At 40.2% G+C, this 72089-nt stretch overlaps 2 protein-coding genes and 3 long non-coding RNA genes across 7 annotated transcripts; all 5 read right to left on the minus strand.

Annotated features, from left to right (window-relative positions):
• Positions 1 to 11154: 11154 nt before the first annotated feature.
• Positions 11155 to 12706, minus strand: LOC113704795 (uncharacterized). The gene is made up of 2 exons (XM_027226668.2): positions 12071 to 12706; positions 11155 to 11928 (listed from the first exon to the last, which is right to left on the minus strand). Exons 1-2 carry the CDS (start codon positions 12704 to 12706, stop codon positions 11155 to 11157), a joined length of 1410 nt encoding a protein of 469 aa, XP_027082469.2.
• Positions 12707 to 14232: 1526 nt separating this feature from the next.
• LOC140012787 (uncharacterized) lies at positions 14233 to 14805 on the minus strand. Its single transcript, XM_072061093.1, has one exon. The coding sequence runs from the start codon at positions 14803 to 14805 to the stop codon at positions 14233 to 14235; it is 573 nt and encodes a 190-aa protein (XP_071917194.1).
• Positions 14806 to 26993: 12188 nt separating this feature from the next.
• LOC113704071 (uncharacterized) lies at positions 26994 to 27717 on the minus strand. The gene is made up of 2 exons (XR_003451571.2): positions 27628 to 27717; positions 26994 to 27426 (listed from the first exon to the last, which is right to left on the minus strand). It is a non-coding gene; the product is annotated as an uncharacterized lncRNA (long non-coding RNA).
• A 27833-nt stretch (positions 27718 to 55550) lies between these two features.
• LOC113704069 (uncharacterized) lies at positions 55551 to 59656 on the minus strand. 3 transcript variants are annotated; one of them, XR_003451570.2, is made up of 5 exons: positions 59341 to 59656; positions 57836 to 57959; positions 57699 to 57757; positions 57171 to 57223; positions 55551 to 55827 (listed from the first exon to the last, which is right to left on the minus strand). It is a non-coding gene; the product is annotated as an uncharacterized lncRNA (long non-coding RNA). The 3 variants fall into 3 exon arrangements; XR_011820031.1 differs by having other exon boundaries at positions 57836 to 57904; positions 59341 to 59648; XR_003451569.2 differs by having other exon boundaries at positions 57836 to 59639.
• Positions 59657 to 60122: 466 nt separating this feature from the next.
• Positions 60123 to 60679, minus strand: LOC140012486 (uncharacterized). The gene is made up of 2 exons (XR_011819645.1): positions 60632 to 60679; positions 60123 to 60421 (listed from the first exon to the last, which is right to left on the minus strand). It is a non-coding gene; the product is annotated as an uncharacterized lncRNA (long non-coding RNA).
• Between the last annotated feature and the right edge of the window lie 11410 nt (positions 60680 to 72089).

Genomic DNA, 72089 nt, shown 5'->3' on the forward strand with positions numbered 1-72089 from the left:
GCAACCGCTGTTATACCATCAACACAGAAGATGTTGATCCAAAAACATGGCTCTTTTTTACATCCTCCACAAGAATATCCTCAATAACAAGATGACGCAGCACACGGGATGCTTCACCCTTGAGAAGATGTTTTCCAGCTCCATGCAGGCTCAAGGTCTCAATGCATGAGATTTAGATGTATCTTTTATATTTATTTGTTTCCTATTTTCACATGAAGTATCTGGTCACATGAGATTTATCTGTAATCCCTTTTCTAAGATTCACCAGTTTCTCGGTTGTCTACTTGACATTTTATCGGGCAGGTTATGGGCAACAAATTCATAATAAAATAGTTACATGAATCAAGTAGACAACCGAGAGGAATAAAGCTGAACAACAAGTGCACTCAAATCATAAACTATTACTACATCCATTTCAATCTCAAATAGATGGGACTAATTTCAAATGTAATCAATTTAGCGCAAACTTTAAAACTTAACCCTCACAATTCAACACAATACAGTACATAGCTTCAAGAATAGCTAATAATGTCCAATAAAATCTCAGGAAAAAAAGGGAACAACTTGAAGAATGGACAGCTTCTTTACGGTGACATTTAGCAACAACATTATCTAATTGCTCACAAAATAAAAAAAATTTACCATGCAATTACATACCTTCAACGGGAAAGCAAGGAAAGTTTGTTTGCAGGGAGATTCAGCAGAAAAAAACTCCAAGTGTTTTGGCTGAGAGATAATTTGCCGAGGATAGTTTTTTGCAGAGAGAGTGTTTCTTGTGAGAGAGATAAGAAGAAGCAAAATTTGACTAAGTGCTTTGGGCGGCAAAATGAAAGTTTTGAGCAAATGAATCTTCCACCAATTCACTACGATGTCGTTTTGCGCCTTTCCTTCTTTTTTTGGTATATCTTACATTTTCTCAAGTGTCATGATAGGTAGTTTAAAGGCACATTATTATTTTTATATCAGATAAAATAAAAAAATAAAGTATATATTATTGAGTTAATAATAAATGTCATAATAGAAGTACTATAATGACACAAACCAGCAAGTGTCATTATAGACATGCCGGGAAAATCCATTTTTGTTGTAATATGACAACCGTTCAGAACAATGTAATACTTTTTAAATAAGTTGTAATTGTTTCTTAACAACTTATACACATTTACAATAGGAGTATAATATTTTATTACTGTTTATGTAGATCCCATATATAATAATTGTGTGTTTTATTATAATATTTTATAAGTAATTCACATAAAATTATAAAGTGTTTAAAAAATGTTACATCATTCCGTTCCGTGCCTGGAGTCCATCAATTGACACTAACATCATCGTACCCCACAAATGTGATTATTCTTACATTGTTTCATAGAATTTTGGGACCAGTCCCTCGTAAATTACCTTAAAAAAAAAAGCCCCTTGTAATTATTGGACTGGCATGAGTCCCTCAAATTGACGCCAACGTCACCGTACCCCACGAATGTAATTATTCTTACCTAGTTTCATAGAATTTTGGGACCAGACCATCCTAAATATTGTACTTCCAAAGAATTGTAAATCACTCATCTTGATTTTAAACTTTTTAAGTTTACACCATAAAAAATGGACTATTTTTATTCACAAAAACATTTCAATGGTAGCTTTGGTCAATGCGGTCTGCAAACATTTTTTTTCAAGGGAAATATTTTTTTATAGTTCAGATATTTATAAGGGAAAATTTGCTATATAATTGGCGAAAGATTTGATATGCAAGGATGGAGTAAAATTTTGTCCAAAGTCACAAGTAGGGAGTTTGGTTTCTTTTAATGGGAATCAAGCTAAAATGATAGATTTGCCCATAGATAGTTTTGCATGAATTTAGGACCTCAATTGGCCACGTTATGTCCGTAGACAGTTTTGTAAAGTTTTGACCAATGCAACTGTGTCGGATAGGAGATTATTTGAAATAATTTTTTCAAAAAAAAAAAATAGTGTAGCACTTTTCAATGAAAATATATTCCATTTTGGCCGATGTGACTCTGTTTGGATAGGAGATTATTTGGGATAAATTTTTTAAAAAATAGTGCAGCACTTTTCTAATGTGATGTCTGTGTGATAAAAAAGTGATTAAAAATATATATATTATACAAACAGATAAATTTGTGTAAATAATTTACTATCCAAACTAATTCATTGTGAGGGCCCGAGTTAGATATGTATCCATATCAACATTAATCCAGCAATCAATATATAAAAACTGAACCGTCATGTTGTACTGCATTAAACACGTAGGAAGACAACATTAATTTCTTGCTTGCATGCTTTGCTAGATTTCAAATTTTTCTTTCATATTGTTGATTATGTACCACATATATATAGTATCGATAGGGGTAGCTCTTGAGAGGACCACAGCGAAAGAACCTTTTTCTTTGTTAAATATATCAACTTTTGCGAATTTCCGTTGATGGTTTTAATCTTCCACGTAAATTTCTATACAAAAAGCAGTACATGTCGCTCGTGAATTAGTACTTTAGGTTTGAGTATTCAGCATATGGGTGCACCAAACTCAATAAAAAATAGTTGTCAAGTATGTTAAAATTCCATTAAATTTTTGGAGGAGTTTGTTTGTAGAGTTTGATGTCAGTAGTTTGTCTTTTGGATTTTAATTTAGATTGATATTGATATTCTACGCTTTCTAATGGGATTGAAAATCATTTAAAGTTTGTATTTTTTATATGTTTTGTTGAAGGAGAATATTATTTTAATACGACACTTTAAATACTTAATATCTCTATTATTTGTAGTAGTCACGAGAAAAAACTTTGCGACTAAATATCACAAAAAACAACATGCAACGTACGCTCTCTTATACTAGTTAAAATATAGGACAAAAGAACATGGTTTTTATTTAGTACTCTAAGTTTGGGTTCAAAATATTTTTGGACGTGTTCTGAAATCACCATTGCCTGGAATACAGCATGTACGTGATCCCCTTGATAATCAAATTCAGTGAAGAAGTAATTGATTTTCTTTAAATGAACTATTAGAGGCCTATGTGGTAAACAAGCTTTTGATCAAATTTGCCTGTTACAAATTTTTTAACAACTTTAACTATAATAACTTAAAAAAAAAATTCAAAGTTTTTAACTATATACTTTAAAATATTCAAAAAATTTTCCTACAACTTTTACAGTAATTTACAATAAAATTTTAGACAAATGTCCAAAAAACTCATTTGTCAATCAAGCCTAGATTCTTTTGTTAAAGAATAAGAGACTCAACAAACATCTTAGTTAAGAGACTTGGTAAACATCTTAGTTATGCACAGTTTCTTTTCTTCTCGCTAGATTCCTTCTTTTTCTCCTTCGAATAGTGACTTAAATTGACATTAACATCACCGTACACCCCGAAACTGACTATACATACCTTGCTTCCATCGAATTTTGCGACCGGGCCATCCTTAATTATTGTGCTTCCACAGAATTTTGGGACCAGACCATCCTTTGTGCTTCCTGGTCCATCCTAAACTAATGTGCATCAACAGAATATTGGGACTAGTCCTTTGTAAATTATTGGAAGCCAGTCCTTCCTATGCGTTCCACGTTTTATTACAATGTCCATGCAAAATTAGTTACGTTTTGATTTCCTCAATTTGTTCTCCGCTAGCAAGCCTTTCATTCATGATGCGCATCCATTATTCGGCCTCTGTGGATATGAGGCTGTCAGCCATCAGTCATCATCGTTCATTGCATGGAATGGTGCTTTTCAATGAACATATTTTCTTAGGTGTGATAGAGTTTATTGTACAATTAATCAGTTTTGGTAGCTCTTTAGTAATTTGACAATGGTGCTACCAGCTAGCTTGACTTCTCTTGCTTTTGTCAATAATAACTATGTTGACAAGTGATCAAGTCTTAGATAATTTGGGTACTATAATTCCACTGCTATGTTTGATATACAGAAGTAGAAGACATACAGCTTGGTAAAATGAAGTTGAATAGTGGTGCTAACTCAAATTCTTTTGCCCATAAAATTAATAGGCTCATAAAATTGGGAGCTTGCATCGGAATCTGGATTTGATCAGCGCTGCTTGGTTAATTGTTTGGTAGTGAATGTTTCAAAAAAGATGTTAATGAACAAGATCTACCTCTATTTATCGACAACATTTTACATTTTGTCCAAGCAGGACCCGACCTTATTGAAGTGTCAAAACGTGAATGTTTCAATACCCATTCCGATTGTGTAGTGCTAGAAATTGTGAAATTGCCTTCATCAGTTGCAAGTTTGGGTGTTTGTTTAGGCTGAGAAATGTTGTTCTAGGCCTGCTCACGAGCTTGCTCAAATGTACTAGCCTTATTGCTCATACTGAATTCTGGTAGAATAACCCAGATTGGTCACAAAACAATTCAGCTCAAGGATTTCTATGCAAAAGCAATTGTTGCCAGACAATTAGCGGCCCCAGTAGGTTTTCACAGTACAGTTGTCCCTATCCTCTGTTTGTTTTTGGCCTAAACTTAAAAAATCGTTAGCTCTTCTTCACTTAGTGGCCCTAATAGGTATTCATAGTAAAATCACGTACGTTCGTTCCCATCATCTGTTTATTTTATGTCAAAATTTAAGGAAAAAAAAATCGTTGTCTCTTGTTCAATTTAAGGGTGCCCACATTTTATTAAAATTGACATTCCCCAGCAAAATAATTTTTGTTCTTAAATCTGCCTTTACAGTTTGGTGGATTGTAGAATCTGCTATCTAAAATAGGATTTTGCCCCCTAAATTTTGTAGCCACTTGAGAAAGAATCCTTGCAGTCATCTGTTAGAATATGATACAAACATCTCATAATGGTCATTATTTAGTCTCTTTAGTAAGAAGAAATATTTGCATTGTTTCCTTGTGTGGTCAGTGCTCTTGGATGTATGTTTATACCGATTCTTTATTCCTTGTCTACGGTTGTTGAGTTAATTTGTTCGAAATACAACATCATTAAGGAAGAATATTCTAAAATAATTCCAGTTTTTTTACCCTATTATTGTTGTTTTTATGTCACCAATTGCTTTGTTTTCAACCTTTTTCGCGCAGCAACAATTTCCCAATTGGGAGTGTTTGGATACCAAAATTATTCCAAATAATATTTCGCTTACATCACAAACAAATTTCCCAACCTACATTTTTATATTCTCAATCACCTTTTTATCTCACATACATCATATCACAAAAAGTGCTACAGTAATTATTCCAAATAATATTTTAAATAATACACTATCCAAACAAAATTGTGCATGAACAAAATAATATTTTTTTTAGCCATGAACAAAATTGTAAAGAAAGCTTGGCGGAGGCACAACTTAAGCTATATAGGTGCATGATTCGGTTTTGCTAATTTAAATATAACGCCTAAAGTCAGGAGGTGAATTTCAATAAATATATTTTTTCATTCAATGTAGGTTAGCCATTAACGTCTTGGCTTGTTGGTGGAAACGAATAAAGCTTGAGGCACTAGTATTCAAAACCTTTTGTTGATTAATGTTATTCCTCTTCCATTTTTGTAGTGATGGACGCCAAAGTAATACACTTGTACGTTTGTCTTTTTTAGGATGGAAACAATCAAGATATATCTATATGAGCCTCTTGTATTCAGACATTTGATACAATGAAAACTTGTATCTAGTATTCTGAAGAAGCACGGAACTTCCCCGGGCCGAACTGACCTGATGAGCTCGGGGTGCTGATGGAAGAGCTGATTCCAAGCCTACAAGATAAATAGGAGGGTAAACTGGAAGGGGCCCCGAGGTGGTCCCCGAGGGCACTCCGACGGTCAAGTTAGTTTTCCGGTGAGAGGGGAGTGTACTAACAGAAAAGCAGTCGGGAGTGAATTGCCAATAGTGAGCGTACCTTGTACAGTTGGTATGTGTTACCATTTATACCCGCTTAGGAGTCCGACCTCCGTACGTTCCGGGACTTGCCCTGGATAGCTCCCAATCCTCCGCTGAGGGGGATTCTCCTCGCCCTCTGCGGGGTAGCTCTCGGGAGCCTCCCGGAGCCCTAGTCGCCGTGCGCCCTGGGCTGGTTCCCCATGGGCCCGGGGTGCAAGCCCAACTCGGATCAACCCTGGGCTGCCACGTGTACAGCCCCAGGACGGGGCCTCTGCACTAGCCCCCTAGATTAGGTCAGGCTCCCAGGCAGACCTGATCTATCCCCTTGCCACGTGGAAGCCCCTCATCCCACTGCTCTGCCGCGGTCACCTCCGGTGCAGTGCTGACATTGGGAAGTGGCGTCCGCGTCCTTTCAGCTGTCGCGTCCCTTCGGTCTCTGTACCTCTATTAAATGTGTTCACATGGGACGGTTCAAATTCAAGCAACCGTTTTCCCCCCATTTCGTTCCCTATAAATAGGGGTTGCCAAATTTCAGTTGACTGTATTTGCCATTTTCTCCTTTCCTCGTGCATTTCCCAATTCCCAGTAGCGCATTTCCGGCCAACAGCACCCAGATTCCGGCGACTTCTCCATCCCTTTCTTCACTCCGATCACCAGTAAGTCCTTTCCCTTCTTCTTTCGCATTTCCTTTCCTCCATTTGCCACCCTTTGCATTTTATGTCGGGTCACTCCGACGTCACTTCCTCCGCATCCCAGACTCCGGTCCGTCGTAGAGCCACCAGAATCTTCATTTCCTCTTCGTCCTCGTCTTCATCTTCATCTTCGTCTTCATCATCTCCCCCTCCTCCTCCTCCTTCATCCTCTGCTTCCAATCCCAATTTTTTCATTCCTGACTTGCTTGAGCCTATTGACATCATGAGCTATTCGTCTGCTCATTCTCCTTCCGCCCGACTCCTGGAGGAGGCGGCCGAGCTTGATGCCTACATCCGGCAGCAAGCCGCTTCTGTTCCATCCCCCGAGTCCCCACATGACTCCCCTGGCGGAGCCCAGGGGGGAGTTGGGGAGGACAGGGACTCCTCAGAGGGGACCCCTGCTGCCGAGCAGGGGGATGACCCTGAGTTCAACTACAGTAACCCCGACCGGGAGGAGACCACCCTCTCGCCCGGGGCGGTGGCCGAGCTGGCCGCGTCGTTCTCCATTCCTCCGGCCTTCGAGCCGCGAGCTGCCGGGCCCACCGACCGGGCCTGCCGACCTCCCTCAGGCTTTGTAGCCATCTACAAAGAGTAACTGGTCGCGGGGTTTCGACTCCCCATTCCTCCGGCCATGGCCGAGATCCTGAGTTTCTGGGGGCTCAGGATCACCCAGGTCCACCCTAACTCGATCAGGATCATCATCGGGTTCCTGATTTACTGCCAGATCTGCTCCATCCCCTATTCTCTCTCTCTCTTCCGTGCTACCTACGCCCTCAAGGCTTCTCTCCCTGGGTGGTACTACTTCTGCCGCCGCTCCCCAGCAATCGCGGCGGGAAGGGCGCCCAGGATCTCCTCTACGGGGTCCCCTCTTCCGTGAAGAATTGGAAGGGGGACTTCTTTTTTGTTAAAAACATGCAATTTCCTCCTACTGCGTGGAAGGTTGGGGGGTCGGGGACGACCCCTGCCCGGAGGACCTGGACCCTGAGGCCTTCGGCCAGCTGCTGGGCTCTGCGGCGAAATTGTACGCAGCCAAGTTCTCCACTGAGCAGATTTCCGCAGTCGGGCTATTGGGGAAGCTGTCCGGGTCCCTCGGAGGGGTAGAGTTCTCTCCCGCCAACCGAGATACCTGTAATACTGCTCCTGTTCCCTTGTTATATGCTGCCTTTTCCCTTGTATTTCTCTGACTTGTAGCACTAATCCGGTGATGTTCTCTGCAGTGAAAAGGCTATCCAGACTACTGGGCGCGCCGACTGAGGAGGTCGCCTCCACCACACAGCCTGAGGCAGCAAAGAAGGCCCCTGAGGCCTCTGCGACTCCTGGGGGTAGCTCGATCCCCCAGAAGGAGGCCTCCCAGACTCAGTCCCCCTCCAAGCAGGTCCCCGCCAAAAAGAAGGCCACGGAGCAGAAGAGGGGGCGAGATGACGACCCTTCCCAACCTGCGAAGAAGCCTGCGCAGGGCCCAACACAGCGCCCTCTCCAGCTGACGTCTGGGGGCCCTGTCCACCTGGGGATAGGCTCCGCGGAGGAGCACGCCCAGGAGAGCGCCCCTCCGAGCTTGTGGCACTTCCGCCACGTGGCCCCCACGAAGCCGGGGCAGGCCCCCACGATGCACGATCTCCGGCACTTCTGCCCGTCCTGGGAGCTCTCCATCAATGACCGAGCCCAATTCCCCGAGGTGGCTCGCGAGCTGGTCACGGGCTCAGTCCTTCCACGCGACAAGAAATGGATGGAGCTGGCCAGCCCGTCCGAGCTTCAGGACATGTACTATACCGCCCAGGCCCAAGTAAGCCCTCTCCTTCTTAGGCCCCTTGGGTCCCTGTTTCTTTTTTCCGAATGGGGCTAGCAATATGCTAACTCTTACTCTCCTCTCTCCAGGCCAACGCCGCCGGTACTGCCCTGGTGACCCGCTTCTCCGAGCTGTCTCCCGACTTGGAGAAGATGCAAAAGAAGAATCGGGAGGCCGAGCAGAAGCTGGCCAAGGCCCATAAGGAGGTAGACTCCCTTAAGGCCAAGTTGGGCAAGGCTGAGAAGGAGCTAGAGGACTCCCAGGTCCAGCTCGCCTCCACACGGTCCGAGCTGGACCAAGAGAAGAAGGGCGTGGCGAAACTGAAGGAGGAGCACGCCGTTGAGCTCTCTGGCACCGTCAGCCGGGAGCGCAAGAAGGCTGTCCGGGACTTCATCTCCTCCGACCAGTTCGTCGAGGACATGGCCTGCCTCAACCAGCCCATCTTCCAGGTCGGCACAAGGTGAAGGGCCTCAACCCACCCGGCTTCAACTTGGCGGATTTCAAGGAGTACAATCCTGCGGCCGAAGAGAAGCTGGACTGGCTCTTCGATGGGTACCGCAAGGGGCATGCCCTGAAGGACCTGATGGGAAGGAGCGACGTGGGGGCCGAGCTGGCGGAGCTTCCCCTGGAGGAGGAAGAGACTCCTGGCAGGGCTTCCGGGAAGAAGCCTGTGGGCTAGGGCAGCGGCCACTCCAGAAACCCTTTCCGTCTCCTTATAAGGATGTGACCATGCTCCAGTTGAAAATGCTCTTGAAGGTCCATCTGAGACGGAAAGGCTCCCCAGATCCTTTTTAACAGCCTTCTCCACCCAACCCCCAACATGCTTAAGGTGCACCTTCAGCTCATACCTCTCAACATGCTTAAAGTGCACCTTCAGCTCATACCTCTCAACATGCTTAAGGTGTACCTTCAGCTCCTATCTCTCAACATGATTAAGGTGTACCTTCAACTCCTACTATCTCCAGCAGGAAGAAGGCGTAGCTAGGCCCTTTCCTTGTATAGCTCGGTAGGCTTTGTAATAGATAGGTTGGGAGTTTTGTAATAGATATGCTTTGAATGCATATATGAGATGAAGTTTTTAAATGAAACTGTCTGATTTATCTTTCCATTCCCTGCTAACGGCAAACTCTAGTCGCCGGAAAATAACGGTCGAGCATCGAGCCGTAAGGTTTCTGAGTTGTGCCGATCTCCTGGGAAGTTCCAGAGGAGGTCCTGCCGACCTCTTGGGTCGAGCATCACATCTCAGATCTCGAAGGCTTTCCGCCGCCGACCTCCTGGGTCGAGCGCCCAAACATTTGCAAAGGTAATCATGCTAACCTCCCGGATCGAGCACCACGCCGTCCTACCCGGGCAACGTGCCAGCCTCTTGGGGCTGAACACCAAATCCTTAAGGATTTTTCCCGCTGACCTCCTGGGTCGAACGTCCGACTTTGAAGGTGTTCGTGCCGACCTCCCGGATCGAGCATTGAACCTCGAATCCCATCAGACCAAAAATAGTAGACCAAAAATAGTCCGCTCCATGCCGACCTCTCGTGGCCGAGCGTCGTGGTCTCAGACTCCCCAGCTTTGACCCTTGCCGACCTCTTGGGGTCGAGCATTCACCTGGGAGTTTTAATCAGTGCCGACCTCTCGGGGTCGAGCATCGCACCTTGCCATGGCGCCCGCCGAACCCCTGGGTCGAGCGTGAAATTTTCAGAATCCTTCAAAGTTTTCCCGTCGTGCCGACCTCCTGGGTCGAGCGTGGAATTTCCAGGATCTTCAGAGCTCCCCAGTCGTGCCGACCTCTTGGGGTCAAACACTCCCGCATCCATTACTAACCCCTAGCCCCCCACTAGGACATTTAGTGAGGGAACGCTAAGTGTGCTAGTGTAAGATTAAAACTCAAAAGACTAACGAGTACAAATGAAATTAAAACTTGAAAGTCGAGCCTTTATTGAATGATGAAACTGAAATTTAAATTCCAAAGAATAGGCAACCGAACACCCTGGTCTAACCTACGCTACAAACATTGCAGATTGGAGAAGTGCCAAGTGCGGGGTACCTCTGATCCATCTATTTTCGCGAGCTTGCAGTAGCCAGCTCGGCTTGCTTCTAGGACCAGATACGGGCCTTCCCAGTTGGGGTCGAGCTTGTTGTAGCCATGTGCCCGGCTGACCGAGTTCTTCCTTAGAACAAGGTCCCCTGGCTGGTACTGTATGGTCCTCACTTTGGCGTTATGATAGCGGGCGAGCTGGCTCTTGTACTTAGCCATCCGGACCGCCGCTTCCTCACGCTTAGCCTCCAGCATGTCCAAGTTGTACCTCAGCTCTTCCTCGTTGGTTGTCGCAACGAAATTCTGTGTCCGAGACGAGGGGAAACCAATCTCCGCGGGTACCACCGCCTCTACTCCGTAAGTCAGAGAGAACGGGGTCTCGTGGGTGGCCGTCCTGGGCGTAGTGCGGTAAGCCCAGAGGACGCTAGATAGTTCGTCCAACCAGTTAGACTGGGCTAGCTCCAACCTAGTCTTTAACCCCTGCAGAATTGTTCGGTTAACGTTCTCCACCTGACTGTTGGCCTGGGGGTGTCCGACCGAGGTGAAGTGCTGGTTAATCCCTAACTCGGCGCACCAGTTTTTGAAGGGATTTTCAGCAAACTGTCCCCCGTTGTCGGATATTAGGACATGCGGGATTCCAAAGCGGCAGACTATGCTTTTCCAGAAGAACTTCTGAATTGCTCTGTCGGAGATAGTGGCCAGGGGTTCGGCTTCCATCCACTTTGTGAAATAGTCGATGGCCACCACGAGGTGTTCGTACCTGCCCGCAGCTCGGGGGAAGGGACCCAAGAGGTCTATCCCCCACTGGGCGAAAGGCCAAGGACTGTGGATGGGGACCATCTCCTGGTTGGGTTGGTGGCGCAGCGGGGCATGCACCTGGCATGCTCGGTATTTTTGAACCAGAGCAGCCGCATACTTTTCTGCTTTACCACCTCTACCAGAACTTCCTTGTTCAGGTGCGCAAACGAGGAGGATGCCAGCTTTGACAGGACGTCTGCACGCTTGTTCTGCGATCTAGGCACCCGCTCGATCTCAAATGTATTAAACAAGGCTGTCGCCTCCTGTACCTTGGCCAGATATTTCTTCATGATCTCCTCCTTGGCCTCGTATTTCCCGCGAACTTGGAGGACGACGAGTTGAGGGTCGCTCCGAACTTTGATGGCGGTCACACCCATCTGGTGGGCTATCCGCAATCCTGTGAGCAGGGCCTCGTACTCGGCTTCATTGTTGGACGCGGGGAAGTCGAATCGGAGGGCATATGTCAGCTCCTCCCCGGTTGGCGAGATAAGCAGCAGGCCAGCTCCGCTTCCTTCCTTGCTCGAGGCTCCGTCCACGAATAGCACCCACGGCTGCCCAGGTACAGGCGGAGAGCTCAGTCCGCCCGTGGACGAACTAGCCCCTTCAGCGAGGAAGTCGGCCAAAGCCTGTGCCTTAATAGCAGTGCGGGGTCTATAGCCGATGTCGTGCTCGGCCAACTCGACGGCCCACTTGGTCATCCTGCCCGAGACCTCGGGCTTGGTGAGTATCTGCCGCAGAGGCTGATCGGTCATGACGACAATGCTGTGGGCCTGGAAATAAGGTCGAAGCTTACGAGCAGCGTGCACCAAGGCCAGGACCAGCTTTTCAGCTGGCGTGTACCGCGTTTCCGGACCTTGTAAGGCGCGGCTAACATAATATATTGGCCTCTGAGCCCCCCCTGTCTTCTCGCACCAGAACCGCGCTGACGGCCTCGTTGCAGGTGGACAAGTACAGGAACAAGGTTTCTCCCTGTTGCGGGGCGGTCAGGGTGGGCAACTCGACCAAATACGCCTTTAGGTCGGTAAAGGCCTTTTCGCACTCCTCGGTCCACTGAAAGTCCTTGGGCGCTTTCAGGATTCGGAAGAAGGGGAGCCCACTCACCGCGGAACGCGATAAGAATCTGTTCAGGGCTGCCATCCTCCCCGTGAGTCGCTGGACCTCCTTCACATTCCGTGGAGGGGCCATGTCCATGATGGCCTGGAGTTTTTCGGGGTTTGCCCGGATTCCTTCTCGGGAGACCAAGAAACCGAGGAACCGGCCCGACCTAACTCCGAAGGTGCACTTCTTTGGGTTCAGCCGCATCCGGCTCTCCCGCAGGATGTCCAAGATCTCCCTTAGGTCCGGAACGAGCCGATGGTCGGTTCGGCTTTTGACGATCATGTCGTCCACGTAGACCTCCATGCTTTTGCCGATCTGATTTTGGAACAACTTGTTGACCAGGCGCTGGTAGGTGGCTCCAGCGTTTTTCAGCCCAAAGGGCATGGTCCGGTAGCAGTAGGTTCCCTCCTCAGTGATGAAGGAAGTCTTCTCCCGGTCCTCCTCAGCCATCTCTATCTGGTGTATCCCGTAAAAGCATCCAGGAAATACAAAACGTCAAAACCAACAGTAGCATCTACTAACCTGTCGATTCTCGGCAAGGGGAAGCAGTCCTTCGGGCAGGCTTTATTGAGATCTGTAAAGTCGACGCACATCCTCCAGGACTGGTCCTCCTTCTTTACCAGAACAGGGATGGCCAGCCAGGTCGGGTAGTAGACCTCCATGATGATTGTGGATTCCAGCAGCTTTCCGACCTCCTTCCTGATCACCTCATTTCTCTCTGGAGCGAAGTTCCTCTTCTTCTGCTTCACTGGCTTGAAGCGAGGGTCTATGTTGAGGTGGTGGACGGCCAGGTCGGTCGGAATCCCGGGCATGTTTTCTACCGTCCAAGCGAAAACCTGTGCGTACTCCCTCAGGAGGGCCTTCAAGTCATCCTTCTCTTTGGGCCGTAGCGACGCTCCGATGCGGATTACCTGGTCAGGCCTGTCCTCCTTCAGTGGGAACTCCTCGATCTTATCCTGAGTGCCCAGCTGCCGAGCCTCTTCCCCTGGAATATAGGGTTCCAAGCTGGTCGTCTGAGCGACCACCTTCTCGTGTCCCCGGAGCAAGATTAGGTAACAAGTTCGGGCCACCTCCAGATCTCCATGCACCTCGGCTATTCCTCCCGAGGTGGGGAATTTGACGCTAAGGTGGAGTTTGGAGGGAATAGCTCGGAGGGCGTTCAAAGCAGGCCGACCCAGGAACACATTGTAAGAGGACTGTTGCTTGACCACCACGAAATTGACGGGTATGGTCCGGTACTTGGGGGCTTGCCCTACCGTGACCATCAGGGTTATCATTCCCTCCGGGTTGATAGGTGGTCCGGTGAAACCCACCAGGGGTGTTTGAATCGGGGTCAGCTGTCCGTCCTTCAAACCGAGCTCCTTGAACACCCGATAAAACATAATGTCGACCGCACTCCCTTGGTCGACGTACACCTTCTTCACCCGATAGTTGTTGGTCACAACATCGATGACGATGGCCTCATGGTTCCCTGATGTTAGGGGAACCGCGTCCCTCAGCCCGAAGGTGATCTCCTCGTTTATGCGCAGGCGCTTTAGGGAGTTGTCCCCCTCCGGGGGACGTCGCTTGTTCTTCCGAGCTGCATGGCTGTCCCCCCCGTGGGACCGCCGGCAATGGTGATTATCACCCCTGCCCTGCCAAGTTCTGGGCGTCCTGGTCGGGGGAGTAACCCCGGGGTGCGTCGCGCCGATCAGGTCGGTCACGACGCTGGCCCTCGCCTCTTTCTCCACGGTAGGTGCGTCCCGACTCCTGGCCTGGGCGACCTTGCTTTACAAATCGCCCCAGGAAACCGCGTTGGACAAGATCTTCGATTTCCTTCTTTAGGGCCTAGCACCCCTCAGTGTCGTGCCCAACGTCCCTGTGGAAGGCACAGTACCGGTCTTGGTTCCTTTTATTCCGAGATGTCCCCATTTTAGGCGGCCGGTCTCCCAGGCCCTCCGCCTCCATGACAGCCAGGATCTGGGCCCTGGGCCGAGTCAGGGGGGTATAGCCTTTTCCGGGATCGGCGGCGGAGCAGGGGCTTTTTCCTTCGAGAGCCGGTCAAACACATTTTTCTTGGCCGGGGCATCCTTACATTCGGCGGGGTTTCCCCGCCCCCTCCGATCTCCGAGCTCCCGGTCTGACTCTCGTTTCAGGCGGCCGGCCTCCTCTGCGTTGGCGGCGGCGTGAGCCCGGGTCAAGAGTTCTCGCAGATTCTTGGGGGGCTGTTCGACAAGCTTGTAGTAGAGCTCCTCTACCCTCAACCCGTTCATGAAGGCAGCCATGACCACCTTTTCATTCTTGTCCCTGATCTGCAGGCTTTCTGTATTGAAGCGCGTCATGAAATTCTTCAGAGACTCGTCCGGCTTCTGCTTGATGGCTATCAGATGAGCTGCGTTCTTCGAGTAAGTCTTCGAGGAGACGAACTGGGCGGCGAACTGTCTGGCCAGCTCGGTGAAACTCCGGATAGACCCCGGTGCTAGGCCTTGGAACCAGAGCCGGGCCTTACCCTTCAGAAACATGGGGAAAGTCTTGCAACGGAGTGCATCCGCGGCGGTTTGAAGACGCATGTGCGTCAGGAAGACCGAGAGGTGGTCTTCCAGGTCAGTCGAACCATCGTACAGCTCGATGTTCGAGATTTTAAACCTCCGAGGTAACGGGTAGTCTTTTACCTCTCAGGTGAAGGGCGAGGCTGCGTAGTTGTCCTCGTACAGTTGTGGTCGCAGGATCTGTTCGAGCTCATCCCGGACGAGCTGCCATTGGGGAGGGTCCCGCGGCCGGCTCTTGATAGACCGGGTAGGGGAGCGCTCCGGCTCGTTCCGCGCAAGCTTCCACTAGGAGGGATTCTTCAGTCGGCCCCCAGCGGACCGGTTGCGAGAATATCTCTTACTGTCCCCGACCACCGAGGCCCGCGGCCTGGGAGGAGTCCACGGCCGTTTCCTCCTAGGGGGCTGGTCCCGGGACTCATCCTCCGAGGGAATGGGGAGCGACTCCCTCTCCTTCCCCTTCGCTTTAGAGGTCTGCGCACCCCCGGCCTCACTCCCCTCCTTCGCCTGCCGGATTATGTCCTCCAGCATGGAGAGATTCTCGGTTACAAACTGATAGATCTGCTGTTTTCGTTCCCCTGAAAGGGTCGAGCCCCCGCCGCCACGGGCTGCCTCGGTCTCCAACCGCCGGGATCCCTCACCGGTTCCGGGATCAGTGTTATCCATGGTTCGCTTGGAACGCATTCTCGCCATCAACACAAATACTCGTATCTTCGTTCCCACAGACGGCGCCAACTGAAGAAGTACGGAACTTCCCCGGACCGAGCTGACCTGATGAGCTCGGGGTGCTGATGGAAGAGCTGATTCCAAGCCTGCAAGATAAATAGGAGGGTAAACTGGCAGGGGCCCCGAGGTGGTCCCCGAGGGCACTCCGACGGTCAAGTTAGTTTTCCGGTGAGAGGGGAGTGTACTAACAGAAAAGCATTCGCGAGTGAATTGCCAATAGTGAGCGTACCTTGTACAGTTGGTATGTGTTACCATTTATACCCGCTTAGGAGTCCGACCTCCGTACGTTCCGGGACTTGCCCTGGATAGCTCCCAATCCCCCGCTGAGGGGGATTCTCCCCGCCCTCTGCGGGGTAGCTCTCGGGAGCCTCCCGGAGCCCTAGTCGCCGTGCGCCCTGGGCTGGTTCCCCATGGGCCCGGGGTGCAAGCCCAACTCGGATCAACCCTGGGCTGCCACGTGTACAGGCCCAGGACGGGGCCTCTGCATATTCAAAATTATTTTTTTTTCCTCCCTCTCTTTTGGTAACAATGGATGTGAAGTTTTACATGCACAGGAGATCGATTTTCAGAAGATTATATAATGGGTCTTGTGGACGGACAAAAGAAGCATCCCCAGCTAGCAGTGCCTGCAAATTTGAAAATTCACAAGAGCATCCCCAGTTCGGCTGTGAAATGAGGACGGAACCAATCATACTCATTCACAAGATCTCTAGACGGTCATTAAGAATCAAAGAAGCTGATAGCTTTTACTTTTCTTGTGATTGCTTCTTGTTGGTGCCTCTGCATCTCTCTCCCAAGCAAGCCCACACAAATACACTAAGATATGATCAAACAATAACTCTTGAGACCCTATAACCATTATTAAGTTTAATCTTATTTAATATTCGATTGCTAATTTATTCTTGGATAAAGTTTGTACATACTGACAGTGCATACACAAGTGGAACAGGATGCATGATAGCTTATCACAATTTAAATTTAAATATTTTATTTTACAAATATGATATATATATATATCTAACCCCACTTGTGTGTATACTGTTAATGTATATAAAATTTATTTTTTTTTCTTATAATTGGTATTATTTTCTAGTACTATTAAGCTGAACTGGCTCAATGATTTGCGGTGGTCATAGAAAGAGGAGGAATCGCAAAGGTGCAAGCCTCAAGAAAACCTACCAGCAGAAGCTGATGCATTAATAATAGAGGCAAAGCCAAATGGAGCTGAGGATGACCAATTGCCCTCCCGACTTTGAGAAATTTTTATTTTAGGCATGGAGCTTTTGAAAATTTTTAAGTTGTCCTTTTTTGCACCCTTGAAATATTTAAAATTCTCATTCTTATCAAAGTTGCCCCTAATATTTTTGAAATTCTCTTTCTTGTCTATATTGTCCCCTCTAAAATTTTTTAAAGTCTCTTTCTTATTTTGACTTGGGACTTGGACTTTTATTTATGGGGTGCTCGTTTTTTTGAACTTTTGTGTTCTATCAAAGTCCAACAACTACAGCTAATTCTTTGCTACTATAATTAAGTTGGTTGATGGGCTTTTTCTTTTTTGTCAAATTAAAAGGAACCTTAGTTGGTTCAACTTAAAAACAAAATGACTAATCCAACTAGAAACTAAAGTAACACTCTTCCTCTTCTAAGAATCGTCACCTCCAGCAGTCGCTCTACAAGTTCTACCCATTTCCTCTTTTTTTCTCCTCTTCTCTTCTATCCTCTTTTTTTACACTATTGGTGGTGAAAACGATAATGAAGTTATGCTCAATAGATAAAGAAACACACTTGTTTTTCCCTTCCACTTCTACCTTTAGTTTTCATATCCATGATTTTTTCTACCATTTCATTGCACTTAATTTTACAAATCCTATCAGATTTCTTTTGGAGTTGGGAAAGTTAAACTCTTCTTTGTTCAATTTTAGATATTGGATAGATTTGTTCATAATTTTGTTGATTCTTTATTTTTTTAGGAAATACTTTTTCTTTTATTTGGTAGATGAATTGGAGGGTACTAGACCAGTAAATCTTCCCTAGATGACATTACAAAATTTAGGATTTTTGTGTTGATTTTACACACACTACAAGAATTTTGGTCATCAGTGATAACTACTTTTCGTCACAAATAATCAAAAAGTCGTCACTGATGACCATTATTGACAACATTTCAGTTGTCGCAAGGTCGTCACTGAATCTCCGTCGGTAAAAGTATACAGTGACGACTTTAAAGTCGTCAGTAAATAGAACCTTTTTTATGACAATCTATGTCGTCAGTAAAAGATGAAATTATACAGTGACAACCTTAGAGTCGTCACTGAATGAAACTTTTAATGACAACATATGTCATCAGTAAAAGCTATAAATCTAGTGACAACACCTTCTCTTGTCAGTGATGCAAGTGATGCATGAAGGGATGATAGTGAGGGCATAGGGGAATTAGTGACGACTTTGTTGTCAATAAACCCCTGATCAACTGTGACAACATTCCCTTATCAATAGACAGTTTTGATTGAGTGACAATAACAATTGTCAATAAAGACATCCTGCCTAGAAAAAATACTACTCATTTACAACACCTTACACATGACTTTCCTACTACAATAATATCTAAAAAATGAAAATATCAGCAATGTTTAATAAATAACAAATGTAGGCACCGTTACAATAGAATATGCCAAAATAATATATTAAATATTCAAATGTCATAAATAAGTGCAACATCATAGTACAAATAGTTTCATAAGTTTGAGTAGAACAAATACTACTCATATAAGTCAAGGTTGCACTAAAAAACATATTCCAAGTCCCAAAACATTTCCTACGCTTCTGAAACATTTTCTAAACTTAAGACAGCACTATAACCACAGTTTTTGAGCCGACATGTAAGCCGTACTGCTAATCTTCTTCGAAACCTCCAAAATGAGCAATATATCTGCAATAAAGTAGTAAAGTTATTAGTAAAGTTATCAGGTGACAAAAGCAAAACAGTCTCTAATTGCTAAATAAACAATAAAAGTAACAAGCATTCACTAATCTGATACCACCGTAATGAATGCAGCAATTGCAGCAGAAATAGAGTGATAAGGGGGAGAGAAACTAGACTTGAGGAAGAAGAAAGAGAGATATTATTCAAAATGATATTTCCATGTTGCCCAATCCAGATTTCTGCATTCTTATACAGCTCAAGAATAACAAAATAACTACTTGATTGTTGGCTCAGCACAACAGTCTAACTAACAAGGAAGATTCCCTTTAACTACATGAAGGAAATACATTTCGCATGTACTAAACTGGTATTCTTCAAGTGAAATACTATACTAGAAATACATTAATTCTTCAAGTTGAAACTGACAATCCACTGCAGAGAGACCAAATAGTACTATACTGGTATTAAAGGCTAGACGGACACAAATTAATGGAAGGGGAGAAGATGGAGAAGGGGAGAGTATGTGTAACAGGTGAGCAAGGAGGACTAGGTAGGTATGTGGCAGTTCTTCTCATGGCTGGTAAGACATAACAAAACTGTTTACCCCAATGAAGAAAAAGCAATCTTTAGAACTGAAGTCTGTAGAGCTGAATCGGATTCCACCCTGCATGCCATCCGGAGGATTGTAAATGGATTGATGGTCTGTGGAAAAAAAAATTAGTGCACAGGAGTGTGTGTAGGAGGAAAGAGTTGGTGGATTGGATTGATGATCCGAATTTGATTGCTGAAGACATCGATGGGGTAGAAAAATCTTGTTTCTGCAAATTTTGCCTGGATGTCAAGAAATGATATGTTTTTGCTGCAATGGATGGAAACAGGGAAAAACTGGGAACTGTGATAATTGCAGGCCTTATCTACTACACAAGATGCCTTGGTTGACTACCAAAGAACGAGGAGTGTTAACGGTTGTAAAGAGGAGGTTTGTCACAAATGAAGACCAATTTTGGCATCAGCAATGTTTCTTTAATCTGTCAAAATACTGTCAAAGATGAATAAATCTTCTGTTTTGTTCGTCCATCACTACTATACTACCACTCTGCTATACAAGAGGAATATTCTTTTTAGAATAGTCACGTAATCAAATCAGTAATCTTACAATACAAGTCAGCGATTGATAAAATGTTCACGTAATCAAATGCAGTATTCTCCCAACCCAACACAAGTCGGAGATTGATTAAATTGTTCACTTAACTCTTGGGACTGTATATCTTGTTCCGTCAAAAGTTTTTAGCTAACTCATTGGCCATGAAAAGTTTTTAGCTAACTCATTGGCCAAATGACAATAATAATCTTTTCTATTCTTTAGCCCTTCTGTGCTCCTCAAATTAATATCATGAAATAGAAACACTATTGAAGCTTTTTTTTTGTGTAATGTTATTGTTTCATGATAACAAAGCTATGATAAAGCCACAAATGTACTCCCAGGATCAAAACACCATCTGATTAGAACCTTGTGTTGACAGAAGTAATTCTTAAATGTCCCTCCTCAGTCTTGATATTACAAGTTAATATTGTCACCTACCAATAACTAATTTGCAATAACTTATGTTAACTTTAAACCATAGCAGCCATTATATCTATTTAGACAAGTATATATAGTTGAAAAATTGCTTACCAATCAGTTCGTTCAGATGTGCCTTCATCGAAATGGATAGGAACAAAAGGTTCCGAAATGGGACTCAAATCAATATTCAACATTAATTGGTTCACATTTTCCACAAGTCAACATCCCATTTTTTTTAATCTGGATTTGCTTTGAAAGCAAATTGATACACAAATCCAAGATAAAAATAAGAAGAAAACGAGTGAAATATTTCCTCAATAAGGACAGTCTTCATCCAGCATTTGCTGTGATTGAGTTATTTTGGGCCATAGTAGCACCATCAAAACTATAAGTTCTTTAGAAAACCATTAAACTTTCCTATTTCATCCTAAAGTTCATGAAAAATCTATCCACAAATCAAATGAAAACATACCAAGGAAAAATAATATGTCAAAAGGATAAAAATGATTAATCTTTTCAATCTTATGGGCCATAGTAGCACTAAACCCAAATTAAGGGGTTAAAGTACAATTTTTTGAACATTCCCATGCAAAATGCATGCAAAATGCTACGACCCAGCTTCTGCAGCAACAAACAAAAAAAAAACAACTTCCAGCATGCTAAAAAGTGAATTCCCTATGATTTCATCCGCAAGCTTCATTCATAAACCTTCAGCAAGCGAAACTTTGAACTAACTTTAATTAAAACAAGACTAAACAACACCTGACAAGGCAATTATGCAAATTAACTGAGAAACAAACCTCTGCAACTACTTTCTATACTTCAGAAATTTTTTTCTTTTCTTCCCCAACCATTCTCATGCAATTTCTTTATTCAACTTAGATGCATTCATGCGAACAAACCAAGAAAAACTTGATTGATTTGTTAACTAAACAGAAAACACCGGAGCTTGGAATCAAAAAGAAAGAAGAAAGGAAAAAAAAGGACTGTCGAACACAGCCTACATCCAAGCAATCACAGCTTTGAATCACAGGCCCTTAAAACAAACTTAAATCATGGACAAGAGCGAAAACCACCCAAAGTTAGCAGCTCACATTACTTCAGTTTCACGGGAGAAACTGATACACCATATACATAAGCTCCCCATCAAAAGATACAAAGCACAGCTTTAAGAAAGAACAAAGGAGCATCCAAAACTTCAGGTTCCTAAAATTTCCTAAAGGTTTCTGGGCTCCGGCAGACCGAAGCTTTCTTTGCTCCCACAAAGCAAGCTCTTTCTGCTGCAACAATTGCAGCTCAAACCCAAACAGATTCAGCAGCCAAACCGACATTAACTTTCGTAAACTCATAATCAAAATGCCATGTTGTACATACAAGAGGATAAGAGCTAACAAAGTGAAAGTTTGCAAATTCTAATTCATTCAAAAGGTCTCCACCAGTTCTGAATTTACCTATGGGAGTTCACTTAACAAGTTAACACTCACACTTGGTCGGCATTATGAAAAGGAAAACAGCAGTGAAAGTCTTGTTTCATGGTAAAGCAAGTCAAAATCTCTCAAACGGGCTCTTAAGCAAAACTCCACAGAAACGTAAGAAAACAGTTACTTAAACAAGTGAATGAACAGGAGCACAACAGAAGGTAGCAGGCTTACTGATTGCTGTTTTAAATCTTAGCATACTCATATATGAGATTATTATCAAACAACAAACCAACCAAAAAGGAAATTCAAACCATTCCAGAAACTTCAACAATTCAAAATATCAAAATTTTTATTGCTGCAATAGAGAATAGGGCTCTAATCTGTCTACATTGTTGCAGCAGGACAAGGAGCACCGTCCTTGTTGCAGCAACTCTCAGCTACTGGAATTGCTCGCATAACAGCGAGGGAATGGGAAAAGAGGACAGTGTGCCTTTAGTTCAAGGCTAATGACTTTCTAAACACAGCCCTGATAGCTGATATGTTCATAGTATCCCACTCCAGTTGCAAACGAAAACAAGATTATCAAATGAAACCACAACTTTAGCAATCCCAGAAAGAAAAGACTGCTGCAACAAGCCGATAACTTCGAGCTTGTCGCAGCGCATCCTTCGATTGGACTCCAAAGGCCCTAACAGACCCAGGTTATGCAAATAAGGACCAAAGATGTAGTCTTTGGCTTACCAGATTGGAGAAAGTTAAAACCTTTGGATCAAACAACAAACACAGCATCACATCAAACGCTATCTTAGCGACCGAAAGGCCAAAAAAGATTAAAAAAAAAAAAAGTACCGGAAACAGTTGCAACAAGCAAAAGGTTTCATCTTGTTGCAGGGGTTCTAACAAAACCATTAATCACTACCACAAGTAAAGGAATGGAACGTTGAAACAGGAAATTTATGTGATTTTTCTGATTTTGCCCTGTCAAAACATAAGAGGGCAACCATAAACATCCAACGAAAGACCTCATGGGTTCATCATAGACTGTACCAAGAACCTTAAAATCATAAGTATGGCAAGGCTACCTCGTCATCGTCAAACAGATAGATAAGAAGTAACATACCTGGACAGCAAAAAGGAAACGGATTGGAAAGATCTTTAGCGGACAGAGTTGCCCTTCAACGATGATGGAAACCGATGATGGAAAGCGATGGTTTTCTCCTTCACTCGCTGCTTTCCCTTTCCTTTTGCTTAGAATTTCTCAGCCTTACTCTCGGCTCTCTCGGTTTCTCTTCTCAGTTTTTCCTTCTTGTTTCAGTCTTTTTCCTCTCAGCTCCAACACCTTGCTCCCCTGTGCTTCCTCGACATAAATAGAGGGGGCAAAAGATTGGAAAAAAAAAGGAGAAAAGCAAATGTAGTAGGGATTTGGAAAAATTGGGGAAAATGTAGTAGAATATTAGGGATTTGGAAAAATTGGGGAAAATGTATAGGAAGCTCTGTTTCAGCTCAGTGCAGAAGCTTGTTTGTGTTTCAGACCAAGTGTTCCGTTGCTTTTGTTTTCAGATTGTGTTCCGCTGCTTTGGTCTTTGCTTTGCTTTGGATATTGTTTTTGTTGCGCGGCACTTTCCTATGATTTGATCAAAATTTTGACTTCACTCATTTTCCCCCCATTTGATACCAAAAATCATGTTTTTTTCTGGATTTGTAATATGGTTTGAACCATAGATTTTAATGCTATAGTATTATTCTTTATTTTTTAGCAAAAAATAAAAATTTTCATCAACATAGGTGGCAAAATTTGTTAATTTCATATAATTGAAAATGTACTTTTATAATTTGCTAATATTTTATACTAATTTCTTATAATTGCAGCACTAAAGAACATCATGTAATTCAAAATAATTAAACTCAAATTATATCGTTATAACATAGTTTCAATAAAAATAATCATTTTCCCAACATTTGAGACCAATCATCATGCTTTTTTTTTTATTTTTAATTTGGTTTGAAGCATAGATTTTATTGCTATAGTATTATTCTTTATTTTTTAGTACAAAAACACAAATTTTCATCAATATAGGTGGCAAAATTTGTTAATTACATATAAGTGAAAATATACTTTTGTTCTTTTTCAAACATTTATTTTAATGTTTAATTTTGTTTAAAACTATTGTACTAGTATAGATTTGCAAGACAAAACTTAAGTTCTCAATAGTTAAAAAATTCATTACAGAGAAAACACAAAGTAGTAGTTGCAAAGTGTGTATAAATTACAGATATTTTAATGTGTATAAATTACAGTTTATTTTAATGTTTAATTTTGTTTGAAACTATTTTACTAGTATAGATTTGCAAGACATAGATTTATGGGTAATTTCTTTTTTTTTTTTGCTTTCACATATTTAATTTATGTTAAATACAAAACCTACCAATTTCCCTCTCATAAAAATATTAGTGCAACACTTTTTGAATTTTATTTACAAACATTTATGTATTTAACATAAATTAAATGATTCAGAGTGAAATGCCCATAAAGAGCAGAATATTTGTTCATGTAATGGAGGAAACCCACAAAGAGTTGGTACTTTATGGGCCATTTCTTTTTTTAAAAAAATTTAATTTATATTGAAAAGATAACCTACCAGTTTTCGTTTTGTAAGAAATCAGTGTAACACTTTTTGAATTTTACTTACAAACATTTATAAATTTATCATAAATTATATGTTTGAGAGTAAAATGCCCATAAAAAGTTGGTACTTTGAATAGATAATGCTCATTTGCCCATAAACTACACTCCCTGAAGGCTATTTTGTTAATTACTTTGTAGTACTTTGTTATTCCTTTGCTAATACTACTTGGCATGTAGTACAAAGGATAAATCTGGCATAAATTTCTTATTCCATTGATAAAAAGACCTGCCTGCTTTATAACTATTGTAATGAAAGATATATCTTTAGAGTTTATAACAAATTATTACTTAAGTTTGAGAAAATTATAAAATATTTATGCATAGTTTATCAAGATACCATTCGCAATTTTCTAATAAAAAAATAGGGACTAAATTGTAAAAGCTAGGGTGCCATAATAGAAATAATAAAATTGGTGTATTACATATGGGTGTTAAATTGCAAAAGTTAGAGTGCCATAGTAGAATTAATGAAATTAGTGAATTACATATGGGGCTAAATTACAAAAGTTAGGGAGTAATAATAGAATTAAAAAAATCGGTGTACTACATATGGGGCTAAATTGTAAAAGTTAAGGTATCATAATGGAATTTTTTACAACATTTGGGGCTAAATCGCAAAAGTTAGGGTGGCACAGTAGAATTAATGAAAGTGACTTAGAAATAAGTACTTTAAACAGTGACGATTAATTCTTGTCACTAAATCTGAATCGGTAGAGTGACAGTGACGATATTAGAAGTTGTCACTATATAGTTCATTTTAGTGACAACTTTTTCAAGGTCATCACTGAAGACTTAGTTGCTTTGAGCAATTATGACAACTTTCCTTGTCGTCACTAAACAACTACTTTTTGTGACGACTTTTGTCGTCACTAAAAATGTTGTCACTAATGAACATATTTCTTGCGGTGTAGTTTGTGACGAAAATAACGGGTCGTCACTAAACAGTTAGTTGCTTTGATGCAATTGTGACAACTTTAGGTGTCGCGACTAAAGATGTACCTTTTGTGACGACTTATTGTCATCACTAAAAATTGTTGTCACTAATAAATTTTTTTTATAGTGATCAGTGACGACAATTAAAAGTCGTCAGTAAATAGTCCAAGCAATAGTGATGATGTTCTTAATGTCGTCACTATTGTGTGTTCTAAACACTCCCGCACTCTTGCTAAATCTTGCCGGGAATTTACTAGTGACGACTTTTCTAAGTCGTCACAAATGAGTTGGCTCCCATTAGAGGTTTGTGACGAGTTAGAAAGTCGTCAATAAAGGATCCACTTTTGTGACAACTTTTTTTCGTCACAGAGAAAAGTTGTCACTGATGACCAATTTTCTTGTAGTGACATTTTTTCTTATTTGGTATTTTTTATTTTAAAAATAAAAAATCAATGACTCGGGATTGAACTGATTGAACCTGATCCGACTACTTTACTTGTTTAATCTTTTTTTTTTTTCCGGAAACGGTGGAAGTTAACTACTTTACTAGTTTAATCACTAGTCTGAGTTTCAAAACAATGGTTTTGTATGAGTGCAAGCACATTATCATTTGTGTCCCCACTCTTAACACGGAAGCCAAAAAAAATGAAATTATTATTGCTGGTTCACCGCCACGTCACATTATTATTTGGGGATCCCACCCCTATCAAGGAAAGGAAAAATGAAATTCATTGATGCTTTAGAAACCAAACCGCAGTGCCCAGATTTTCTCAATGCTCCGTTAAAGTTTAGGCTTGGTCATCGACAAATGTAGGGCAAATTTCACTTTATCACCTGCGATTTAGTGTTTTTTTACATAATCCCTTTATAGATTTAGAAACTATATATAACTCTCTTATGATTTAAATTAAAGTGTCAAAATTATGAAAATGATCATTTGTAATGGAGTCACCTAAAATATTAAAAATATCCTTACATAAAGTTAAAAATTATTTATTAACCAAGGAGGTTTATGTGTATATTTTGAAAACCTTAAGGGAGTTATATGATAAAGTTTTAAACCATAAAGGAGTTATATGATAAAACATAAAAACCATACGAGATTAGTGTATCATATATTTATAAGGGTAATTTAGATATTTGTAGAAGTTCTGCTACGAATGCCTATTTCCGTCACATTGACACTTTAATCCAAATCATAAGGGACTATATATAACTTTTGAAACCCTAGGGGGTTATATAAAAAATATTTAACCATAGGGGAATAAAATGTAATTTGCCCATAAATGTAAGAAGAATCTACAGTTCTAGAATAAAAATTTTTCATAAACCTAGTGAATGCCTGTGTTTTTGGCGGCGCCAATCTCGTCATGCATAGACTGCCCGGAATTAAAATAATATTCCCTTATGTCACTAAGAAAGCAGTTTATCCTTTTTTTCCACCACAAGTTCGTAATTTTTTTTAATCTTATTTTTAAGGAAAACTCTAAATCTTATAGAGAAAAAGGGAAATAAAAAGTTTAATAAGCCTGTGTTATGTAATTTGCCCGGAATTAATTTAGTAAGAAGTTATGCATGAATTCGTCACATTGAATAACGCTAATTTTCTTCCTCATATTCTTCTAATGTTAATTTAGAGTCAAAATCAAGTAAATCTTCCGTAGAGCTGAAAATGTTTTTTGATTTTTGATTTTAAAAAAAAATATCCAGTATAAAAGGATACTTCTTTTTGTCTTGGAGAATTGGTCAAATTGGTAAGGTGGAAGTGAGAAAATGTGAACTGCATCAGTTGGGGTTGATCTCGTGATGGTATATATGAACATTATCCATTACGGCTAGTACAGGTAGTACTCTTTCTCTGTCCCTCGTATATTTTGGGAGAATTACATACAGTTTTTCGAGATGTAATTAATCATTCAAGGTGATGTATGACGAATTTCATTATGTACGACACGTGGCTTCTGTTAAGAAAAGTACTCATTTATGTACTTCCATTTTATTGAACATCATGATTCACTATCTCATGAATCACGTACTGATATATTACTTGGCATGGTTATATCCCACCCTCGAGGAAACCGAAATACATACTAAAAAGGGCATATATTAATATTATACCCATCATTTAGTACTCGTTTAGAGTACTATATCTTGTAAACTCCTTTACCAAACCCCAATTCGTGCTTAGCCGGCCAAGTACAAAAGTATGAAGTTCCATCTTTAAAGTGAAGAGTGCAGCCGTTAGCGAAGCAGCAATTGGTGCAGTCTGTGTAGGTCTTCTCTCCATCGCAGTCCACGTACTCGATCCCAATTATGCAATAGAGTGGGCAAATTTGGTCAGGCCCCGGCCTGACGGCCGTGACCTCCACATTTGCTCCCAGAAGGATCATCCCTGTTTTCAGTACCAAAATCATTTTAAATCAATTGAGAGATGGGATGAATTAGTTTTCATTTTTTGATATATATATATATATATATATATATATATATATATAGATGGGATGAATAGTTCTCTTTTTTTTTTTTTTTTTGAAACTGCCCCAACAGGTTTAACCATTGCAACAGGTATACCAAAGAATAAAATTGTACATACCACAAAAAAGAATAACCATTGCACCAATCTTGTTGACTGCCATGATTTCCTTGTCTTCCAAAGTTTGCCTTTGATTTGAGATGGCTTTGGGCTTATATAGACCGAGAAGGGGAAAGAGTGAGAGTCTCTGATCGTGCCACCAGCAGGAGCAATTATTGTGGGACCAGTCCATCCTAAATTATTGTGCTTCAACAGAATTTTGGGACTCGTCCTTTGTAAATTATTGGAAGCCACAACATTACTTTCTTGCTTGCATGCTTTGCTAGATTTTAAATGATTCTTTCATATTGTTGATTATATACCACACACATATATATATATATATATGGTATGGATAAGGGTACCTCCCGAAAGGACCACAGTGAAAGAACCTTTTTCTTTGTTAAATATATCGACTTTTGCGAATTTCCGTTGATGGCTTTAATCTTGCATGTGAATTTCTATACAAAAAGTAGTATATGTCGTTCGTGAAGTAGCACTTTCAGTTTGAGCATTCAGCACATGGGTGCACCAAACTCAATAAAATAGTTGCCAAGTATTTTAAAATTCCGTTAAATTTTTGGAGGAGTTTGATATTTTATAATTTGGAGGAGTTTGACAATTAAATAGTTGTCAAGCTTACAACACAAGTGTGATATTTTATTATCGTTCATATGGGTCTTATGCATAATAATTGTGTGTTTTGATATAAAATTTTATAAAAAATTCACAAAAAATTACAAGATATTCAAGAAGTATTACATCATTCTGGTCCAGGCTCGAAGTCCCTCAAATTGATGCTAACGTCACCGTACCCCATGAATGCGACTATTCTTACCTTATCTCACAGAATTTTGGGACCAGTCCGTCCTACATATTATACTTCCAAATAATTTTGGGACCAGTCCATCTTAATTAAATTATTGTCCTTCCTGGTCCATCCCAGTGTTTTAAAGAATTGGATCGGATTAACGGGTTTGATCGGTCGGGCCGTGAACTGGCAATGATAACAGTCTACTTCTGTGAGAAAAATGAAAAGTTAAAAAAAAAAAAAAAACCAATCAAAGTTGGTTAAAATCAGTGAATCGGAATAAACTGATTAAACTAGTCAAGTCTGATTTTTTGAATTTTGACTTCGAAGTTGGACTTTTTTCTATGGGCTGCTCACTTTTTTGAGCTTTTAAATGCTATCATCTGCTACTGTAATTAAGTTGGTTGATGGCCATTTTTCCTCAAATTATAAAAAAAAAAACTTAGTTAGCCCAATTGAAAAATAAAATGACTAATCTAACAAAAAACTAAAGAAACTCTCAATCCTCTTCCTCCTTTTAGAATCTTCACCTATCGGAGCCACTCTACAAGTTCTACTCATCTCCTCATTTTTTTAATATCTTTTTTCCCTCTTCTCTTCTGTCTTTTCTTTTACATTATTGACAGTGAAGACAATAATGAAGTTGAAATCGGCAGATAAAAAAGCACACTTGTTTACCCTTTCCTCTTCTATCTTTTGTTTTGATATTCATGATTTTTTCTACATTTTTTGGATTTAATTTTACAAATCCTATTAGATTTTCTTTTGAGTTGGGAAAGTTAAACTCTTCTTTGTTTAATTTAAGATGTTGAATAGATTTGCTCATATTTTTGTTGATTCTTTATTTTTTTATGAAGTATATTTCTTTTATTTGGTAGATGAATTAGAAGGTACTAGATCAATAAATCTACTCCAGAAGATATTACAAAATTTAGGATTTTTATGTTGATTTTACATATTTCTGATTATTTTTTATTTTTTAATTTTAAAAATAAAAAATAAACAAATAAATCAATGAACCGGGGATGAATTTGTTAAGCCGCTTGGATCATGATCCAGCCACTTTACCAGTTCGATCACCGATCCGAGTTTCAAAACAATGGTTTTTGTATCAAAACAATGAATTTGGTAACGGGAGCTTCTCCTCTTTTTGCTTGAATACAATCTTATCCTTCATGTTCCTCTATATAATCTTAGTTTGAGTATTCAACATAAGCATGTACCAAACTCAATAAAAATAGTTGTGAAGTCTGTTGAATTTCAATAAATTTTTGGACAAGTGTTTTTGGAGAGTTTGATGTGAGCAGTTTATCTTCTTGATTTTAATTTAGTTTGATATTGATATTCTGTGCTTTCCAATGAGATTGAAAGTCAATTAAAGTTTATAAAAATAATATAAAAGTTTTTACATGTTTTTATTGAAGGAGAAGATTAGTCGTAATACAACGATTTACATACTTAGCATCTCTTTTATTTTTAATAATCATGAGAACAAAACTTTTTGGCTGAGTATCACAAAAAAGTAATATGTACAGCATGCAATGCTCATTCTCTCATACTAGTTACCCTAAGTACAAGACAAAAGGAGCAAAAAACTTGTGACGCACGTTATCTTGATTATTTTATGTAAGCTAATGTTCTTCCTCATATTCTTCTTATGTTGATTTAGAGTCAAAATCAAGTAAAATATCTGCAAAGCTAGAAATGTTTTTTATTTTTATTTAAAAAAATATCCAATAGGAAAGGACTTTTCTTTATGTCTTGGAGAATTGGTCAAAGTGTTAAGATGGAGGTGAGAAAATGTGACGTGCATCAGTTGGGGTTGATTTTCGAGTGATTAGTGCACAAGTCAAGAGATTAGAATATTGATCTCATGGAGATATATTTGAACATTATCAATGAAGGTTGTACTCTAAAGGCTCCATAATATTACTCTGGATAATACTGAACAAATGACGCACAAGAAGTTGGTGGATCAAGTAGATTGAAAGAATCCTTAAGTTCTTGAAACTTTTTTAGCCACAATGGGTTTCTTGAGTTGAGTTTTACCCAATTCAGTGTGGCCGCTATAATATTTATAACATTTGATATAAACTCGTGTAGTTTTAGTGTAATTGTGAATTTTGCTCTAATTTAATTGTATGAGTTGGCAAATTTCATAATTATACCGAAATTTTAGTAGTTTACAACACATATTGTATGAATTATATCAATTAGAAAATATCTCTCTCTCTCTCTCTTTCTCCCTCGTATTTTTGGAAGAATTATAATTTTTCAAGATGTAATTAATCATCCCAGGTGATGTATCACGAATTTGGTTATGCACGACACATAATTTCTTATAAGAAAATTACTCATTTATATACTTTCATTCTATTGAACATGATTCACAGTCTAATGAATCACCAATAGACTACATAGCTATATGCCACCCTCGCGGAAACCGAAATACAAACTGAAAGAGACATACATTGCCCATTATTTAGTACTTGTTTAGTATGATAATAGGAGTCCCGAGTCCAGACTCCAGAGTACGGAACCCCAATCATGAGATTAATATGTTGCATAAGGCCATTTACAATCTATTGAAAATCCACCAATGAAGTAAACAGTGCAGCCGTCGGAGATGCAACAATTGGTGCAAGATGTGTAGGTCTTCGTTCCATTACAGATCTGGTACACGGTCGGCCCCATGCAATTGAATGGGCAAGGCTTGACTGCCCCGGGCCTGACAAGCACAGGCCTGACAGCCTTGACTTCCACATTTGCTCCCAGAAGAATCATTCCTGTTTTCAGTATCAAAATCATTTTAAATCATATGCAGACCAAATTCCGTATAAATTTTGAAAACTGCTCGAAACTGTTTTTCTTTTTTTTTTTAATAGATCGGATAAATAGTCAGGTTTTAACTCGCATACAAAATAATAAAATTGTACATACCACAGAAAAGAATAGCCATTGCACCAATCTTGTTTATTGCTGCAGAGGCCCCGTCCTGGGCCTGTACACGTGGCAGCCCAGGGTTGATCCGAGCTGGGCTTGCACCCCGGGCCCATGGGGAACCAGCCCAGGGCGCACGGCGACTAGGGCTCCGGGAGGCTCCCGAGAGCTACCCTGCAGAGGGCGGGGAGAATCCCCCTCAGCGGGGGATTGGGAGCTATCCAGGGCAAGTCCCGGAACGTACGGAGGTCGGACTCCTAAGCGGGTATAAATGGTAACACATACCAACTGTACAAGGTACGCTCACTATTGGCAATTCACTCCCGACTGCTTTTCTGTGAGTACACTCCCCTCTCACCGGAAAACTAACTTGACCGTCGGAGTGCCCTTGGGGACCACCTCGGGGCCCCTGCCAGTTTACCCTCCTATTTATCTTGCAGGCTTGGAATCAACTCTTCCATCAGCACCCCGAGCTCATCAGGTCAGCTCGATCCGGGGAAGTTCCGTGCTTCTTCAGTTAGCGCCGTCTGTGGGAACGAAGATACGAGTATTTGTGTTGATGGCGAGAACGCGTTCCAAGCGAACCATGGATAACACTGATCCCGGAGTCGGTGAGGGATCCCGGCGGTTGGAGACCGAGGCAGCCCGTGGCGGCGGGGGCTCGACCCTTTCAGGGGAACGAAAACAGCAGATCTATCAGTTTGTAACCGAGAATCTCCCCATGCTGGAGGACATAATCCGACAGGCGAAGGAGGGGGGTGAGGCCAGGGGTGCACAGACCTCTAAGGCGAAGGGGAAGGAGAGGGAGTCGCTCCCCATTCCCTCGGAGCACGAGTCCCGGGACCAGCCCCCTAGGAGGAAACGACCGCGGACTCCTCCCAGGACGCAGGCCTCGGTGGTCGGGGACAGTGAGAGATATTCTCGCGACCGGTCCGCTGGGGGCCGACTGAGGAATCCCTCATCGTGGAAGCTTGCGCGGAACGAGCCGGAGCGCTCCCCTGCCCGGTCTATCAAGAGCCTGCAGCGGGACCCTCCCCAATGGCAGCCCGTCCGGGACGAGATCGAGCTGATCCTGCGACCACAACTGTACGAGGACAACTACGCAGCCTCGCCCTTCACCCGAGAGGTAGAAGACTACCCGTTACCTCGGAGGTTTAAACTCCCGAACATCGAGCTGTACGATGGTTCGACTGACCTGGAAGACCACCTCTCGGTCTTCCTGACGCACATGCGTCTACAAACCGCCGCGGATGCACTCCGTTGCAAGACTTTCCCCATGTTTCTGAAGGGTAAGGCCAGCCTCTGGTTCTAGGGCCTAGCACCGGGGTCTATCCGGAGTTTCACCGAGCTGGCCAGACAGTTCGCCGCCCAGTTCGTCTCCTCGAAGACTTACTCGAAGAACGCAGCTCACCTGATGGCCATCAAGCAGAAGCCGGACGAGTCCCTGAAGAATTTCATGACGCGCTTCAACACAGAAAGCCTGCAGATCAGGGACAAGGATGAAAAGGTGGTCATGGCTGCCTTCATGAACGGGCTAAGGGTAGAGGAGCTCTACTACAAGCTTGTCGAACAGCCCCCCAAGAATCTGGGAGAGCTCTTGACCCGGGCTCACGCCGCCGCCAACGCAGAGGAGGCCGGCCGCCTGAAACGAGAGTCAGACCGGGAGCTCGGAGATCGGAGGGGGCGGGGAAACCCCGCCGAAAGTAAGGATGCCCCGGCCAAGAAAAATGTGTTTGACCGGCTCTCGAAAGAAAAAGCCCCTGCTCCGCCGCCGATCCCGGAGAAAGGCTATACCCCCCTGACTCGGCCCAGGGCCCAAATCCTGGCTGTCATGGAGGCGGAGGACCTGGGAGACCAGCCGCCTAAAATGGGGACATCTCGGAATAAAAGGAACCAAGACCGGTACTGTGTCTTCCACAGGGACGTTGGGCACGACACTGAGTGGTGCTGGGCCCTAAAGAGGGAAATCGAAGATCTTGTCCAACGCGGTTTCCTGGGGCGATTTGTGCGGCAAGGTCGCCCAGGCCAGGAGCCGGGACGCACCTACCGTGGAGAAAGAGGCGAGGGCCAGCGTCGTGACCGACCTGATCGGCGCGACGCACCCCGGGGTTACTCCCCCGACCACCACGCCCAGAACTTGACTGGGGTGATAAACACATTGCCGGCGGTCCCACGGGGGGGACAGCCATGCAGCTCGGAAGAACAAGCGACCTCCCCCGGAGGGGGACGACTCCCTAAAGCGCCTGCGCATAGACGAGGAGATCACCTTCGGGGCGAGGGACGCGGTTCCCCTAACATCAGGGAACCATGAGGCCATTGTCATCGATCTTGTGACCAACAACTATCGGGTGAAGAAGGTGTACGTCGACCAAGGGAGTGCGATCGACATTATGTTTTATCGGGTGTTCAAGGAGTTCGGCTTGGAGGACGGACAGCTAACCCCGGTTCGGACACCCCTGGTGGGTTTCACCGTACCGCCTATCAACCCGGAGGGAATGATAACCCTGATGGTCACGGTAGGGCAAGCCCCCAAGTGCCGGACCATACCCGTCAACTTCGTAGTGGTCAAGCAACAGTCCCCTTACAATGTGTTCCTGGGCCGGCCTGCTTTGAACGCCCTCCGAGCTATTCCCTCCACGCTCCACCGTAGCGTCAAATTCCCCACCTCGGGAGGAATAGCCGAGGTGCATTGAGATTTGGAGGTGGCCCGAACTTGTTACCTAGCCATGCTCCGGGGACACGAGAAGGTGGTCGCTCAGACGACCAGTTTGGAACCCTATATTCCAGGGGAAGAGGCTCGGCAGCTGGGCACTCAGGATAAGATTGAGGAGTTCCCACTGAAGGAGGACAGGCCTGACCAGGTAATCCGCATCGAAGCGTCGCTACGGCTCAAAGAGAAGGATGACTTGAAGGCCCTCCTGAGGGAGTACGCACAGGTTTTCGCTTGGACGGTAGAAGACATGCCCGGGATTCCGACCGACCTGGCCGTCCACCACCTCAACATAGACCCTCGCTTCAAGCCAGTGAAGCAAAAGAAGAAGAACTTCGCTCCAGAGAGAAATGAGGTGATCAGGAAGGAGGTCGGAAAGCTGCTGGAATCCAAAATCATCATGGAGGTGTACTACCCGACCTGGCTGGCCAACCCTGTTCTGGTAAAGAAGGAGGACCAGTCCTGGAGGATGTGCGTCGACTTTACAGATCTCAATAAAACCTGCCCGAAAGACTGCTTCCCCTTGCCGAGAATCGACAGGTTAGTAGATGCTACTGTTGGTTTTGACGTTTTGTGTTTTCTGGATGCTTTTAAGGGATACCACCAGATAGATATGGCTGAGGAGGACAGGGAGAAGACTTCCTTCATCACTGAGGAGGGAACCTACTGCTACCGGACCATGCCCTTTGGGCTGAAAAACGCTGGAGCCACCTACCAGCGCCTGGTCAACAAGTTGTTCCAAAATCAGATCGGCAAAAGCATGGATGTCTACGTGGACGACATGATCGTCAAAAGTCGAACCGATCATCGGCTCATTCCGGACCTAAGGGAGATCTTGGACATCCTGCGGGAGAGCCGGATGCGGCTGAACCCAAAGAAGTGCACCTTCGGAGTTAGGTCGGGTCGGTTCTTCGATTTCTTGGTCTCCCGAGAAGGAATCCGGGCCAACCCCGAAAAACTCCAGGCCATCATGGACATGGCCCCTCCACGGAATGTGAAGGAGGTCCAGCGACTCACGGGGAGGATGGCAGCCCTGAACAGATTCTTATCGCGTTCCGCGGTGAGGGGGCTCCCCTTCTTCCGAATCCTGAAAGCGTCCAAGGACTTTCAGTGAACCGAAGAGTGCGAAAAGGCCTTTACCGACCTAAAGACGTATTTGGTCGAGCTGCCCACCCTGACCGCCCCGAAACAGGGAGAAACCTTGTTCCTATACTTGTCCGCCTGCAACGAGGCCGTCAGCGCGGTTCTGGTGCGAGAAGACAGGGGGGCTCAGAGGCCAATATATTATGTTAGCCGCGCCTTACAAGATCCGGAAACGCGGTACACGCCAGCTGAAAAGCTGGTCCTGGCCTTGGTGCACGCTGCTCATAAGTTTCGACCTTACTTCCAGACCCACAGCATTGTCGTCATGACCTATCAGTCTCTGCGGCAGATACTCACCAAGCCTGAGGTCTCGGGCAGGATGACCAAGTGGGCCGTCGAACTGGCCGAGCACGACATCGGCTATAGACCCCGCACTGCTATTAAGGCTCAGGCTTTGGCCGACTTCCTCGCTGAAGGGGCTAGTTCGTCCACGGGCGGACTGAGCTCTCCGCCTGTACTTGGGCAGCCGTGGGTGCTATTCGTGGACGGAGCCTCGGGCAAGGAAAGAAGCAGAGCTGGCCTGCTGCTTATCTCGCCAACCGGGGAGGAGCTGACATATGCCCTCCGATCGACTTCCCCGCGTCCAACAATGAAGCCGAGTACGAGACCCTGCTCACAGGATTGCGGATAGCCCACCAGATGGGTGTGACCGCCATCAAAGTCCGGAGCGACCCTCAGCTCGTCGTCCTCCAAGTTCGCGGGGAATACGAGGCCAAGGAGGAGGTCATGAAGAAATATCTGGCCAAGGTGCAGGAGGCGACAGCCCTGTTTAATACATTTGAGATCGAGCGGGTGTCTAGATCGCAGAACAAGCGTGCAGACGCCCTGTCAAAGCTGGCATTCTCCTTGTTTGCGCACCTGAACAAGGAAGTTCTGGTAGAGGTGGTAAAGCAGAAAAGTATCGACCAGGTCCAGATCCTGGCTATAGACAACTCAGCCACCTGGATGACCCCTCTCGTAAACTTCCTCTGCTCAGGCGACCTCCCTGAGAACAAAATCGAGGCTCGCCGGATCCAGCTCAGAACTGCCAAGTACGCCTACGCTGGAGGAACCCTCTACAGGAGGTCATACTTATCCCTCTGGCTAAAGTGCGTGACTCCTGAGGAGGGCGATTACGTCCTCCGTGAAATCCACGAAGGATTATGCGCGGCGCATTTGGGGTCCCGGGTACTTGCCAAAAAGTGTCTCCTCCTAGGCTACTATTGGCCTTCGGTTTTCCAAGATGCGGCTGCTCTGGTTCAAAAATGCCGAGCATGCCAGGTGCATGCGCCGCTGCGCCACCAACCCAATCAGGAGATGGTCCCCATCCACAGTCCTTGGTCTTTCGCCCAGTGGGGGATAGATCTCTTGGGTCCCTTCCCCCGAGCTCCGGACAGGTACGAACACCTCATGGTGGCTATCGACTATTTCACAAAATGGATGGAAGCCGAACCCCTGGCCACTATCTCCGGCAGAGCAATTCAGAAGTTCTTCTGAAAAAGCATAGTCTGCCGCTTTGGAATCCCGTATGTCCTAATATCCGACAACGGGCGACAGTTTGCTGAAAATCCCTTCAAAAGCTGGTGCGCCGAGCTAGGGATTAACCAGCACTTCACCTCGGTCGGACACCCCCAGGCCAACGGTCAGGTGGAGAACGTTAACCGAACAATTCTGCAGGGGTTAAAGACTAGGTTGGAGCTAGCCCAGTCTAACTGGTTGGACGAACTACCTAGCGTCCTCTGGGTTTACCGCACTACGCCCAGGACTGCCACCCACGAGGCCCCGTTCTCTCTGACTTACGGAGTAGAGGCTGTGGTACCCGCGGAGATTGGTTTCCCCTCGCCTCGAACACAGAATTTCGTTGCGACAACCAATGAGAAAGAGCTAAGGTACAACTTGGACATGCTGGAGGCTAAGCGTGAGGAAGCGGCGGTCCGGATGGCTAAGTACAAGAGCCAGCTCGCCCGCTATCATAACGCCAAAGTGAGGACCATACAGTACCAGCCAGGGGATCTTGTCCTAAGGAAGAACTCGGTCAACCGGGCACATGGCTCCAACAAACTCGACCCCAACTGGGAAGGCCCATATCTGGTCCTAGAAGCAAGCCGAGCTGGCTATTGTAAGCTCGCGAAAATAGATGGATCGGAGGTACCCCGTACTTGGCATTTCTCCAATCTGCGACTGTTTGTAGCGTAGGTTAGACCAGGGTGTTCGGTTGCCTATTCTTTGGAATTCAAATTTTAGTTTCATCATTCAATAAAGGCTCGACTTTCAAGTTTTAATTTCATTTGTACTCGTTTATCTTTTGAGTTTTAATCTTACACTAGCACACTTAGCGTTCCCTCACTAAATGTCCTAGTGGGGGGTTAGGAGGTTAGTAATGGATGCGAGAGTGTTCGACCCCAAGAGGTCGGCATGACTGGGGAGCTCTGAAGATCCTGAAAGTTCCACGCTCGACCCAGGAGGTCGGCACGACGGGAAAACTTTGAAGGATTTTAAAAATTCCACGCTCGACCCAGGAGGTCGGCGGGCGCCATGGCAGGGTGCGATGCTCGACCCCGAGAGGTCGGCACTGATTAAAACTCCCAGGTGAATGCTCGACCCCAAGAGGTTGGCAAGGGTCAAAGCTGGGGAGTCTGAGACCACGACGCTCGGCCACGAGAGGTCGGCATGGAGCGGACTATTTTTGGTCTGATGGGATTCGAGGTTCAATGCTCGATCCGGGAGGTCGGCACGAACACCTTCAAAGTCGGACGTTCGACCCAGGAGGTCGGCGGGGGAAATCCTTAAGGATTTGGTGTTCAGCCCCAAGAGGCTGGCACGTTGCTCGGGTAGGACGGCGTGGTGCTCGATCCGGGAGGTCGGCATGATTATCTTTGCAAATGTTTGGGCGCTCGACCCAGGAGGTCGGCGGCGGAAAGCCTTCGAGATCTGAGACGTGATGCTCGATCCAAGAGGTCGGCAGGACCTCCTCTGGAACTTCCCAGGAGATCGGCACAACTCAGAAACCTTACGGCTCGATGCTCGACCGTTATTTTCCGGCGACTAGAGTTTGCCGTTAGCAGGAAATGGAAAGATAAATCAGACAGTTTCATTTAAAAACATCATCTCATATATGCATTCAAAGCCTATCTATTACAAAACTCCCAGTCTATCTATTACAAAGCCTACCGAGCTATACAAGGAAAGGGCCTAGCTACGCCTTCTTCCTGCTGGAGATAGTAGGGGTTGAAGGTACACCTTAAGTATGTTGAGAGGTAGGAGTTGAAGGTACACCTTAAGCATGTTGAGAGGTAGGAGCTGAAGGTGCACCTTAAGCATGTTGGGGGTTGGGTGGAGAAGGCTGTTAAAAAGGATCTGGGGAGCCTTTCCGTCTCAGATGGACCTTCAAGAGCATTTTCAACTGGAGCATGGTCACATCCTTATAAGGAGACGGAAAGGGTTTCTGGAGTGGCCGCTGCCCTAGGCCACAGGCTTCTTCCCGGAAGCCCTGCCAGGAGTCTCCTCCTCCTCCAGGGGAAGCTCCGCCAGCTCGGTCCCCACGTCGCTCCTTCCCATCAGGTCCTTCAGGGCATGCCCCTTGCGGTACCCATCGAAGAGCCAGTCCAGCTTCTCCTTGGCCGCAGGATTGTAGTCCTTGAAATCCGCCAAGTTGAAGTCGGGTGGGTTGAGGCCCTTCACCTTGTTCAGGGTCCGCGTGGCGCTGACCTGGAAGATGGGCTGGTTGAGGCAGGCCACGTCCTCGACGAACTGGTCGGAGGAGATGAAGTCCCGGACAGCTTTCTTGCGCTCCCGGCTGACGGTGCCAGAGAGCTCAACGGCGTGCTCCTCCTTCAGTTTCGCCACGCTCTTCTTCTCTTGGTCCAGCTCGGACCGTGTGGAGGCGAGCTGGACCTGGGAGTCCTCCAGCTCTTTCTCAGCCTTGCCCAACTTGGCCTTAAGGGAGTCTACCTCCTTAAGGGCCTTGGCCAGCTTCTGCTCGGCCTTCCGATTCTTCTTTTGCATCTTCTCCAAGTCGGGAGACAGTTCGGAGAAGCGGGTCACCAGGGCAGCACCGGCGGCGTTGGCCTGGAGAGAGGAGAGTAAGAGTTAGCATATTGCTAGCCCCATTCGGAGAAAAAAAATAGGGACCCAAGGGGCCTAAGAAGGAGAGGGCTTACTTGGGCCTGGGCGGTGTAGTACATGTCCTGGATCTCGGACGGGTTGGCCAGCTCCATCCACTTCTTGTCGCGTGGAAGGACTGAACCCGTGACCAGCTCGCGAGCCACCTCGGGGAATTGGGCTCGGTCATTGATGGAGAGCTCCCAGGACGGACAGAAGTGCCGGGGATCGTGCATCGTGGGGGCCTGCCCCGGCTTCGTGGGGGCCACGTGGCGGAAGTGCCACAAGCTCGGAGGGGCGCTCTCCTGGGCGTGCTCCTACGCGGAGCCTATCCCCAGGTGGACAGGGCCCCCAGACGTCAGCTGGAGAGGGCGCTGTGCTGGGCCCTGCGCAGGCTTCTTCGCAGGTTGGGAAGGCTCGTCATCTCGCCCCCTCTTCTGCCCCGTGGCATTCTTTTTGGCGGGGACCTGCTTGGATGGGGACTGAGTCTGGGAGGCCTCCTTCTGGGGGGCCGAGCTGCCCCCAAGAGTCGCAGAGGCCTCAGGGGCCTTCTTTGCCGCCTCAGGCTGTGTGGTGGAGGTGACCTCCTCAGTCGGCGCGCCCAGTAGCCTGGAGAGCCTCTTCACTGCAGAGAATATCACCGGATTAGTGCTACAAGTCAGAGAAATACAAGGAAAAAGGCAGCAGATAACAAGGGAACAGGAGCAGTATTACAGGTATCTCGGTTGGCGGGGGAGAACTCCACCCCTCTGGGGGACCCGGACAGCTTCCCCAACAGCCCGGCTGCGGAAATCTACTCAGTGGAGAACTTGGCTGCGTACAGCTTCGCCGCAGAGCCCAGCAGCTGGCCGAAGGCCTCAGGGTCCAGGTCTTCCGGGCAGGGGTCGTCCCCGACCCCCCCAACCTTCCACGCAGTAGGAGGAAATTGCGTGTTTTTAACAAAAAAGAAGTCCCCCTTACAGTTCTTCACGGAAAAGGGGACCCCGTAGAGGAGATCTTGGGCGCCCTTCCGCCGCGGTTGCTGGGGGAGCGGCGGCAGAAGTAGTACCACCCAGGGAGATAAGCCTTGAGGGCGTAGGTAGCACGGAAGAGAGAGAGAGAATAGGGGATGGAGCAGATCTGGCAGTAGATCAGGAATCCGATGATGATCCTGATCGAGTTAGGGTGGATCTGGGTGATCCTGAGCCCCTAGAAGCTCAGGATCTCGGCCAGGCCCGGAGGAATGGGGAGTCGAAACCCCGCGACCAGTTGCTCTTTGTAGATGGCTACAAAGCCTGAGGGAGGTCGGCAGGCCCGGTCGGTGGGCCCGGCAGCTCGTGGCTCGAAGGCCGGAGGAATGGAGAACGACGCGGCCAGCTCGGCCACCACCCCGGGCGAGAGGGTGGTCTCCTCCCGGTCAGGGTTACCGTAGTTGAACTCAGGGTCATCCCCCTGCTCGGCAGCAGGGGTCCCCTTTGAGGAGTCCCTGTCCTTAGCTCCGCCAGGGGAGTCATGTGGGGACTCGGGGGATGGAACAGAAGCGGCTTGCTGCCGGATATAGGCATCAAGCTCGGCCGCCTCCTCCAAGAGTCGGGCGGAAGGAGAATGAGCAGACGGAGAGCTCATGATGTCAATAGGCTCAAGCAAGTCAGGAATGGAAAAATTGGGGTTGGAAGCAGAGGATGAAAAAGGAGGAGGAGGGGGAGATGATGAAGACGAAGATGAAGATGAAGACGAGGACGAAGAGGAAATGAAGATTCTGGTGGCTCTACGACGGACCGGAGTCTGGGATGCGGAGGAAGTGACGTCGGAGTGACCCGACATAAAAAGCAAAGGGTGGCAAAGGGAGGAAAGGAAATGTGAAAGAAGAAGGGAAAGGACTTACTGGTGATCGGAGTGAAGAAAGGGATGAAGAAGTCGCCGGAATCTGGGTGCTGTTGGCCGGAAATGCGCTACTGGGAATTGGGAAATGCACGAGGAAAGGAGAAAATGGCAAATAGAGTCAACTGGAATTTGGCAGCCCCTATTTATTGGGAACGAAATTGGGAGAAAACGGTTGCTTGAATTTGAACCGTCCCATGTGAACACATTTAATAGAGGTACGGAGACCGAATGGATGCGACAGCTGAAAGGACGCGGACGCCACTTCCCAATGTCAGCACTGCACCGGAGGTGACCGCGGCAGAGCAGTGGGATAAGGGGCTTCCACGTGGCAAGGGGATAGATCAGGTCTGCCTGGGAGCCTGACCTAATCTAGGGGGCTAGTGCAGAGGCCCCGTCCTGGGCCTGTACACGTGGCAGCCCAGGGTTGATCTGAGTTGGGCTTACACCCCGGGCCCATGGGGAACCAGCCCAGGGCGCACGGCGACTAGGGCTTCGGGAGGCTCCCGAGAGCTACCCCGCAGAGGGCGGGGAGAATCCCCCTCAGCGGGGGATTGGGAGCTATCCAGGGCAAGTTCCGGAACGTACGGAGGTCGGACTCCTAAGCGGGTATAAATGGTAACACATACCAACTGTACAAGGTACGCTCACTATTGGCAATTCACTCCCGACTGCTTTTCTGTTAGTACACTCCCCTCTCACCGGAAAACTAACTTGACCGTCGGAGTGCCCTCGGGGACCACCTCGGGGCCCCTGCCAGTTTACCCTCCTATTTATCTTGCAGGCTTGGAATCAGCTCTTCCATCAGCACCTCGAGCTCATCAGGTCAGCTCGGTCCGGGGAAGTTCCGTGCTTCTTCAATTGCCATGATTCCTCGTCTTCCAAAAGTTTGCCTTCGATTTGAAATGGCTGATTCCGATTTGCCATGGTTCTTATATAGACTGAGAAGTGTAAAGAGTGAGAGTATATCCAGCTACTGGGTGCAAATATTCTGCTTATTGTGCTTCCACGGAATTGTAGGATTGGTCCATCCTAAATTATTGTGCTTCCGGGTCCATCCAAAATTATTGAATGTGTTTGCATAGATGAATATTTGGAATAAATATTTTGAAAAAATACTGTAACACTTTCTGTAATATGATGTATATGAAATACAAAGAAAGATAGAACAATAAAAAAGCACTTGAGAAATATATTTACGATGCAATTATATAAGTTTTTACAAATAAAATGATATCCAAACAAACAAACAATCTTCCTCAGAATTTTGGGACCAATCCATCCTAAATTATTGTGCACCAGTCCTTCGTCAATTATTGGGACCAGTCCTTTCCATACATTCCGTTCTTCAGTAGAATTCCCATGCAAAATTAGTCACTTGCATATGCCCAGCCATTTATTCGGCCTCCGTGGGCCTGAGGTTGTTTAGCCAGCAAACATCATAATTCCACAGTGATGTTTGATAGACAGAAGACGTACAACTTTTTTAAAAACACATGGGCCCACCATTTGTTTCGTTTCAAATGCTCTTAGAAATTGGAATTTCCTTCTTCAGTGTTTGTAGTTGATAAAATGTATCTGTTGACAATCTAATCTAATGGATCATAATATATGCAGTAGGATCTAATACAGAAGAACTGCTCTAAGTATCCTATTGTAAACTGTGAATGACTTGCCCTTTGTTAGACTGTGTATTAGATAGAACAGCACCAAAACTTCTGTCTAAACTGATATATGGCTTGGCTTTTCTTGATTATGTCCGTAGATATCAGTTTACTTTTTGTTTCTTTATCTATCAATAGATTAACCCTGAAATTCTGTCAAAATACATATGTACGGCTTGACATGTTACAAGATAAATACATTCTTACAAACTCAATTGAAGAATGAAGACTACATCTGCATCACCATTTGGTGGGCGGCCACAGCCAGTCCCTGCAAGTAGTGATTCAAATTGGGACGCGGGGCATGCACTGACAACCGTTCAAAATAGTATAATACTTTTTAAACAAGTTGTAATTGCTTCTTAATTACTTGTACAAACTTACAACAGGAGTGTGATATTTTATTACTGTTCATATAGATCTCATACATAATAATTGTGTGTCTTGTTATAAAATTTTACAAGTAATTCACATAAAGTTACAAAAGTGTTCAAAAAGTGTTACATCATTCCGATCCGTGCGTGGAGTCCCTCAATTTGACACTAACATCATCGTACCCCACAAATGTGATTATTCTTACATTGTTTCATAGAATTTTGGGACCAGTCCATCCTAATTAAATCATTGTGCTTCCTTGTCCATCCTAAATTATTGTGCTTCAACATAATTTTGGGACCAGTACTTCGTAAATTACCTGAACAAAAAGTCCTTTGTAATTATTGGACTGGCACGAGTCCCTCAAATTGACACCAACGCCACCTTACCCCGCGAATGTGACTATTCTTACAAGTGTGTTTGGACAAGAGATTATTTGTCCAAATATATTTGCTTACATCACCATTACAATTTCCAATACACCTTTTTATCTTTCCAATTATCTTTTTATCTCACACACATCACATCACAAAAAGTGCTACAATAAAAATATCTCAAATAATTTACTAGAATTTTGGGGCCACTCCATCCTAAATATTGTACTTCCAAAGCATTTTAAATCACTCATCTTGATTTTAAACTTTTTAAGTTTACACCATAAAAAATGGACTATTTTTATTCACAAAAACAATTCAATGGTAACTTTGGTCAATGCAGCCTGCAAATATTTTTTTCCAAGGGAAATCTCTTTTTTTTTATATAGTTCGGATATTTATAAGGGAAAATTTGCTATATAATTGGCGAAAGATTTGATATTCAAGGATGGAGTAAAATTTTGTCCAAAGTCAAAAGTAGGGAGTTTGGATTCTTTTAATGGGAATCAAGCTAAAATGATAGATTTGCCCGGAGGTAGTTTTGCATGAATTTAGGACCTCAATTGGCCACGTTATGTCCGTAGACTGTGTTCGGATAAGAGATTTAGGACCTCAACTGGCCTCTCATCCAACGAAAATATACTCCATTTTGACCAATGCAACTGTGTTAGGATAGGAGATTATTTGGAATAGTTTTTTTTTTCAAAAAAACATAGTGTAGTAACTTTTCAATGAAAATAGATTCCATATTGGCCGATGCGACTATGTTTAGATAGGAGATTATTTGGGATAATTTTTTAAAAAAATAGTGCAGCACTTTTCTGATGTGATGCCTGTGAGATAAAAATATAATTAAAAATATATTTATGATGCAAACAGATAAATTTGTGTAAATAATTTGCTATCCAAACTAATTCGTTGTGAGGGCCCGAGTTACATATGTATCCATATCAACATTAATCAAGCAATCAATACATAAAAACTGAACCATCAAGTTGTATTACATTAAACACGTAAGAAGACGACATTAAATTCTTGCTTGCATGATTTGCTAGATTTCAAATGATTCTTTCATATTGTTGATTATGTACCACATGTATATAGGTATCGATAAGGGTACCTCCTGAGAGGACCACAGTGATAGAACCTTTTTCTTTGTTAAATGTATCAACTTTTGCGAATTTGTGTTGATGGTTTTAATCCTGCATGTAAATTTCTATACAAAAAGTAGTATATGTCGTTCGTGAATTTGTACTTTCAGTTTGAGTGTTCAGCATATGGGTGCACCAAACTCAATAAAATGGTTGTCAAGTATGTTAAAATTCCATTAAATATTTGGAAGAGTTTGTTTGGAGAGTTTTATGTGAGTAGTTTATCTGCTGGATTTTAACTTAGATTGATATTGATATTCTACGCTTTCTAATGAGATTGAAAATCATTTAAAGTTTGTATTTTTTTTTATGTTTTATTGAAGGAGAATATTATTTTGATACGACACTTTAAATCCTTAATATCTCTATAATTTCTAGTAATCACGAGAAAACACTTAGCGACAAAATATCACAAAAAGGAATACAAACAACATGCAACGTACGCTCTCTTATACTAGTTACTTAAAATATAGGACAAAAAAACATGATTTTAGTCTAGTGCTCTAAATTTGGATTCAAAATGTTTACGGACGTGTTCAGAAATCACCATTGCCTGGAATACAGCATGTACATGATCTCGTTGATAATCAAATTCAGTGAAGAAGTAATTGATGAGGGGAAAAATTCACTTTTCATCCCTAAATTTTGAGTTAGGGACACATTTCATTCCCAAACTTTTAGATGCACCATATTTAATATATGAATTAATTATATTTTGCCACATTTAGTCCAAAAATAGTAAATTGTTTAATTTGGATGGAGAAAGTCACATGTTTGGCATGCGGTTGTTAAGTAAAAATAATTTCTCAATCAAAATTAACAGTCACGCCAATCTTCTCCATCCAAATTGAATATTTTATCATTTTGGTCTAAATGTGGTCCAAAATAATTAATTCATGTACTAAATGTGATGCGTCTAAAAGTTTGGGGACGAGATGTATGTCTAACTCAAAATTTAAGGACGAAAAGTGGATTTTTCCTTAATTGATATTCTTAAAATGAGCTATTAGATTCTTTTGTTAAAGAATAAGAGACTCAACAAACATCTTAGTTAAGAGACTCGACAAACATCTTAGTTATGCACATTTTCTTTTCGCTAGATTCCTTTCTTTTCTCCTTCGAATGGTGACTCAAATTGACATTAACATCACCGTACACCCCAAACACGCAACGGATCTTCTGTCCCACATCCTGTGCCACTCTCTATCCCACTTTTTATTATATTGCTATTTCTCCTATATAAACATCATATTTTAGTTCTTTTTTGTTTTCTTAAGATCCAGTAACTATTAATTGAGTAAAATATAAATACAGTAGCTTCAAAAAAGCAATATATAATAGAAAATTAAAAATTACAGCATAAAATTCATAAAAAATCTCATTTTTTATGCATTTTGGTTTTTTGAGTTTGTTAAATATTGTGTATTACTCAATTAATAGTTATTGGATCTTAAGGAAACAAAAAAAAAATTAAAACATGATGTTTATGAAGAAGAAATAGCAATATAATAAAAAGTGGGACAGAGAGTGGCACAGGATGTGGGACAGAAGATCCGTTGTGCCCCAAATATGACTATTCATACCTGTTTCCAAAGAATTTGGGACCGGGCCACCCTTAATTATTGTGCTTCCACAGAATTTTGGGACCAGTCCATCCTAATTAAATTATTGTGCTTCCTGGTCCATCCTAAACTAATGTGCATCCACATAATATTGGGACTTGTCCTTTGTAAATTATTGGAAGCCAGTCCTTCCTATGCGTTCCACGTTTTAGTACAAATGTCCATGCAAAATTAGTTACGTTTTGATTTCCTCTACAATTATTCGTTTACCGTAATTCCTCTACAATTCCACCGCTATATTTGATATACAGAACTAGAAGACATACAACTTGGTAAAATGAAGTTGAATGGTGGTGCTGGCTCAAATCGTTTTGCTCATAAAATTAACTATAACACTCCATTCTATCTGGCAAGTAAGGAATAAACAGATTTTCCAGCAAATTCAAACTTCTTGTATGTGGCAGTTGTTGAAATGGTTGTCACTAGAAGTGGCAAAATGGATTCATATCCACCAATCCATCCATATAAACCAACCTTAAATGGATTTGGATGATCCATATAAATTTAATGGTTTTAAATGGATAACCATTTAAATCCAATTATATTGGTGGATTTAAATGGATTATCCATCTTATCCATATACATCCATTTAACTTAAAAAATAGAAAACACATTTATAAAAATGCGAGATAAAATCTTGTGGGACCATCTATTCTTTTCTTCATAACTTTCTCATATGTCAAATTAATTTTGTGGGATCACCTATTCTTTCCTTCATAACTTCCTCACATGCCAAGTTGCCAATAACATTAATTGCATTTTATTTGCTTCTAGTTCCTAGACTTCTTCCATCCTTTTCAAAATTATATTTTAGTCTCTACTCTTGTTTTTTTTAATTAAACTCTCATGTAGTAATGATTGCAAACATTTATATTCTTAAGTAAAGAAAAAGCGAGAATGCATCATGCAGTGTCAAAATAATTTTTATTTTTTTAATTCTTTTATTTATAAAAAGAATTTTTCTAACGAGTGTCCCCGCAACATTGGTTAAGATATGTAAATGATACCTTTTTTTTTTTCCAATTCCTCATACTTGCAATCCCTCTCCCCTTATCACCCAATCCAACTATCCAAAAAAAAAAAGACACCTAATTTACTAAGTAATATAAGGTAGCTTGTATATCAATGGTATAATAAGGAGTTTCATATATTTTTAGGTACTACGTGCACATGTGATGAAAATATTTTACTTGTCAAATAACATAAGATTTCTTATCAGAACTCCACTTTTATTCAAGACATCACTCTTGAATAGGAGTGCAAAAAATTAGAAATGTAAACTTCTTTTCACTGTAAAGCCGTATTCAATTCATTCAAAAGTTATAAAAATGTAGCCAAGTTTTTAATTGTTCATTACTTTACAAAATGATACTTAAAGTAATGACGAAATGTTAAATTGACCACAGCAGTTAAATTTTCTTGGAATTAAACTTATTTTATGAAGAACTGAAATAGAGTAGTAGTACAAGCATTTGTTATTACCAAAAGGTTTTAGATGATTTAAGGATAGAACTTTGGGGATCTGTATTTTTTGGAAAAAAACATTTGGATCTTAAATTTAGGATTTGGGAGAGTAAATGGATAAATGGATGGATCATGGTTTACACTATCCATTTAAATGACATCCATTTAGATCCATTTATTAAATGGTTTTAATTGGATTGGATCAATTTGATCCACTATCCATTTAACTAAAACCATTTATCAACCATATATCCATTTTGCCACTTCTAGTTGTCACCACCATTCAGATGATTCTTGCCTCTTGGCATGGTGTTCCTCGAGCTAAAGAAAATTGGGAGCTTGCATCGGAATCCAGATTTGATCAGCGTTGCTTTGTTAATTGTTCGGTAGTGAATGCTTCAATTTTGATTCCGATTGTATAGTGCTAGAAGGATGCAGTAAAATTTTGTCCAAAGTCACAAGGAGAGAATCCGGATTCTTTCAATGGGAATGAAGCTAAAATGACAGATTTGCCCAAAGATAGTTTTGAATAAATTTAGGACCTCAATTGGCCACGCTATGCCCGTACTACCATGTCACATTATCTATTGGGAAGGACAAAAATGACATTACAGCTGTGGGTTCCACCACAATATCAATCATTATTTGGGCCCCGCCCTATTATGAAGGATGTCTTTCCTTCCCTCATTCAATTTAAGGTCTGTTTGGCAAATGGGTTTTTACCCAAATTTGCCTCCTATCAGTTTTTTATTAATTTTAATTACGGTAATTTTAAAAAAATTTCAAAATTTTTTATCTATACATTTTAAAATATCCAAAATACACAATAAAAATCCCGTTCTCCCTCTCTTCTTCCATCTCAACCCACCACCACGGTAGACTGGCCGGTGACAGCAGATGCAGCTTTTCTTTTCTCTCCCCCTATTTTCCCTCTCCCTCTCCCCCCTCCTCCCCTCCTCTTCCCTTCCCCCTCCCCCTAGTCCGATGGGGATGGCCTTCTCCCCCCTTCTCTCAGGAGGAGGGGGAAGGGAAGGGGAGGGGGGATGGGGGGGAGAGGGAGCAGAGGAGGAGAGAAAAAGCAAAAAAAATTCTCATTTTTGTTGTTACAACTTCGAACAGAGGGAGGGAGAGGTGGCGAGGGAGGGGGAGAAGAGAGGGAGAGAAAAAGCAAAAAAAAAAAATCCCGTTTCTAGTGCTGCAACTTCCGACGAAAGGAGGGAGAGGTGGCGGGAAAGTGAGAGAGGGAGAGGGAAGGGAAGGAGAGGAGGAGAGGGAGAGGGAGAGAGAAAAGGCAAAAAATAAAAATTTTTTGCATCTGTCTCTTCCGGCTGGGAGGGGTGGCGGCCTAGCAAGGGTGGGAGAAGGGAGAAGAAGAAGAGAGGAAAGAAAAGAAAAAAGAAAGGAAGAAAGAAAAAGAGAAAAAGAAAAGAAATAAAAAGTTTTTTATTTTAAAATTTTTTCTACAATTTCTACGGTAAGTTATAATAAAATTTAGGCAAACATTTCAAAAGATTCATTTGCCAAACGGATATTTGAATTATTATTTTACTTTAAGACTCTAGAGCAGAAATTTTACAATATTTGAATTCTTATTGTTATTGGTCCAAAGCAGCAATGTTAGAATGCGACATTCAGCGCTAATTTGCCATGTTTCATCAATGCTCGATCACTGATAAATCCGGTGAAAATTAACTCTCGAATCAGGCTTACAATTCCCATGTTTAAACTATAAAATTGAACCTTGACAATTTGTCCATCACCATAAACTAGTAAAACGAAAATACCCCAAAGCCTGAGAACTAGTGGCATTTTTTTGTAAGGAATCATAGAGACATGCATAGCGAATAATTTAAAAAATCAATAAAAGTTTATCATGTAATTAATATCTTTTTTGTCACACTTATCTTATATTAATTTTGAAATAAGTTGTACTTATTCTATTATTTGATTGATGTTCATTTCTTATACCAAAAGATGACCCCAACGAATAAATACCTAGAAACACTTTTTAAAACTCTTCCACTTAACGCTAAGAATTTCGAGCTATACTTCTTCAAATTGCCAGACATGATATAACTCCTTTTTCATCAGAGGTGTTAAATCCTTATAAGTTATTCACCATCTTTACATGCTTTAAGTATATACTTATAAGCTAATGATGTAAACATTCTCTATTACGAGAGCAATCATATATCAAAACAAAATATAACCTTCCATACTCAAGATACCATAATAATCTTAAATCTAAGAATTGATTACACAAATGTCATTTAGAGATTAATTCTTTGGCACTTAAAGAATATCCATATACGGATCAATCTAGTAAATTTGATTATCCTATCAAACACTCATATACTAGTTTAGGTATCTCAAACACTATAGTAGATGAGATCTAATACTTATTAAATAGAAGCAATATAGTATGTGTTAGTTTAACCATATTAACAGTGTCTTGCCTTGTTAATACTTTGACTAGAGATATTTAAGAATAAACATTATTTATAATCGAATGAATCTCATCATCATAACTCACATGATTTCATCGATTAGGTTTACTCTGAGGACTTTATCATACTTATGTAAATATAAGCAATCAATATTATAAAGATGTCACTTATTATAACATAAATAGTTCAAGTGAATATTAAACCCTAGAAGCTGATTGACTTTAAAGCATATACACTTTCAACTCCCACTTACAGTAAAGCCGATCACTCATAAGTCAAAGATCAAATGAGTCTACATGACTATCATATTTCCTTTTAAAATAAGTTTTAGTAAATGGATCAACTATGGTGCTATCCGCAGGTACTCTTTCTATTTTCACATTTATTCCTACCAATGATTTTCACCAAATCATGTGGTAGCATCTTAACAAGTCTATGGGTATGTAATGAGACCTTGGTTCCTTCACTAGAGCAAATTTTCTTTATAGTCTTAATACTGGATAAAGGATTTAAAATGAAAAGAACCAATCCCAGTTCTATTTGAACTTATAGATCCAAATGTTTCCCTTTGCCACTTCTCAAGTAATAACTTGTTACGATTTAATTGTAAAAATTTTAGTTATGTTTCACTTGAAACTATTTCAACACACAATAATATTATAAATAAATGTATAATTATTTGCAAATCATCTTTATAAAATTGTTTACAAGTATATTCTCAAACTTCCAATTTAAAATTTTCATGAACCAAAGGAGATAATAAGTCTAGTATATCGAAATGATTAATTCTATACAATATAGACAAAACTTCTTATTGGATCAGTTCATCTTAAATGAAATTAGCATCTCACCTATGTACAAGGGAAAATTTGCTATTAGCTATCGGAAGATTTGATATTCGAGAATGGAGCTAGCTTTGTCCAAAGTTGTTAGTAGAGAAATCTGGATTCTTTTAATGGGAATGAAGCTAAAATGACCGATTTGCGCATAGAAAGTTTTGCATGAATTTAGGACCTCAATTGGCCACGTTGCATGGTCCAATTATGCGCGTAGACAGTTTTGCATGAGTCTTGGACCACGTGGTAATATTGTGGGTCCCATTACCATGTCACAATATCAATCGGGTCCCACCCTTGTCATGGAAGGCAAAAAATGAAATTGTTGTTATGGATCACATCATTATTTGGGTCCCACTCTTGTCGTGAGGAGCTCTTGTTTTCCAACGTGGACGAGCAATCTCTTTCTTCCCTCCTTGATTTTTGTTACAGTTTTTTTGGTTCAAGTCACAGGAATTTGCATTTGTGACTAATTTTATTCAAGCCAAATCGAGCCTTACAAAAGGAAACTCTCTCAAAATTATCCCTTTTATTCTCATAAATTTCGAATTCGAAACCTCATAATTAAAAGAATGTAAGCTCCTTCCACTTACACTAACATCCATCCACAACCAATCCGTTTGTTACATTATGTATGGGTATATGAGTGACTTGTGGGACAACTATATTGTATGGTAGGAGTGATCTTTATCACAAAATATCATCGACTAACGAAACCACTATTGTCAAGCTCACTTTCTTTCGGATAGTTTTTAGACAAAAAATAAATGGGACAGAATAAACAAGCAATCGGCAGATATAAAGTTGCATGTTTAGATTTTGCATAGGCATGGTCATTGCTGGAGACATATTGGATAGTACGTAATTATTAATGTGAATACCCGTGTTATGCAAGGCACTGACATTATTAAAAAAAAATTAAAAGAGAAGGTGAATTAAAAAAAAGTAAAAAAATTGTACCAATATAATTAAAATTAAGATTTGTCTAGCAATAATTCAAAGTATGCTAAAATGTGTATATCATTTAAGAACTACATTTTTGTGAAAGATGGATCTTGAAATAATAATAGAAATTTATATTAGAAAATGAATGATATATGGATAGAAATGAATATAATCGCATGTTTTATTTGATTTCAAAATGAAATAGTTACAAACATTATGCATTCAATTTGATAATCTTGTATGAAAGCAATATTGGTAGTTTAATTAACTCCATTGAATTTTGTGAAATTCGTACTACAAAAAAAAGTTTAGCGAAACTTGTCTTTCTTAGAAATGAACTTGTTGAAATCAATCTTACAAGTTTGTGATCAGTTGTTAATTCCAAGCTTGGTGTAGACTTCCGTTTTTTGATTAGTTGTTTGCTCCTTTGCAATTTTACAACTTTAGAATTGAGACGCAATTGAAATCAATGATGGAGTCAAGAGGGGTTGATGGGAGGTCATGGCCCCCTTAAGTTTTAAAAATTTTAATTCATAGTGCATAAATATATGTGTGAAATAAATTTAATTCAATGACATATTATTGTGAAGAACGTTTTGAACAATTTTTTCAAATATTAAACTATGGAGAATTCAGAAGAACTATACTATCTCCGAAAAAATTCAGAGAAACTATGGAGAGGAAATGCAGACAACACATTTCATAACTCCCAGAAATTTATCGCAATTCCTAGGAGGCTAGGACTGAACGCCACTTTTTCGAACATGCAGTGCATGTCTTGTCCTAGTAAGTTATATTTTTTATTAACAAAATTTATTTTAGCATGGGTCCCAACTTTCAAGCAACCTGTATGAATTCTTTCTTCCATGGTGGCTTCTCCCATCACGCCTCTACTAAAACCATGCTCAATTTAGTAATTTCTTACATATCATCTTATAATTGGTAACTCTTAACTTTACCACAAAAATATCAGAAACGGTTTCACCATTTTGTAGAATTCACCGTAACTTGTCTTTATTATTGTATATATTTTCATTACGTCTAGCTAATCTTTTGCTTGGAGACTGATGAACCACTTGAGTTATGATTGTGGTTGATGATGGTTGATCTCATTGATGCATTGTGCTTGACTTATTTATTTATTTGGCTTTAACACTTAGGGTTGCTTGATCACAAACCTTAGGTCACACTAGTTGATGTATAGGCAAAAAATTTTGCTATTCATTGATAGAAAGGAAATAAATGAAATCGAAGAAGTAAATACACCAAAGTAGCGATACATTTAATTAGGTATTTGCTTTGCATTTTATGAAATAGATGCACCATTTACATTGGATCTCACCACGAAAGTAGGGGGACTTTAGGATTGGTAATGCCGGGGGCGAGTCTCAGTTACCATTGGAAATGACCCTGAGCGAGACGAGCCATTAGTGAGACCCTGGTCATTTGATTCTCGATTACGCTGAGGATATGAATTCTATACCCCCAGAGCCTTGGGTTAGTTGTTTCCACCTTTTCTTGGCCTGTTTTTACTGTTTTCATGGTATGGTTTATTTTGCTTATTTTATGACTTTATTTGATAGTCTACACAATCGAGCAAGTTTAAGTCCTTAATAATTGCGTCATGATGCTCCCAACAGGTTTGACCCTTTATGCCCCTATACTCACTTACTATCCATATAGAGTGAAATTGAACTTAATTTTATATGCATATTTCACGCACGCCAATTCTGAACTTGTTAACTAGGAGCTTTTCTTCTTTTTACTTGAATAGAATCATATCCTTCATTTTCCTCTTAATGCTTTCACTTTGAATATTCAATATATGGATCTACCAAACTCAAAAAAGTAGTTGTCAAGTCGCTAAAATTTCATTAAATTTTTGGAGGTACTTGTATAGGGAGTTTGATGTGAGTAGTTTATCTTCTTAATTTTAATTTGGTTTGATATTGATAATCTATGATTTTCAATAAGATTGAAAATCAATTAAAGTTTGTACAAAAGTTTTTTTATTTGTTTCGTTGAAGAAAAAAATTAGGCTTTGTTTTAATAATCCAATTCAGCACTTAAACTTAATGAATTAGATCTTCACATGTTAACACGCGTTTGATAACGAAAAATTGAATATCTAAATTAATTAAATAGCACTAAATTTTCTAGGAAAAACTTGCTCCTAAAAATAAATGATAAGTTATTCATTTATTACTTAAATGTGATATATACTCAAATGTATCAGATTTAATACTTAACAATTCAACATTTTAATAGATTTAGATTTTAGATTTCAGACTTTAAATTTCAATTTTCAAATTTCAATTATATCAAACGCACTCTTAGTCGTAGTACAACACTTTACATACTTAATATCTCTTTTATTTTTAGTAATCATGAGAAATAAACTTTGTGACTAAGTATCACAAAAAGTAATAGGTGTAATGTGTGACGCACATTCTCCTACACTAATTACTGTAAGTACAACACAAAAAGAGCGTATTTTTAGACAATAATACGTACAATGTGCAACACACATTATCTTTTTTTTTTTTTTGTTTAACAAAGTACATTTTTGGAATTAATTTAGTAAGAACTTATGCATGAATTCCTGCTATACGCTTGTCATATTGAATAAAGCTATTTTTTTTCCTCATAATCTTCTAATGTTAAATAGAGTCAAAATCAAGTAAAATCTCCTTATATCCAAAAATGTTTTTTGATTTTCATTTAAAAAACATAACCAATACGAAAGGATATTGCTTTTTGCCTCGGAGAATTGGTCAAAGTGGTAAGGTGGAAGTGAGAAAATGTGACCTGCATCAGTTGGGGTTTATTTGTGAGTAATTAGTGCACATGTCAAGAGATTAGAATGTTGATATCATGGAGATATATATGAACATTATCGATGACGGCTATACTCCATAATGCTACTCTGGATAATACTGAACAAATGATGCACGAGAAGTTGGTGGATCAAGTAAAATGAAAAAAATAGTTAAGTTATTGAAACTTTTATCCAAAATGGTTTCTCAAGTTGAGTTTTATCCAATTTAGCTTGCACTACAAAAAAAAAGATTTCTAGTGACAACAATTTTTGTCGAGAAAAGGTACGCGTTTCGTCAGGAAAAGTTTTCGTGACACCAACATCGTCAGAGAAGATTGGTCACCTATACACCGTCGGCAAATGGTTTTCCTGACAACTATTGAAATTTTCGTCAAGAAAAGTTTTATTTTTTGTGACGCATCATCAGGAAAGGTAATAGTGATGATTTGGTCATCAGGAAAAGACCTCATATTGTTGACGAGCCTTTGTCAAGAAAGACCCTGAACTTTGTTACTAAATTTTCAATTGTCAAGAATAGTCACACATTGAAACTTGTCAGGAAACTTTAACGACAATACAATGTCATTTTTCCTGACGACAGCTGCATCACTTTTAAGCCCAACAATTTTAGTGCCAACAAAGTGACCATATCATCTATTTAGACACTCCATCCAATCAAAATATAAAAGTATGCAAGCAAAATATCAACCAAAACTTCACAAATTATCATTAGTAGGCAACCATAATATGTCAAACCACAAAAGTTAACCATGTCAAACATTTACATATCATCCCATTCCACGATTTGAAACCAATATAAATATTGCTATTTCTCCCTAGATAACTGCCATATACCTAACATATGCTAAAACCAAAAGATGGACTTCAATTCCATGGTCAACAAAAACTAGAGATGGATGATATCAAAATAGAGGAGTTCTTCAGCATGAGCCAAAATCAATCCACAAGTTCATCCCAAACCTGTACAATAAAACCAAGAAAAATTTGAAATCAGAGAAATAATAGAATGGCATGCACAACATGTATTTTTGTTATTAGGTGGTATTGAGGCTCCAAAGTTGAGTTTGAAAATTATGGTTCAGATTGCAAGTTGGTATTAGTTGGGTAGGTTTGCAAGTGAGAGTGCAGGTCTGCTCTGCTAAATATGAAGAAATACAAAATTAGATATTTTAAGATAATCATCATATGTAACCGACTATAAAGAGTTTGAAAACAGCAGTGTTGATATAATAAATATGTTGCGCCATGTTATGGACCATGTGCCTATATCTAGTTTGTAGAATAGATTATGAAAAATCATTCGATGGCACATCTAATGCATAATCAACAACAAATTTTGAAGATAATGCCACATCAATAGCATTTGAATTTCTTTATTCTCAAATTCTCGTGTCTAATCTTTATAGCCAAAAGACAGATGGGTGTTGAAGGCAATTCAAAGGTACAGAAAGTTGAGACGTGGACATAAACTTGGGAGAATCAACATAAAGCAACTTTGCATACTAATCTTGAGGAGAAAGAGTACAAACACTTCCAAGTAAATTCATAAAAATAATATGTTAGCAAAGGAATGCACATAAGAATAGATTTAGAGGCAATTAAAGACTAGGAAAAGTAAACTGTAATCTTAAAATCCGAATATGTGGATAATCTCTTAATACTTTTAGGAAATTGAGGATAGTAATAACGGGACAACAGCCTCTAGTCTAACCCTACTGACATTTAATAAGATTTTATTGTTGCAAACAGGGGGAAAATATACTGGGAGAACAATCATAGGATGGCCACAGTAAAAGAGCAAACATTTGTGGTAAGACAAATATTTAGGAGGTCAACCACTCACCATTTATTGCCCAAGGCTTATAAATAATTGAGGATAGGGGGCAAGCAAACGATTTTGGAGATAAGAATGAAGCAGAGTGGCACAAAAATTTAGAGCCTTCAGTGTTCCAATGGCTCCGACGAACAAGCCTAAAGGAACTTTTGATGAACATAAAGAATACAGAGGCAAGAATATGAAATTGACACACATGCAAATCAACTATGTCCCCCATTCCTCTTCCCATTTCTTTAAGAATCAAAATTTTCAGTACACATTTTACTTATTACGAATAACACAATTAGATAATTGCTGAGGAGGTTAAAGTTCAATTAGAATTTTGTTTCATAGTTATCTTAAAAGTTGTATTAAACTTAGCATGCCCAGTGTCAACTTAAGTAAAAAAAAAAAAAATTTAAGCAACAGACAACATGGATACAAGATGTCATTCAATTACAATCAATTCATGAACAGCAGCCCTTACTTTGGAGGATTAAAAGATTCTCCAACTTGCCGCCACAGCTTGCAAGCAGTCACCTGCAATCCCAAAAAAAGAGACACCATTGATAATGTAGTCATCTTACCAATGGGAACTAACTTAAGCTGAAAATGCAGCTAAACTTTCAGGTAACAAAACCATATGATACATTTATTTAACTCCTCAAGAGTGAAGAAACTCTGAACTAAAGAAATGTCAAGAAATATGGTCTATAGTATCAAAGCTTTAAATCTCAAGCAATAATGGATTTTTTGTTTGAAACGGGTACGAGTCGGAAAACAAGCACAGCAAAACATACTTTTCATACATGTTATACATGCATAATCATGTAATATGTATCACAAAACCATTCCAACTATCCCTCCTAAAACATGTAGAAAGAATATTATACTTGGCATTCAAAGTTGTTTTAGGGGTGATCATATCACAAGTTCAATGTTCTAACCACCCCTGGCACTCAAATAGGCAATGGCAATAGTTTCAAGCAAAATGATAATGGGTTTTGGTTGAAACCTGCTCAATGATAATTTCTAAGTTTCTTTCCATGATTCAAGGTCAGTAATTCCTTTCTCCTGCAAAATGAATTAAAGTTAGAAAGTTAAATGAGTGCAGAAATTCCTCTCCAACTATCAGTCTGTAGCCGTGCTTACCATGGTTCCCTTCCATTCCAAGAGATATTTTATCTCCAATTTACTGCTCTCCAGAAGCAGTGAAATTTGCTGCAAGGGCATGACTCATAACTTCATATACAGGAATAAAGGACCAGAAACAAATCTAGAGGAAATAAAAAGAGGAAACCAAAACCAGTTACATGTCAAACAATATCAGTATATTAGCCATAGATATACGCATGGGAATCAGGAGAAAACTTAAATTCCAGGAAAGCAAGCAAAACAGATATTACAAAGTACTTATTCTTACTCGAACTAGAAAACTAGTACAAAGATCACCATTGTGCAAGTTGATTGAGACTTACTTAAATCACAAATAATATAGCAGTATCCTCTTGCACTAAGTTCTAGCACTGAAGCATCATCCTCTCTAGTCTAATTACTGAGCACATAGCATAGCCTTTTAAAATGGTATATAATTGTGAATCAAATTCTCCCAACTCCTGAAGACACACCCACTACCATCTGCAAATGCCAACTTATAGCTCTAGTTCATAATTTGGCATGTGATTGGCAATTTGGCCGCATGTTTACCATTCAAAATTGCACCTTTCCTCATTTAGTCGGAAACTTATCTCAAAGCCATATCTACATGTGAAAGAAGATCTAGAACATATACCATAGAAAACGAGAAAACAAGTAATTGCTATGCTTATTACAAGCATTTCACCAAGACAACACCAAAAAGATACATAAATCACTGCCAATTACATGAATCAATTTTTTTAGCAACAACTGCAAATACAGAATATGAGCACAAAAGCAAAACAAAAGGTCCATTGTTAATTTACAACAAAACTAAAACGTCAATTTTCCTTTTCTAAAACACTGACAAAAACTAACACGGTAGAACAAACTAAAATCAAGAAACCAGAAATCCGACAAGAATGGGCATAAAAAGCATGATCAAGCAGAGCCGAAGTTCAAAAATCCGAAACTACGAGCGAACATGAAAAATAATGAAACACAAAGTTCAATCGAAGCTTCCCAAATTGCTTTTGCGAACGAACATGAAAAAGAATCCTTTTCACCAAAAATCAACATTAAGATCAACAAAAGCATCACACCCACAAATGAAATCCTAAAAGCACACAACAGTCCAAAAGAAATTCGAACAAAGCAAATAATGCGCCTACGCATTGAACTTCCCTACTAGCAGCCTTGAAACCCCTAAAATCGTTACTAGAATCAGCCATATCATTAGCATCCCCAATTGAACTCAATCGTATAGTGAAGCATCCCCAATTAGCATCCCCAAATCATTACCAGAACCAGAATCACCAAATTTTATACTGATTATATCCCCGGGCACAAGAACTGAAGCATCTTCCTAGGTTTCGACGAACAGAGAAAGGGAGAGATAAATAAAATACCCACTATAAAAATTAAAAAAAGGAACCAATTAAAGACAAAATTGAAAGGGGATTTGGAGAAAGGGAACCGATTCAAGACAAAATTGAAGGATTATTTGATGTTTACATCACCTTAGACCATCGTGTTGTCTCTCTTATTGAAATAGATGAAGATGAGTTACAGATTTGGAGAAGTGCTTCTTTGTCGTTGTTGTTCCAAAAGAAAGAGAGATGGAACAAGTGTTTTCTGTTTCCCGGTTTCTATGTCATAAGTTGATGTCCTTCTAAATTCTTTTTTGGTCCAAAAAAGGGAAAAAAACTGGTGGGAAAAACTGGTGGGAGAATGAAAACTTTTCCTGACGAATTGACGTGAGCAAAAGTAGAAAAATATGTTTAAAGTAGTTGTGCCTTTTGAAGGATATTTGCCTGACGAAGCGTCATAAAAGGTATGGTTTTCCTGACAAATAAGTTGGTTGTCATGAAAATTTTGTCACGAAAGAAATAATTTTTTGTAGTGTTGGTTGATAAAATATTTATAATATTCATACAATTTTAGTATAATTGTAAAATTTTGCTTTAGCTTAATTGTATGAGTTGGCAAATTTCAATTATCCTAAAATTATGTTAGTTTATAACACATATTGTAAGAATTAGATCAAATTGGAGAACCTGTAGATCCACTTTTAGCACTCTTCTTTACCTCTTTTTCTCTTTCCCTCGTACTTTTGGGAGAATTAGGTACGTAATTAATCAATCCAGATGATGTAACATGAATTTGGTTATGTATGGCACGTTGCTTCTTGTAAGAAAAGTATTCATTTATATACTTTCATTTTATTCAACATGATTCACTATCTCATGAATCACTGATATACTACATAGTTACATTCCACTCTAGTGGGAACTGAAACACAAACTAAAAGGGGCATATATTTTACCCATTATTTAGTACTCGTTTAGCCTGATATTGGCTGTCTAGAGCACAAGCACTAATCATGGAATTAATATTTAGCCCAAGGCCACTCACAATATAGTGAACTTCCATTAAAGTAAAGAGTGCAGCCGTTGTCCATGCAACAATTGCCGCAGCCTGTGTAGGTCTTCGTTCCATTACAGATCTTGTACTCAATCAGTATGCAAATCGGTGGGCAAGGCCTGATAGGCCCGAGCCTGACAGCCATGACTTCCACATTTGCTCCCAGAAGAATCATTCCTGTTTTCAGTACCAAAATCATTTTATATCGTGTGCAAACCAAATCCCGTATAGGGTTTTGAAAAATGCTTGAAACTTATATATATATATATATATATATATATATATATATATATATATATGTATGTATGGGATGAATAGTTCTCTTTTTAATTTTTAAAATTGCCCCAACAGGTTTAACTCGTACAAAAAGGATAAAATTGTACATACCACAAAACAGAATAGCCATTGCACCAATCTTGCTGATTGCCATGATTCTTTAACTAAACAATGAGAGACTCCACATATATATTAATGTGTTTGAATTTGTCAACGGGGTGCTTTTCTTTTTTCGCTTGAATAGAATCTTATCCTTCATTTTCCTCTTTATACTTTTACTTTGAATATTCAGGATATGGATGTACCAAACTCAAGAATATAGTTGTGAAGCCTGCTGAAATTTCATTAAATTTTTGGAGGAGTTTGTTTGGAGAGTTTGATGTGAGTAGTTTAACTTCTTAATTTTAATTTATTTGATATTAAAATTCTATGACTTTCAATAAGATTGAGAATCAATTAAAGCTTGTAAAATTTTTTTTATATGTTTCATTGAAGGAGAAAATTAGTCTTAGTATAACACTTTAATGCTTAATATCTCTTTTTTTTTTCTAGTATTCATGAGAAAAAAAACTGTAACTAAGTATCACAAAAAGTAATATGCATAATGTTCAATGTACATTCTCTTATGCTAGCTGCTCTAAGTAGTGGACGAAAGGAGCATACTTTTAAAAAGTAGTACGTACAATGCGCAACACACATTATCTTGGTTTTTTTTAACTAAGTACATTTTTGGAATTAATTTGGTAAGAACTTATGCATGAATTCGTCATATTGAATAATGCTAATTTTCTTCCTCATATTCTTCTAATGTTAATTTAGAGTCAAAATCAAGTAAATCTTCCGTAGAGATGAAAATGTTTTTTGATTTTTTATTTTAAAAAGATATCCAGTGTGAAAGGATACTTCTTTTTGTCTTGGAGAATTGGTCAAATTGGTAAGGTGGAAGTGAGAAAATGTGAGCTGCATCAGTTGGGGTTGATTTTGAGTAATTAGTGCCCAAGTCAAGAGATTAGAATGCGGATCACATGGTGGTATATATGAACATTATCCATGACGGCTATACTCTAACGGCTCCATAATGTTTTTCTGGATAATATTGAACAAATGATGTACAAGAAGTCGGTGGATTAAGTAAAATGAAAGAATCGTCAAGTTCTTGAAACTATTATCCAAAATGGGTTTCTTGAGTTGAGTTTTATCCAATTTAGCTTGGTTGATATAATATTAATCGTGAATATAATCTAACTTACTTGTATGAGTTGACAAATTACAATTATCATGAAATTATGTTAATTGGACAAAATTCAATCGGAGAAGCTGTAGACTCTTTCTCTCTCCCTCGTATATTTGGGAGAATTAAGTACAATTTTTTGAGATGCAATTAATCATTCCAGGTGGTGTATCACGAATTTGATTATGTATAGTGTAACAGCCCCACTTTCCCCTAAGGCGAACCAAAGGGGTGAGCGGACTGCCTGCCCAGCTCTCGCCAGGACTACGGATCAGATTAGAGCTATCCGCTTCAATCCGGAACTTACAAACTCGCGTAAACAAATCAAAATAGTAAAACAACCCAAGATAAAATGAGATGACATCCGGAGCCTAAGGCGAACCAAAATGGTAAACGATCCGGAACTTACGAACGAGCGTAAACGAGTCAAAATGGTAAAATAACCCAAAATTTAAAAAAAAGAAATCCGAAGTCGGCCATGAATAGTAACCGACCCGTCAGAACCCAACCGAAATAGCTAACAAACATTTACATCTGATCTTTAGCGTTTACAAATCAAAATAACATACAAAAGCTTTCAAAAGATATTACATATACACGGTTTGCCAAATCAAAAGAGAAACGCCCCAAAAGTACACTTAGGGTTTTAATACATGAGCTATACAAAAGATATGTTCAACTAGCTCAATTTGGCAGCCATTTGTCAAATCCAGACCAAAAGGGGTTTATTTTCCTGTAAGGAAAACAAAAGGAACGGAAAGGGGTGAGCTTGCGCTCAATGAGGTACCAAACAGATAGCATTAAAATCATGGCATTTCACATTTAACAAATCAGATACACATGTCAGATGTAAAGCAAAGGAACCAATGATTCAAATCAGAAGGATACGGGTGGCTCTCAGGAGCCAAATTTCCAGCGCAATACTTGATCCAAACCGGTTGACTCTCCGTCAACGTATATAGAACCAATGCGTCCGTAGACCCCTCTTATCACCGAATTCCGTCCACCAAACACCCCTTTACCGGGCCCGCTCACCTCAAACGAACAAAATGGTAATACTCGAGTATACCCGGAATCAAGGGTCTCAATACCCAAAATCCCCGAACAGACTACCGTGGTTCGTTATCTAATCGTCCAGGCCCTTGCCGGCCCGACTCGAATAACTTAGCCACAGGATTGAGCTCATAGGTCATAGAAATCCGAACAGATGCAGACACAGATAACAGATTCAAATTTTGCATAGTAAATTGACATATGAACAAACTAGAGAACGAGTGTGATAAAGTACACCCTCGTCTCGAACAAATAAACAGATTGCAGAGCAGAAATCAAGTTAAATAGCAATGGAGGGGAGTGGTACACTCACCGGCTCAACTTCAAAAGTTTTCACTTCAGATTGGCCTTAATCGCCAAGAAACCCTAAAATAACCAAAATAAACCAATTGAAGGTTTCATATCCAAAATCGAGTAAACGGAATGCACAAGTGAGGCTCGACTACACGTCGTACGCCTTGCCCAAAAATACTAATGCAAGGGTGCAAAAACATGATTTTCTTGGAAACAAAAGATAACATGAAGACCTAGGGTCAACAACCCAAAAACCCTTCATTTCTACCAAAAGGCAAATCCAACTTAAAAGAACCAAACGGCCTAGAAAATCGGGCAGCACTTCCCCTAAATTTCTTACTTTTCCAGCCATTAAGGCTTCATTATTTCCTCAAATCAGTCCCAACATTTCACACCAAAGGTCATCTCATTTCCCAAAAGCCGTACAGGGCTCAAAGTGGTACAAGTACAAAAGTTAGCTAGGAAACAACCAAAATGAAAGCAAGCCCTAAGAGAGACTCGACGACGAGTCATAAAACAATGCTGAACACAACCCCAATAGGGTCTCATATGCATAAATAAGCATGATAGCAAACCAGAAATTAGAAATAGCATTAGTCTTGGCCCCAAATAGAAAAACTGTTTTGCCCTTATTTTGCGGTAATGGCGTCAAATTCACTACGATTATCGGATGGGGGTGTAAGACCCACCGTTTCGAAGCCAAGAAACAGAGCTACAACAATGTAGAAGGTCACTCAATCCAGTTCCTAACACAACTAGGTCAAATATGCAAAATACTATACCAGAATTCCCAAAACAGGTTTGCAAATCACACAAAACTGTAATTACTATAACTCAGTCTATACAAGTCCAAATGCCGAAATTCCAAAGGCATATGATAGCTAAGACATCCAGTAACATTTCATCAGAAGACACCAACTTCAAAATCCAAACCAAATCGAGTCAAAACAGACAATTCCTATCGCAGTTCAAAACAGACAATTCAAAACAGACATAGTATATGCAGTAGGATCTAATACAGAAGAACTGCTCTAAGTATCTTTTTTGCAAACTATGAATGACTTGCCTTTTGTTAGACTGTGTATTAGATCGAACAGCACCAAAACTTCTGTCTAAACTGATATATGGCTTGGCTTTTCTTGATTATGTCTGTAGCTATCAGTTTACTTTTTGTTTCTTTATCTATCAATAGATTGGCTTTAGTTGAACTGTGTATAGGAAGATTAACACTGAAATTGTGTCAAAATACATATGTGCGGCTTGACATGTTACAAGATAAATACATTCTTACAAACTCAATTGAAGACTACATATGCATCACCATTTGGTGGGCGCGCACAGCCAGTCCCTGCAAGTAGTGATTCAAATTGGGACGCGGGGCACGTACTGAGAACTGTTCAAAACAGTATAATACTTTTTAAATAAGTTGTAATTGCTTCTTAACTACTTATACATACTTACAACAGGAGTGTGATATTTTATTACTGTTCATATAGATCCCATACATAATAATTGTGTGTCTTTTTATAAAATTTTACAAGTAATTCACATAAAGTTACAAAGTGTTCAAAAAGTGTTACATCATTCCGATCCGTGCGTGGAGTCCCTCAATTTGACACTAACATCATCGTACCCCACAAATGTGATTATTCTTACATTGTTTCATAGAATTTTGGGACCAGTCCATCCTAATTAAATTATTGTGCTTCCTTGTCCATCCTAAATTATTGTGCTTCAACATAATTTTGGGACCAGTACTTCGTAAATTACCTTAACAAAAAGTCCTTTGTAATTATTGGACTGACACGAGTCCCTCAAATTGACACCAACGCCACCTTACCCCGCGAATGTGACTATTCTTACAATGAGTGTGTTTGGATAGGAGATTATTTGCCCAAATATATTTGCTTACATCACCATTACAATTTTCAATACACCTTTTTATCTTCCCAATTATCTTTTTATCTCACACACATCACATCACAAAAAGTGCTACAGTAAAAATATCTCAAATAATTTACTAGAATTTTGGGGCCAGACCATCCTAAATATTGTACTTCCAAAGAATTTTAAATCACTCATCTTGATTTTAAACTTTTTAAGTTTACACCATAAAAAATGGACTATTTTTATTCACAAAAACAACTCAATGGTAACTTTGGTCAATGCGGCCTGCAAATAATTTTTTTCAAGGGAAATCTTTTTTTTTTATAGTTCGGATATTTATAAGGGAAATTTTGCTATATAATTGGCGAAAGATTTGATATTCAAGGATGGAGTAAAATTTTGTCCAAAGTCAAAAGTAGGGAGTTTGGATTCTTTTAATGGGAATCAAGCTAAAATGATAGATTTGCCCGTAGATAGTTTTGCATGAATTTAGGACCTCAATTGGCCACGTTATGTCCGTAGACTGTGTTCGGATAAGAGATTTAGGACCTCAACTGGCCTCTCATCCAACGAAAATATGCTTCATTTTGACCAATGCAACTGTGTTAGGATAGGAGATTATTTGGAACAATTTTTTTTTAAAAAAAATAGTGTAGCATTTTTCAATGAAAATATATTCCATTTTGGCCAATGTGACTGTGTTCGGATAAGAGATTATTTGGGATAATATTTTTAAAAAATAATACGGCACTTTTTTGATGTGATGCCAGTGAAATAAAAATATAATTAAAAATATATTTATGATGCAAACAGATAAATTTGTGTAAATAATTTGCTATCCAAACTAATTCGTTGTGAGGGCCCGAGTTAGATATGTATCCATATCAACATTAATCAAGCAATCAATACATAAAAACTGAACCATCAAGTTGTATTACATTAAACACGTAAGAAGACAACATTAATTTCTTTTTTTGGCGGGTCGTGACGACATTAAATTCTTGCTTGCATGATTTGCTAGATTTCAAATGATTCTTTCATATTGTTGATTATGTACAACATGTATATAGGTATCGATAAGGGTACTCCTAAGAGGACCACAGTGATAGAACCTTTTTCTTTGTTAAATATATCAACTTTTGCGAATTTGCGTTGATGGTTTTTGTAAATTTCTATACAAAAAGTAGTATATGTCGTTCGTGAATTAGTACTTTCAGTTTGAGTGTTCAGCATATGGGTGCACCAAACTCAATAAAATGGTTGTCAAGTATGTTAAAATTCCATTAAATATTTGGAGGAGTTTGTTTGGAGAGTTTTATGTGAGTAGTTTATCTGCTGGATTTTAACTTAGATTGATATTGATATTCTGCGCTTTCTAATGAGATTGAAAATCATTTAAAGTTTGTATTTTTTTATGTTTTATTGAAGGAGAATATTATTTTGATACGACACTTTAAATCCTTAATATCTCTATTATTTCTAGTAATCACGAGAAAACACTTAGCGACTAAATATCACAAAAAGGAATACAAACAACATGCAACGTACGCTCTCTTATACTAGTTGCTTAAAATATAGGACAAAAGAACATGATTTTAGTTTAGTACTCTAAATTTGGGTTCAAAATGTTTTCGGACGTGTTCAGAAATCACCATTGCCTGGAATACAGCATGTACATGATCTCGTTGATAATCAAATTCAGTGAAGAAGTAATTGATGAGGGGAAAAATCCACTTTTCGTCCCTAAATTTTGAGTTAGGGACACATTTCATTCACAAACTTTTAGATGTACCATATTTAATACATGAATTAATTATATTTTGCCACATTTAGTCCAAAAACAGTAAATTGCTTAATTTGGATAGAGAAAGTCACGTGTTTGGCATGTGGTTGTTAAGTAAAAAATAATTTTTCAATCAAAATTAACAGTCACGTCAATCTTCTCCATCCAAATTGAATATTTTATCATTTTTGTCTAAATGTGGTCCAAAATAATTAATTCGTGTACTAAATGTGATGCGTTTAAAAGTTTGAGGACGAGATGTATGCCTAACTAAAAATTTAAGGACGAAAAGTAAATTTTTCCTTAATTGATATTCTTAAAATGAGCTATTAGATTGTTTTGTTAAAGAATAAGAGACTCAACAAACATCTTAGTTAAGAGACTCGACAAACATCTTAGTTATGCACATTTTCTTTTCGCTAGATTCCTTTCTTTTCTCCTTCGAATGGTGACTCAATTTGACATTAACATCACCGTACACCCCAAATATGACTATTCATACCTGTTTCCAAAGAATTTTGGGACCGGGCCACCCTTAATTATTGTGCTTCCACAGAATTTTGGGACCAGTCCATCCTAATTCAATTATTGTGCTTCCTGGTCCATCCTAAACTAATGTGCATCCACAGAATATTGGGACTAGTCCTTTGTAAATTATTGGAAGCCAGTCCTTCCTATGCGTTCCACGTTTTAGTACAAATGTCCATGCAAAATTAGTTACGTTTTGATTTCCTCTACAATTATTCGTTTACTGTAATTCCTCAACAATTCCACTGCTATATTTGATATACAGAACTCGAGGACATACAACTTGGTAAAATGAAGTTGAATAGTGGTGCTGGCTCAAATTGTTTTGCTCATAAAATTAACTATAACACTCCATTCTATCTGGCAAGTAAGGAATAAACAGATTGTCCAGCAAATTCAAACTTCTTGTATGTGGCAGCTGTTGAAATGGTTGTCACCGCTGATAAGAGTATATTTTACGTATTTTTAGTGTTCTTTATTAATTAGTTTTGGTGTGTTTTATTTAGTTTCATAAATAATTAACTAAGATTCTAGTGAAAATATGCATTTTGTGGTTAAAGTGTGAAAATTGCATTTCTATGGATTTTTATGATAAAAATTTCATACTTTACAGGTTTAATGATTCAATCATCAAATGGAGACCATTGAGAAGATATTTAGATGATTGATGATGATTTAGAGTGATGAAAATAAAATATGAAGTGTAAAAGGAGAAATGCAATTTGAGAACAAAAGAATCAAACAAAAGTCAGCTTTGGCATCTGTTGGTATTTTGACTATATCTTGGGCTACATACATTGCATTGAGATGATCTTTATACCATTTTGAAGCTAAGAGACGTATCTACATTTGGTATGAAGACATCAAAGTCCAATTCAGCCGTTTCATAGTCCAAAAGTTGAAATACCGAAATTCAACTTAGCTGTCCAAAGTTGGAAAAAGAGCTCTGACCAGTCTTTGGTATTTTGGTCATATCTCGGTCTAGAGAGCTCCAAATTGGATGATTCTTGAGGCATTGGAAAGCTAATTCAAAGGGCTACAACTTTTATGTTTTACAGAAGAGTTAGTTCGGCTTCTATCATTACGAAAATGGTAGTTGAATTACACAGAACTCAAACGAGACTGTTCAATACGCGACCAGAAAGTTGCGTTTTCTAAAGTCGCGTATTCTAATCTGAACGCTGCAATTTTCTGACCAACTTGTCCTGCTTTCATGCAACATTTCCAACTCAGTTCCAGCCAAAAATTTCGGTTGTATATGATCAAGAAAAGGCTGGAAAGTTGGAAAAATAACTCAAAAGAGTTTCAAGAGTCAAAAATGACAACAAGAAACAATTCATTTGGCTCTTAAATTTCTTTATAAATAGAAGTCTTGAAGGATTGGAAGGCTAGAGAAACTCTACAAAAATATAGTCTTCACTAGTTTTTCTTAGTTCATTAGCATAGAGCAGTTAGTGTAGTTTATTCATCTTGTATTTGTAGTTAGATTTGGATGAAAATTGAGGAGCAAAGATGAAGAGGTTGATCTCATGTGACAAGGGTGATATCTCTTCTACTACTTTCTCTCTTGTATTGGATTTCATGTTTAATTATAATACAAGTTGGCTTTGTATTTTTATTATGTTTAGTTAAAGTTTATGCCTAGAGTTATGGTTGAACTTGCTATATTTTGTTTGTGATGTTTACTTGGCTACTTGGTGATATTATTTTGAGCAAGTTATTTATCACTTTTGGTTATCTAATCATGATTAACTGGCCATTAATTATGATAATGTTAAGGTGTTAAGTTTGCAATGAAAATTGGAATTTAACATTAGTTCAAAGAAGTGATAAGCCTAAGGAGTACACTTACGAGAGTAGAGGTGCACCTATGTGGCTTTAGTGACTTGTTTTATGTAATTTCATAGAAAAAATGAGCTTGTAATTAATATCATAACCACGATAGTAGGTATGATTTAGTTACAAGTATAGTTGATTCACTACGAGAGTAGGTTTTACATATATTAGGAAATTACGTCATAATTAGCTAAGATAATAACATTCACTTAACCGGTATTCTCATTTACAAGAGTAATAAGAATTTCATATCTCTAGGAGTTTTCTTGTGTTATTTTCATTAATTTTATATTTAAGGTAGTCTAGATAATAAAGGAGTTCGAAAAACATCGGTAATTACAATCTTTCCTGTGGAATCGACCCTTAATACCCTATACTCGCTCATGATTCGTATACTTGCGATAAATCGCGTGTGGGGTATTTAGGAGTTTATAAATGTAAAATTTAATTGTGAATGAGTTACTTGTACATGTATGCCCCTCGCTCGTCAACCGCTATTCGGATGATTCTTGCCTCTTGGCGTGGTGTTCCTCGAGCTAAACAAAATTGGGAGCTTGCATCGGAATCCAGATTTGATCAGCATTGCTTTGAGAAATTTCTAAGTTTGTGATGAAATTTAAAAAAATTCTACAAAAGGGGCGATTTCGGTGAAGTATTCCGTAGGGGGGTCTTCGCATTTCAGAAATGCGAGCTCAGCAGATTTTTTATTTTTTTTTTTCGGAGGGCATAGAGCTCGCATTCCGCGAATGCGAGCTCAATAAAATTTAAAATTTTTTGGTTTTTTTTTTGGAGGTAGACAATTTTTTTTAGTAATAACTAAATGCGAGCTCCTAAATTTTGTAATAGTAAGAATTTTATTAAAAATTTTTCAAATAACTCGCATTTGATAAATTTGACCACCAAAAATTGTATTTAATTTTTTTGTTGGATTTCACATTTATAAGTATGACTATTAGAAAATTAAATTCAAACTTCCTAGGAAAAAAATTTAAAATGAAATTTACGAGCTCCCAAAAAAATGTAAAATTAACTGTAAATGTTGTTTGTTTTGTAGAATTTGCCTTTACTAAAATGCTGTCGGTAGTAAAATCTTATTTTAAAAGCTGTACTATAATCTTAAATTTTGGAGAAATGTTAGAGAAATGTTATTTAAAAATCTGTAATTAGCAGAGGAATAAATTTTATTTATTTTAAAACTTGCACGTGCCTAAAGTCATCAAATATGTGCTGTAAAAAAATTCATATTACTTTTATATTAAAAAAAGTTGGAGCATTTTTTACGATTGGAAATACATTATTTTATTATAATACATTTAAATGGTGAAAAAAGTACACATGCATAGTTCTTTGTATTCCATATATCAATGTAAAAATAGAATGAAATTGTTAACATGTAAGGTGTTGACTGTATTTTATGAATAAAATACTAACTTTTTTTCCTTTTCTATCAAATAAATTTTTTTAATCAAATTCTAATTTTTTCTTTGTTATTAATGAATCGTATTTATTTGTTGACACCAGTGAATATTAGTTATAAGAATCTAATAGTTAATAGTCATTAATATCTGTTACAATTTCAATTGTAATTTTAGAAAGATTAGGGAGTGAACGGATGAAATGGAAGATTAGAGAGAGAGGGTTAGGGTTCGGTGAAAAGAGGGAAGAAAATTGTGAAAAGTGCAGAAACGAGGTTTCGGTTCTGCTATATCCGCGAACCGATCCGAACTCGGTTCGCAACCGAAAGGGTGCGGATCCGGCATGGTTCGGATCCGCACCGCCGGAAGCACAGACGATCCCTCGGATATTTATGAACAATTTTTGGATTCGAGCTCGGATCAATGGATCCGCGGTCGGATCCGTCTGGGCACTTAGGATCCGAGCTCGGATCTGTAGTTCTCTGCACTAGTTGCAGAAACTGCAATTTTTCAAACTTTTTCTCTCTTTTTCCGGCCAATTCCAAAACACACGTTGGAAAAACGTTTTATGAAATCTAACCTCCCACGCACATGTAATATACCAAAAGTATAATATCCAATCTCTTAAAACACATCAAACACATCTACATTGCAAATCGAAGGGCGAGATTCTTTGATCATTTTTGCATTTTTACACTAAAATGGCACTTTTGGGCATTACATGCACATCAAATGAGTCCATGAGCATGTATAAACATGTTATTAACAAAACTCACGTGAATATACTGAAAATGCAACATTGTACGTATGCTTGGGAATTCTAAACACTTAAAGCACAATTTAATAAGAAAACCCCCCTTTTTACACTTGTTCCTCAATTGTACCTCCAAAATAATGATGAAACTCTGGTACCGCCTGCAAACAAGTGAAATATATCTAATTAGTCAATTAAATCACACTAAAATGTAAGAAACACATAAAAACACAACTACAATATTATAGGATGTAAGGTTGCCTCCCAACAAGCGCTTTCGTTTTTAGTCGTTGGCTCGACTGAAAAAAATTTCGATCATTTTAGAACAATAGGGAGGGTTTTTTCTCCCCATTGGTCGAAACTTCCGAGTCACTCTTTTTTTTGTGAGCCAATAATTTTATTATAATACAACTATACTAACGAAATAACTACACATCTTGCTTCTTTATTTTCAAGGTCACATTAAAATAAAATTAAATTGTTAATAAGTTAGGGCTTAATTTTCATGAACAAAATTGGAATCTTATTTTTAACTTGTCCATATGAGAATATTAAAGTTTGTTCCCTATATTTAATGGGGAAACTATGAATAACAAATCTCATATAATAACAATTTATAAATATATTATAAATAGTATGTTTAATTTTTTTTTGTTGAAGTTTCGACATTGCAACTAACTTACCGTGTATGAACTAGAGGAGAGGTTAGTATAGTTTACCTTTTTTGGTTTACATATGTAGCCATTTTGTTTGGTTTTGTTTAAAAGAGTACTCATATAAAGTGAGAA

The sequence above is a fragment of the Coffea arabica genome, chromosome 8e (assembly GCF_036785885.1).
Source record: "Coffea arabica cultivar ET-39 chromosome 8e, Coffea Arabica ET-39 HiFi, whole genome shotgun sequence".
Classification (NCBI taxonomy): domain Eukaryota; kingdom Viridiplantae; phylum Streptophyta; class Magnoliopsida; order Gentianales; family Rubiaceae; genus Coffea; species Coffea arabica.

Bases quoted from the DNA above. Each gene is read 5' to 3' on its own strand.
- LOC113704795 (XM_027226668.2), bottom strand. From the start codon at position 12,706: ATGGCTGAGGAGGACCGGGAGAAGACTTCCTTCATCACTGAGGAGGGA. The intron at 11,929-12,070 runs GTGCGAGAAGAC...CCTTATTTCCAG, and splicing joins AGGCCGTCAGCGCGGTTCTG to GCCCACAGCATTGTCGTCAT.
- LOC140012787 (XM_072061093.1), bottom strand. From the start codon at position 14,805: ATGCGTCTTCAAACCGCCGCGGATGCACTCCGTTGCAAGACTTTCCCC.